General features: G+C 44.5%; 2 protein-coding genes and 2 long non-coding RNA genes across 6 annotated transcripts; 2 read left to right on the top strand and 2 right to left on the bottom strand.

Annotated features, from left to right (window-relative positions):
* Positions 1-1,204: 1,204 nt before the first annotated feature.
* si:dkey-33c9.6 (breakpoint cluster region protein) lies at positions 1,205-13,814 on the bottom strand. 3 transcript variants are annotated; one of them, XM_010905960.4, is made up of 22 exons: positions 13,517-13,809; positions 13,306-13,436; positions 13,102-13,206; positions 11,886-12,149; positions 11,656-11,763; positions 11,494-11,548; positions 11,323-11,375; positions 9,956-10,093; positions 9,650-9,771; positions 9,271-9,415; positions 8,878-9,009; positions 8,642-8,717; positions 8,395-8,490; positions 8,188-8,259; positions 7,976-8,073; positions 7,745-7,852; positions 7,274-7,440; positions 6,506-6,645; positions 5,500-5,634; positions 4,028-4,133; positions 2,134-2,275; positions 1,205-1,395 (listed from the first exon to the last, which is right to left on the bottom strand). In XM_010905960.4, the coding sequence occupies exons 1-22, from the start codon at positions 13,575-13,577 to the stop codon at positions 1,294-1,296; spliced, it is 2,556 nt and encodes an 851-aa protein (XP_010904262.1). In that variant the 5' UTR covers positions 13,578-13,809; the 3' UTR covers positions 1,205-1,293. The 3 variants fall into 3 exon arrangements, with proteins under 3 accessions (XP_010904262.1, XP_019898892.1, XP_019898893.1); XM_020043333.2 differs by having other exon boundaries at positions 8,188-8,490; positions 13,517-13,810; XM_020043334.2 differs by lacking the exons at positions 1,205-1,395; positions 2,134-2,275; positions 4,028-4,133 and having other exon boundaries at positions 5,542-5,656; positions 8,188-8,490; positions 13,517-13,814.
* A 716-nt stretch (positions 13,815-14,530) lies between these two features.
* LOC109615055 lies at positions 14,531-20,959 on the top strand. Its single transcript, XM_020043337.3, has 9 exons — positions 14,531-14,688; positions 15,063-15,208; positions 15,657-16,045; positions 17,992-18,057; positions 18,408-18,491; positions 18,622-19,061; positions 19,400-19,603; positions 19,957-20,064; positions 20,853-20,959. Exons 1-9 carry the CDS (start codon positions 14,567-14,569, stop codon positions 20,905-20,907), a joined length of 1,614 nt encoding a protein of 537 aa, XP_019898896.2. The 5' UTR covers positions 14,531-14,566; the 3' UTR covers positions 20,908-20,959.
* A 7,690-nt stretch (positions 20,960-28,649) lies between these two features.
* LOC109615060 lies at positions 28,650-32,600 on the bottom strand. The gene is made up of 3 exons (XR_004575372.1): positions 32,492-32,600; positions 29,973-30,176; positions 28,650-29,782 (listed from the first exon to the last, which is right to left on the bottom strand). It is a non-coding gene; the product is annotated as an uncharacterized LOC109615060 (long non-coding RNA).
* A 19,455-nt stretch (positions 32,601-52,055) lies between these two features.
* On the top strand, positions 52,056-53,879 carry LOC117593915. The gene is made up of 3 exons (XR_004575370.1): positions 52,056-52,180; positions 52,961-53,157; positions 53,339-53,879. It is a non-coding gene; the product is annotated as an uncharacterized LOC117593915 (long non-coding RNA).
* Positions 53,880-60,948: the final 7,069 nt, after the last annotated feature.

The raw sequence follows: 60,948 nt of genomic DNA, 5'->3' as shown, positions 1-60,948 counted from the left end.
CTACCAGCCTGGGAGGGGAGCTTTCACCCGACATGAGGTCTACACCACAGCCAGAGCCAAAGTTCAACTAGACCTCCTGCTAACTCACTCCTCTCTTTCCAGACTCGCTCGCTCTCTCCTCTCCACCTGTCCTTGCTCACCCTTCTTCTTCCCCTATACGCTAACACACACGTGCGCGTGCGCGCACGCACGCACGCACGCACGCACACAAACACACTTCCACAAACAGGCACGAACCACACACAAGTACAGCTTCTGTTAACCTGAGAGGGAGAGGTCAATCCTCCTGATCCACTGCCTGCATGCTATCACTTGGGACGAACTGCGGCCCCGGCAACCCGACTCTCCCCAGATTAGGGCTAATCAAGCGTGCCTCAACTTTGGCCGACTCACCGCCACCCCATGCCCCCCCCCCCCCCCCCGCCACTCCCCTTTTTCAAACCCACCTTGTCTTCCACGCAAACCATACCCAGCCTCCTGTACAATAAAAAACGCTACGGCCCTGTCCGCGGTGCATGTGCCCCCTGCCCATAACCCGACGGTCACGGGTGGGGTTTCTGCCTGTTATTCAGACCGACAGCCTCTCCAGATTCCCTGTTCCATTGTACTCTGACGTGTTTGTAGTCGGCGAAGGGAACGTTGTTTTGGCATTTCCCAGAGTTATTGGAGCGGGGTGATTTACGACGCCGGGGGGCCATGAGGGAGCTCGAGGGGTTCCGCGTTTCTTTCTTTTCCAGGCGCGGTCTGGATGTTGTTATGGCAGTTATATACACACACACACACACACACACGCTGACGCACATCTGACACCATCCAGCGGGGCTTCCCGGGAACGTTCCGAGCCTGTCGTGAATACGTGTTGGAGGGAAGGAGATGGAGAAAAGTGTGGGGGTAGGTGGGATCAGGGATCTGAAGGCAGAAGGGGGAGAGAGGTAACGTAAGCCCGTCTTGCCCAGGTGGCAGGGTACAACAGCCTGGAAAAGACCCCCAGCTGTGGGGTGTGTGAACCCCGTCTAGTTGGAACTGAACCGTAACCAATGGGATTTTAAGCTGGGCCTGTGACCCCTGACCTATTTACAACATCTGCGCTGTGTGACCCCCCCGAACCCCAAATTGACTCTGTTCACACCCTTCAAGGCTGATCGCATTCTCACGACCTGCTACCTCCTAAAGTTAAGGAGAGGAGTTTCAGCCGGAAGCTTTACAAATAAATATTTTCTTTTATTAATCTTTACAGTGTTTACGGTTACAGATTCTCTCTACTGAATCTCTGTGGGATGAACTGGAACGGGTTCACAAGGCGGTGTCCTCTTCAGTGGTTTCGGCGTCGTGTGTTAACCAGGTCTGAGCTTCCGGCAGGTTCTCACACTGCAGATAGGAATACACAACCTGGACCTGGACACCCAAAAACAGAACCCCCCCCACTATATTACACACTAAGGCACACAGACACATTTATAACACACGCACTACGCACAGATACACAAAGTGGGCAGTTCACTAATGTTGCCTACACACACACCATACTACAGACAGGTGGAGAAGGGATGTTTTAACTACGTTCAGACATTGCACCATGGCCATCCAGCTAACGTACACAATACTCGCCAGTCTTATTGAAAATGTTCACATTTCTGTCATCAAGCAGATGTTATCCGGAGCATCCTAAACTAATAAAGTGGTTAGTTAAAGTCCTCAGACATTAAGGGGTGAGTTCGGGGTGGGTTTGTCAGGATTCAATAACACATTAAAGAATCCAAGGCCAGGTAAACATTAAAACGACGATTACACAACTGAATGGGTTTCCAAGAAGTTTTGGAAGTTCTGCATGTTCCATTTTATAGCACTTCCGCAATCACATCAACGTGGTCTGGATTATAACATTTTTGAAGCGATGAATCACTGTCAACAGGGGGGGGGGGGGGTTTACATAATAAGCTAATGACTGTAGTTCTGGATTGATATCCATGACGTAGTGGACAGAAACCATATATTCACATCACTCTTCAAGTCAGACTGTTGTAAAACGGAAGGATTAAAAAAAAGACGCAAAACAAAACCTTGACACTTAACGTAAAGCTACTATAACGATCTCTCCACAGAGGCCCAGTGTGTTGATATTCCATTACCAACCTGCACCACCACTTCCTGAGAGATATCCACTGGCGGGCTGTACTCTCCCTGAACAGCTGCCGAGGGGCGGAGCAGACTGGGACCAAAAACGGTGGCCAGGTTCATCAGAGACATCTTGTTCTCTTCCTGTCTCTCCGACACTCTGCAGAACAGGCGAGAGGATGAGGTCATGATTAAAGGTGACGTGTGAGATTATGATGTCAATTGGCAGAAATGAACATAAATATACAAGCAATATAGTAACAATAAGCAATATATTAAAAGGGTAATATTGTGTTGTGATAGAAAAGTAAATAATAATAAACATAGTCACTAGCAGAGGAAAACCTCTTACCTATAAAACAGAAACTTAAACTACATTCAATATTGAAACTTTAGTAGCTAATTTGAATAAATAATTGTTCAGAGCAGGGGTGTCTTTTATGAATAGCCCTGGATGTCAAATTATTTATTTATTTTATTTATTTATTTTCACAAAAAAAGTTAAATTAGACAATAGCCCCTGGTCTATTCATCTGTAATTCCGATCACGCATTAAAGGCCTCAAAAAACAATAGGATATCGTTGACTAAAAAACGCAAATGTTTTGGGTCCTCTGTGTGTCATTCAAGCATCGGGGGGTGGGGCTAATCCTGGAATGTATTGTGATCCTAGCAACGCCTCTGGTTAAGGGTACAGTTCAGGGGTCAAATAACCAAAAAGGCGGTTCTTACCAAATGTTTTTTATTTACTAAGTACACTATTAAAATACATTTCAACATGACATATTCTGACTGATCTTTTTAGATCACCACTTAATAACCATTTGTCTGTCTATGGACTTTTACATGGTTTGTGTTGATTGTGGTTTTGGTTTTACTTTGCAGTAAGTTTACTGTAAAAAATGTAAACAGTAAACATATAATTTAAATCAATGGTTGTGTGGGGACAAATATCTTCAAATAAAAGAAAGTTATCAGTGAAAGAGTAGTTGCATTATAAGTCTGATGGAGTTCACCACATACCACAAACCTGCAGAACTAGTAACAGTTTTTACCACACAGTGATGAGATAACATTAATAGAAGCATTGTATCTTTATAAATTGTAATTTTCTTTTTAAAAATCCCCTTAATTTCCCACCCTTTATATACACTCCCCAACATTCAGTTGTACATATGAATCTATCTCATTTCAGCAACTCCCAATCGGCTTGGTAGAGTTGGCAGTCGCTGAATTTCTTAATCCAAGGCATCCGGGCCAAGCCAATTAGATTTTTTCCCCACACAGATCTGTGCCTGTGAGGCCCGCAATTTCAACTAACAAATTAAATTGGCCAGGAAACACCGGCTGACGATGCCACCCCCCACCCGGGCAATGTCTGACCAGTATATACATGAACCCAAGGAACTTCCTGCTGCAAGAAAACCAGTGGATCAAACCTAGACTACCGTGGAGATATTATTATTGTGCCAGGGGAGTAGGGTCAGTTCTCTTTCTCCACTTTAAATGCTTGTAAACCTAAGGAACGCACTCTCAAAGTTTTCCTTGTCTCCTGCTCCGTTTAAACTTAGGAGGACATGAGGTGTTGGCCCACACCTCCAACTTGTACTCTTAAAATGTTCACCTGGCACAGCCAGATGAGGACTGTTCACCCCTGAGCCTGGTACCTCTCTAGGTTTCTTCCTAAATTTCGGCCCCTTTTAGGGAGTTTTTCCTAGTCACTATGCTTCAACATTGTTGTTGTTTGCTCCTTTGGGTTTCAGGCTGGGTGTTTCGTAAAAGCACTTTGTGACAAAAAAAAGGCTGACATCTTGGCAGTGGAAAAGAGGGACCGCTGTGCCACCTGAGAGCCCCAATAGTACCAGTGCTATTGCTAACATGTAAGTAGAGTACATATAAGAAGGATTAAGAACCGTTTGAGGTGGTGAAGGAGAAACAGGAAGGTGTTTTGGTTGACCCTTGGACAGCACTGGAGGAGAGACAACATGGACACATTCCTGGAGTTCAAGTCTGGAATGTCTAGCAGAGAGAAAAAAACACAGAAATAGTTGGAGGGTGTAATGTGTTTCTGTAATCCTGGTCTTTCAATATACAGTGGGGAGAACAAGTATTTGATACACTGCCGATTTTGCAGGTTTTCCCACTTACAAAGCATGTAGAAGTCTGTAATTTTTTATCATAGGTACTGTTCAACTGTGAGTGACGGAATCTAAAACAAAAATCCAGAAAATCACATTGTATGATTTTTAAGTAATTAATTTGCATTTTATTGCATGACATAAGTATTTGATACATCAGAAAAGCAGAACTTAATATTTGGTACAGAAACCTTTGTTTGCAATTACAGAGATCATATGTTTCCTGTAGTTCTTGACCAGGTTTGCACACACTGCAGCAGGGATTTTGGCCCACTCCTCCATACAGACCTTCTCCAGATCTTTCAGGTTTCGGGGCTGTCGCTGGGCAATATGGACTTTCAGCTCCCTCCAAAGATTTTCTATAGGGTTCAGGTCTGGAGACTGGCTAGGCCACTCCAAGACCTTTTGATGCTTCTTACGGAGCCACTCCTTAGTTGCCCTGGCTGTGTGTTTCGGGTCGTTGTCATGCTGGAAGACCCAGCCATGACCCATCTTCAATGCTCTTACTGAGGGAAGGAGGTTGTTGGCAAAGATCTTGCGATACATGGCCCCATCCATCCTCCCCTCAATACGGTGCAGTCTTCCTGTCCTCTTTGCAGACAATCATCCCCAAAGAATGATGATTCCACCTCCATGCTTCATGGTTGGGATGGTGTTCTTGGGGTTGTACTAATCCTTCTTCTTCCTCCAAACATGGCGAATGGAGTTTAGACCAAAAAGCTACATTTTTGTCTCATCAGACCACATGATCTTCTCCCATTCCTCTTCTGGATCATCCAGATGGTCATTGGCATAGGTGATCAAATACTTATGTCATGCAATAAAATGCTAATTCATTATTTAGAAATCATAGATTCCGTCTCTCACAGTTGAAGTGTACCTATGATAAAAATTACAGACCTCTACATGCTTTGTAAGTAGGAAAACCTGCAAAATCGGCAGTGTATCAAATACTTGTTCTCCCCATTGTATGTGTGGACCAGAAGTCCCCAAAATGGTGGTAAAACGTATCGATCCCCTCAAGGTTTTTTGGCCTGTCCCAAATAAGAATAAGGTAATTTCCTAAGGGGTAAGGTAAAACTTACATTCAGGGTTAGTGTTAGAATTGGGGTTATATTTATGTTAACCCATTACAGGTTGGGTGTAGGGTTAGGTGTTAGGTCTAGATTAAGTAATGGTTTGGGGTCAGGATCAGTTTTTCGGTTTTCAGAACGATAGAAAGAAAAACGTGTGTTTGTGAGACCTACCCAAAGCTTTAGCAAAGTTCTGAAATAGCTCTGTAGGTATAAGGGGTTCAGGTAGCTCTCTGAAGTAAAGCTTGAGTATTCCTGAGACAGCATTCACTTCCACACACCTCAGCTTAGACACTGCCTCACGCAAACCTGGGAAACGGAGAGAGAGGGCCTATTCACATTAACCAAAATGTAAAACAAAAAACTTCGGAAAATAAATTTTCACTTTTGACATTTTCTATTCACAGACATTGGCTTTGTGCTTTGCCCGTGGCAACATCTTTTCTTTATATTGATTTTAAAATCCCTAAGTAATTTCCTGGTTGCTAAAATGGCACAGTTCACACTTTAATTTAGAGAACAAGCACAGGCTATTGTAGGGGATGATTGTGCCATCTAAATGTCTTATATATATAGACACACAGAAACACACAGAGACACACAAACACAAACACATACACACACATACATATATATATATATATATATATATATATATATATATAAAACATCAGTAAACTGTTTTTACAGCTTGTGTAACCTGTCCACCAAAAGTAAAAGTTAGGGGAGAGTTGTTAAATGCAAACTGTAGTTGCAGTAATTCAACCTCCACAAGGTGCAAAAAGGGATTTTTAAATTTGACAGTCATAAAGAGAAGAGATGTCCTGACAGCTAAACTAACTAATACATTCATTTGAATGTAGTCCACCAAAATGCTAGCTAGCTACTGTTGCTTAATTAGCAACTAGCTAGCTAAAATCAGTCCTGAAGCAGCTGCCTCCTGCCATGACAAACTCCCATCAGCAAATGACTGTGGTCAAGAGGAGCTATTGGAGAGAAACCAAATCTGACAAAAAGACTGATATGTTTGTTAATGAACGTAGCTAAAAGTCTTGTTGATCTTAACTGTGATGGCATTATCATTAACAATGCTGGTTAAGGACACAGAGATGAAAGTGGCTGACGGTATACAATAGATGCCCACTGTGCGTGAGGATCATGACACAACATCTGCACGCACTGGTGTTAAAGGCTGTCTTGAGGTTGGTGATGTCGCTGGTGGCTGCAGATATCCTATAGATACCCACTTCTTTCAGGCCCCTCCTCTCCACCTCCTCTACACAGCAACGAACCAAGTGAGGCACCAGGACTCCCTCCTGTCTAGGAGATAAAACACACTGATTAGTGCCTTTCAAAAAAATATATCCTTAAAGAGAAATGAATAATAATGTATTTGTCTCCACAAACAATATGTGTTATGTGGTTCCCCTCAGATATTCAGTTCCTCTGTTAAATATAGTCAAGAAGCTTATGGTCAGTGGCTTTCCTTTCCTATCACTATAAACCACAGAACAGAAAATGAAAGTAGACTCCACGATTTGAGAATTGTGCTCTGAATAAGCCGTGATGAAGTTACTTTTGACCATCAAGCTTGTATCTATTGTGCCAAAATTGCACACGTGTACACACACTGATTAGTGCCTTTCAAAAAAAAAGGCTCCTTAAAAATAAATTCATAATAATGTCTTTGCCCTCCACAAAAAATGTGTTATGTGGTTCCCCTCAGATATTCGGTTCCTCTGTTAAATATAGTCAAGAAGCTAATGGTCAGTGGCTTTCCTTTCCTATCACTACCAACAACAGAACAGAAATGAAAGTAGTTTGAGAATTGTGCTCTGAATAAACCATGAGGATGTTACTTTTGACCATCAAGACTATTGAGCTGTATCTATTGCGCCAACATCAGTGCCTCTCTTAAAGCTCATTTGTAATGATTGACAGGACTCACTGTGCCACAACTTCAATGGGCATGCAGAAAATGGGCTGCTGTTGGATGGAGGCCAGACTGGGCGGGTCTAGAGGGTGAGGGGAGTACTTTAACGACAGAGTCACTTCCACCTGGCCTAAAACTAAGGTCTGTCTTTTCCATCGCTTCTGTAGGACAGCTGGGTCCAGCTAGAACACACACATAAACAGGCGAATAAACACATACTGTACACACGTGCACGCAAGCACTCACGCATGCAAACACAAAGCTTTGACTATAAAATGCTTTTGAATGTGATTTTGCCTCCACGGCTTAAGGCAATCCAACTAATGATTGTCTCCACAGCAATTATTTGGCCCAAAGGTCAAAAGGTGGATTTTTCCTTAGTAAAATGATAAAGCAGCGCTTAATAGCTGCAGAGAGTGGCTATACGTTTCTAAACCTGAGTAGTTTAACAGTTACAAGTTGTACACTACTGATCTCCAGAGTCACCTTCATGGTGGTTTTGCCGAGGAGCCTGTCATCACAGCCCACTCCCTCGGGCTGTAGCTCACACACCAGCCTGAGGTTCGTAGCCCCGTCCACCTGGAAAGAGAACTCCTACACCGAAAAAAGACAACACTCTTAATACAGCCTAACAGCTACTCGGGTGAAACAAGAAACAATAGTTGCCTGTCTTTTTTATTTTAATTTTAAAATGGCCGCCGGTAGAGGGAACCCCACCTGGTCCCAGTGAGGACAGACACCGATGACAGAGGAGTGGGTTTGGGCACGGCTCTCATAGAACTCGAAGCCATCCACCTCGACACAAACATACACGCCTGGGACAGACACACAGCACACGTCCCTGCATGCTTTAACTCCGCATTTGGGTTCAACACAGAATTTGCAGTATAGATATAGATCTAGATAGCGTAGATACTGGGTCAACTCACTTGCCGGATGCTGTAACCCACAGGCCGAGTGGACCACTACGCTCAGTCTCCCGCACAGACAACTGACACCTTCTAAAGGGAGATAGGAAAGATGTGTTACATAAAGCGCGAGGAGCTGTGATAAAGTGAACTGATGTAGGGGTAGGAAATGTGTGCGTGTGCGGTGCGAAGATAGATCTTCTTTTGTGTGACAGAGAGACTTTTCACCGGGTTGTAAGCTCTGTAGAGGTGGCTGTTGGGTCATTCTCAGTTTGACGCAAGAATTGGTCAGAGTGAGCAGATCTGGCGGAACCGTTTCTATGTCTGCAATATAAAACACACTTGAATGACAAACTGCGCGAGCCACTAGAACCCATGACCCCCCCTCCCTGATTCGCTTGCTTGCTCGCCCGCTGACTCATCCATTGACTCGTTCACTCACACAAACAGTCCTACATAATCCTCTCTGACTCACTGTCTCGGGTGAGTTTTTGGATGGCCTCCCGCCACTCCTCTAGTTCATAAAGAGACGACATTACCAGGGTGTGACTCTGAAAAAGAACCACATCAGTCCGGGATAGGGTCAGGTGTTAGAGAACATAGGACTCTGAACTTGTCGTGTTGCCACAAAGACAGAGATTCTTAAAATGTGCATGTGTGCATGCGTGTGCGCCCGTGCGCGCGTGTGCGGGCGCATGCGTGTGTGTGTACCTTGCCGCTGGGGCTGTGCAGCTCCAGGGGGAGAAGGGGAGATAATGTGAGGTACGACAGTTCAAGCTGCTCCATCTTCTTCCTGCTTCGCTCAATACAACGAGCCAGAATGCTCCTCTGTGAGCATAGCTTCTGTAGGACACACACACACAAACACTGTATTATAACTATCACTGTGGTGACCCCAAACATTATTCCCCTTTAAAATCCTAAACCCCTAACTTTTGTAACCCTGACCCCGATCCTTTAAGCACAACTTGTCTTTTTATTGTCTCATAGGGACAATAGAAATGTCCCCCACGAGGTTCCGCCGCCCTTTGCTTGAATTTTTGGTTCCCACCTCAGTGGTTAAACGTGTAACGGACACACACAACGCAGGCTGTAAACACCGACCGTGCTCTGTCGTTGTTCGTACATCCTGGCCCTGAGGGAGAGTATTCGGTGAGATGTCTCTGTGTTGTGATCCATCTCCGGTCCCCGGTTGAGTTTCAGCCCAGCCAGAGGGAGGTCCCAACAGAATCTGTACTGGGCCTGCTTCCTGAGAGGGGGACACACACATTGTATAGACACATATGTACAGTACACACACACACACACACACACACACACACACACACGCACACACACACACACACACACACACGCACACACACACACACACGCACGCACGCACGCACGCACGCACACGCATACAAATTAACCAAGGCATGCACACACAATTGGTGGATTTTTTGTGCGAAGACAGACTCCCATACATGGTCCTGTAACTCACCCTTGACCCCCCCCCTTCAGTTTGGTACAGAGCAGCAGGTCAGTGTAAAGGAAGAGGTGACGAAGGTTACGCGCACCATCACACATGTCCACCACGAAGCCGTCACGCATCAGCTGGCGTGGCTGCAACACACACACACACACACCCACACAAACGTATACTGCATCTTAATTTAGTTGTAGGTTATTTTCTTTAGAAAGGCTAGGTTTTGGTGTATTCGGGGATTTGGAAAAAGGGTCCTGAAGTGTATTCTGGGATTTGGAAAAAGGGTCCTGAAGTTGGACACGAGCCCTCTGCACCTCTCACCATGCCTCTGCTTAGGGTGACCTCTCGTTTGCACTGTGACCCCTCGTTGAGCCCGGACAGGAAACTCCGAGACAGCCTCAGGGCCTCCTGCAGCACGGCATGGTCCAGATGCTCCTCGGGAGTGTGCTTCAACAGATCCTTCATGAGACCAGGGAGGGAGGCACAGTGGAAAGAGAGAGGTTTATGTGAGGTAATGTGCACTTGGCAGCAATAGATAGGTAGGTAGGTAGATGGGTAGGTGGGTTGGTGGGTAGGTGGGTGGGTGGGTGGGTAGGTTGGTTGGTTGGTTGGTGGGTGGGTAGGTTGGTTGGTTGGTAGGTGGGTAGGTTGGTTGGTAGGTGGGTAGTTTGGTAAGTCGTGAGTAGGTTGGTTGGTAGGTGGGTAGGTTGGCAGGTAAGTTGGGTGGTAGGTGGGTGGGTTGGTTGGTTGGTTGGTTGGTGGGTGGGTAGGTTGGTTGGTAGGTGGGTAGTTTGGTAAGTCGTGAGTAGGTTGGTTGGTAGGTGGGTAGGTTGGCAGGTAAGTTGGGTGGTAGGTGGGTCGGTTGGTTGGAAGGTGGGTAGGTTGGTAGGTAGGTAGGTAAATAGGTAGGTGGGATGGTTGGTTGGTAGGTGGGTAGGTTGGTTGGTAGGTAGGTAGGTAAATAGGTAGGTGGGATGGTTGGTTGGTAGGTAGGTGGGTAGGTTGGTTGGTAGGTGGGTAGGTTGGTTGGTAGGTGGGTAGTTTGGTAAGTCGGTGAGTAGGTTGGTTGGTAGGTGGGTAGGTAAATAGGTAGGTGGGTAGGTTGGTTGGTAGGTGGGTCGGTTGGTAGGTAGGTGGGTAGGTACGTAGGTAAATAGGTAGATGGGTAGGTTGGTTGGTAGGTAGGTAGATTTGCAGGTAGGTTGGTTGGTAGGTGGGTAGTTTGGCAGGTAGGTAGGTCGGTTGGTAGGTGGATAGGTTGGTGGGTTGGTTGGTAGGTGGGTAGGTTGGAAGGTAGGTTGGGTGGGTAGTTTGGCAAGTCTGTGAGTAGGTTGGTGGGTTGGTAGGTGGGTAGATTGGCAGGTGGGTAGGTTGGTTGGTAGGTGGGTAGGTAGGTGGGTAGTTTGGTAAGTCGTGAGTAGGTTGATTGGTAGGTGGGTAGGTTGGTTGGTAGGTGGGTAGGTCTGTGGGTAGGTTGGTTGGTAGGTGGGTAGGTCTGTGGGTAGGTTGGTAGGTGGGTAGGTATGTGGGTAGGTGGGAAGGTTGGTAAGTTGGTGAGTAGGTTGGTTGGTAGGTGGATAGGTTGGTGGGTAGGTTGGTAGGTAGGTTTGTTGGTAGGTGGGTAGGTCTCTGGGTAGGTCTTAAGGTAGGTTGGTAAGTCTGTGGGTATTTATTAGAGACCCTCTTACATGCAGCACCAGAGTAGTCTTCGTGACCCTGTCCAGAGGTTTGTACAGGAGAGCTGAAGGATAGTAATAAGACATCCAGCAGGTAAAGTAGAGGCTTTGGCAAAGCCATCCAATTAATTCATTGAATGAATAGACTGCCAATCAATTAATTACAGATGAAAGACATCTTACCCTCAAAGGTGTATTTAGTCTTGGATGTGTCTGATCCATTACAAGACATCATACTCTGATAATCGAAGAAGGGAGAGTGTGAGAAACATTTGCACAGGGAATGGCAGAGAGAAATCTGTTGCAACACACACGTTTCCGTAATCAGCTGTTTCTCTCTCACACCTCTGCCAGTGTTCTGAAGCGTTGGTCAGCCTGAGTACACCTCCTCACGATCTCCACAGCATTCGCATAATTATCAATAAAGCCACGGTACACCCCCAGCTGGCTTACCTGTGGGTGAGAATAGGTGCAAAAAGAATCACTCGACTGCCCTGACAAAGTAGCCAGTAAATGAACGGACGCCATGTTTGGCAGCATGTGAGGAAAGTAAAGAGCAAGAAGTGGTAACTCCCAATCTTAAGGAATAGGTCTCCAACATTTAGCTGTAAGCCCTTAAGTTCTGCCTCTCTCCCCTCCTCCTGCTCCAGATTCTGTTCTGGCCCTGGTCCCGAGTCAGACTCCAGGTCGGTCTGTGGCCCCATGCGCTCCCTAAGGCGGGTGTAGAAGTCTCTATGGAGATCCCTGAGCTCAGGCACCTGGTAGAACACAGTCTGGACGTGCTGGCTGGACAGAACCGGCTTGGACGTCCCCGCTGACGCCTTCAGGGCTTTCATGGGCTGGGGGACGAGGGCAGGAACACAGACGGCCCAAGAGTGGGTGAGAAAGAAATGTGAGAAACAGAAAGAAGAACAGAAAGTTGAATGTATTTTAATCCGGCATGTTGCACATTTTTCACACATTGGTTACTGTACCATACACAGGCCAGCAGAGTAATAACTTTTATAACACCCACAATTCACACTCTCTGGAAACCCCTCAAAACCGTTCACCACACGGAACTAGTTAGTATGTTCAACTGTCATAGCTGCCGAAGTGTATTATCTGGGTATTTATCTAATTGTACTTGTTGTGGACACAAAAGCAGAAGCGTATAGTGTATTCTGACCACATTCTGTCATGGGGAGAAGATTGAGGCGAAGATACACAAAATAAGAAATGTCCCTCATTATTGCAACTCCAATACGTTGCTTGTTACTCTACTTTGGTTAAATTCAAATACAAACACACACCCATTTCCTTTGGCCCCTGTTAACTACATGCAAGCATAGGAATAGGAATAAAAATAGCTATCCTCCTATGAAAGTATGTGGAGCTATTATCATATAATAGACCAAGACTAAATCTTGCATTTGTTTTAGATCATCATGGGGAAATGAACAGGTGAAGATTACGGAAGAGGGCATTGTTTTTCATATTGTCATCAAACCCAGGACAAAAGAGAGAAGCTGTCCTCTTAGCAGAGAATTACAGAAGTGTTGTGGCAACAGGAGGAAGCAGCTAGCCACCAGACACCAGAGCTGATATGAAAAGTCTGTGGCAATAGTAATTGCAGAAAAATACTGTAAGGCATATAAATGCATGTGTATGGACACTGGCCAACCAATAAACATGTAGAAGGTTTCTTAGCTCTGGGTGTTTAAGAGAGACAAAGAAATGTCATTTAGTGAACATTTAGTGTGTGTGTGTGTGTGTTTGCGCATATCTGTGAATATTGCCAAGTCTAATTACCATTAACAGTGTCTCCAGCTCATTGAGATATATCTTCTCACTGTCCAGGATGGTTCTCAGGACCATTAACCTCCTGTCCAACATTGCCTCCTGTGTACATAGAACCTGAGAGACAGCGAAAAGAAGACCTGTTTCAGTGCGTGCACGCGTGGGAGGGTGCGTGTCTGTACAACTGTTGAGTGGCGCACCTGTGCACAAACTCACCGGGGTTTCCGGCAGATCTATGCTGTGGGTCTGGAGCCGCGAGAGGAAGAATGTCTCTGTCCCTTCTTGGAACACCTCTGGAAACACGTCCTCTTCCAGCAGACCAGGCCCTGGCTCACCTACGCCCCCCACTAAAATACAGTAGAAACACATCGTTCGTACACACACGCAGACGCACGAGAGCACACTAATGTAAGCCAGGCAAATTTACCTGGGATTTGTTGTGTCTCCAGGTAATCCACTGCATCGGTGTAAACCTCCATTTCTCTCATGTAGTTTATATTACAGTCTCAGATCAAATATCTGGGTGACTTGATGTGAAAGTGCGTCCCTCTAAACAGTAGAAATTAAGAGAACACGCCCGACGAAAGAGTTACACTTCCTGTTTCGACGATGAGGCAAAAATCAGAAAGTTACAGTGGACTGCGTAAATACCACCCCTTCCTTTCAGTATTTTTGTTGCAACCACAGGATGAGGTATTTCGGTTCGCTGTGTTAGCTGAACACGTTACCGGCGGCAGTACCTAGGACAGCGCACACAGGAAGCTAACAGCACGTAGACTGCACATCGCAGTAGAGAGAGTATGTGCCAAAAACGCTTCCTGGAGAGTCTGATATTTTGGTTTATGGGTTTTATATTTTTGTGAGATAATTAAAATGTGTCGAATACAAAACGTTCTCTGAAATCTATTGTTACCATTGAAACATACAAGGTGATATAACATTCACATAAAACATATGTGATGTTATAGACATGATTTCATTTGTATTTTTACTTAAAAAATGCTTGATTGTGTAATTCATTAAATGTGGATTGTGAATGTCATTAATATTTGAACAAGTTTAGAGGCAATTCAATAATAAAAAATACATTCTTTTTGAAAGTTATAATTTCAACATTAACCACTGCAAATGTAATATCATGTTAATACAATTGACATGCTGGGATTTCGAATGTGCATGTTTACAATATAATGTCGTAGTATAAAAACACAGGTTAGTAATGTTCATTCCCTTAGTGCGGTGCTTTACTTATGCAACAGGGCCATCTAGTGTTCAAATGTTTTTCATCTGGTAATTCTCATTAGACTACAAGTCAGGTAACATTTGCCTCGAAGTTTGCTTATGACACCACATAGCACCGGTTTTTCAAATTCTAGAATGCCTGGTTTTCAAACCGAAAAACAACACTCCACGTTCTATTGTATAGATTTGTAAATCCGGTTTCTTTTTCTTTATCTTTCGAGATAAGGGGAAGAGAATGACGGATAAATCAAAATGCACAACCATATATATGTCTCGGGAGTTGAGACGCGCCAGCGAGAAGTCTCTATCTACAGGGTGTCAAGAGACACGGTTTCCAGAGTATACATCAGCTCTCCGGTAAGGTCCAATAACATTAAGACAAGCAGCTATATAGCTGACATGATAAAACGCTTATTCGTGGTAGGCCTGTAGGATGATGCCTGATGTATCCTTGACTATTTAACCTTTATTTAAAATCAAGCTGGTCTCTTTCACAGTTGAGTACTGAGGTCTATATATAAAAAACAATGAAACACAGGAATTGAACCATGCATTAAGAACACCAATCACAGTTCACAGTAACATTGTTTAGACATTTCAAATGCTTTACAGGCACCGATGTTTCTGTCGTAAAAAAAGGTGCATGTTTAAGTAAAAGAGATATTGGTGTGGACATTCTTGAACGATTCTTTTTGGAAATGTTTTTTTTTCCTGGTGTATTTATATTTCAGAGTTAATAATACACATTCGCACCACTGGAGTTTGGGAATTCGCCGCTCATTCGCTTCCACGGACCTACTCGCCAATGCTCACCCGCAGTCCGCACACAGCACGCTTTCCTTAAACAGCCTGGAGGGGGTTCTTTCGCTACACTCAGGTATGGACCAACCACTCAGCCCTTGACATTGTGTGATTGGTTTGTGACCAGTACATCCCCAACACGTACAGACGCGCTTTGTCTAAAGACGCTGTGGAAAGTGAACGAAACAATGCTCTCCATTCATTCAAACTACACTGAGCATAATATTGTGAAAGGACGTGTGGTGGGGATACGTGACAATTAGAATTGCCAGATATTATTGACAGTCAACCGCACAACCTCCACACAAAAAAAAAATCTGCCCAATGCTGTTTTCTGTACAACCTTTCTGGAGATTACATGAAATGCTTGACAAGAACAAACCCCTAGCGTTCTACAGTATGAGTATTCGGATATCATTTTAGATCAAGGTGTGAAAATCCCCTCAACAACCAGCAGTCCCCTGAACAACCCCTGCTGGTCCATAAAACCTGCCTTTGAATTTCCCTGTCTACTGCTCTGTCAGACTCCAAGGTGGAGATCCAGCCCACCGACGACGCCGCCCTGAGCCCCTGGAGCTCCCGCGGCAGCCGGCTTTCCTTGGATGACATAACGCTGTCCGCCGGCGGGGAGGGGACGGGCAGCGACCGGAAAAGATGCGCAGATTCCCGGGACAATTGTGTGGATGCGAAGGGCAGCTGCATTGAGACCCCATGCCTTGAGGATGACGAGGACTCAGGGTCCCTCCAGTACGAGGAGGAGGATGAGGAAGAGGAGGGAGGGGGGGAGGAGGATGATGAAGAGGAAGAAGAGGAGGAAGAGGCAAGTGGAGTGGTGTTAATGCCCGAAGCACGTAAAAAGAACAAACACGATGTGGAGAGGACTTCCACTAAGAGCCCATCCAAGTACCTACAGGTTAGACATATAAAGACAGACAGTTAAGGTCAAGTACCTACAGGTTAGACATATAAAGACAGACAGTTAAGGTCAAGTACCTACAGGTTAGACATATAAAGACAGACAGTTAAGGTCAAGTACCTACAGGTTAGACATATAAAGACAGACAGTTAAGGTCAAGTACCTACAGATAAGACATATAAAACAGACAGTTAAGGTCAAGTACCTACAGGTTAGACATATAAAGACAGACAGTTAAGGTCAAGTACCCACAGGTTAGACATATAAAGACAGACAGTTAAGGTCAAGTACCTACAGGTTAGACATATAAAGACAGACAGTTAAGGTCAAGTACCTACAGGTTAGACATATAAAGACAGACAGTTAAGGTCAAGTACCTACAGGTTAGACATATAAAGACAGACAGTTAAGGTCAAGTACCTACAGATAAGACATATAAAGACAGACAGTTAAGGTCAAGTACCTACAGGTTAGACATATAAAGACAGACAGTTAAGGTCAAGTACCTACAGGTTAGACATATAAAGACAGACAGTTAAGGTCAAGTACCTACAGGTTAGACATATAAAGACAGACAGTTAAGGTCAAGTACCCACAGGTTAGACATATAAAGACAGACAGTTAAGGTCAAGTACCTACAGGTTAGACATATAAAGACAGACAGTTAAGGTCAAGTACCTACAGGTTAGACATATAAAGACAGAAAGTTAAGGTCAAGTACCCACAGATTAGACATATAAAGACAGACAGTTAAGGTCAAGTACCTACAGGTTAGACATATAAAGACAGACAGTTAAGGTCAAGTACCTACAGATAAGACATATAAAGACAGACAGTTAAGGTCAAGTACCTACAGGTTAGACATATAAAGACAGACAGTTAAGGTCAAGTACCTACAGGTTAGACATATAAAGACAGACAGTTAAGGTCAAGTACCTACAGGTTAGACATATAAAGACAGACAGTTAAGGTCAAGTACCTACAGGTTAGACATATAAAGACAGACAGTTAAGGTCAAGTACCTACAGGTTAGACATATAAAGACAGAAAGTTAAGGTCAAGTACCTACAGGTAAGACATATAAAGACAGACAGTTAAGGTCAAGTACCTACAGGTTAGACATATAAAGACAGACAGTTAAGGTCAAGTACCTACAGATAAGACATATAAAGACAGACAGTTAAGGTCAAGTACCTACAGGTTAGACATATAAAGACAGACAGTTAAGGTCAAGTACCTACAGGTTAGACATATAAAGACAGACAGTTAAGGTCAAGTACCTACAGATAAGACATATAAAGACAGACAGTTAAGGTCAAGTACCTACAGGTTAGACATATAAAGACAGACAGTTAAGGTCAAGTACCTACAGGTTAGACATATAAAGACAGACAGTTAAGATCAAGTACCTACAGGTAAGACATATAAAGACAGACAGTTAAGGTCAAGTACCTACAGGTTAGACATATTCGGACAGACGGTGAAGGTCAAGTACCTACAGGTTAGACATATTCGGACAGACGGTGAAGGTCAAGTACCTACAGGTTAGACATATTAGGACAGACGGTGAAGGTCAAGTACCTACATGTTAGACATATTCGGACAGACGGTGAAGGTCAGCCAAAGGGTATGAAGGGTTTCACTCCTGGTTTCATGCATGTGTGTTTTTACCTCCTGGTTTCATTCAGCTGTTTTTACCTTCTCGTTTCTTGCTGCTGTGTTTTTACCCATGTAACAGCTACAGGAAACTGAAAGCTGTGGTTAAGTTTGCCCCTATATGAGGCCCAGGATGGTCACTGTCGCTGGCACATTGCAGAATGGATTGATGTGTCTCGTCTGTACGTCCAAGTTTCACTTGGTGTTGTCTAATCTGCATTGTGGTAAACTCCAGACTTGTTTGTTTCTGACAGCGTTGGCATTTTCTTTGGCTTTTGTCCCTGCAGGAGTTCCATAGCTTACCTAAGAGTCTAGTTCCCTCCGAGATCACCCACTGTCTTTATGAACTAGAGGTGAGTGACAGAGACACAGTAACCAGGTTTTTATTTTAAATGTTTCCCCACCTCGAAGATTTCAGTTTGTTTTTCAATTGAATTGTTCACATTATAGGTCACATTAAAAGTGGAAAAAAGTTCTGACATGATTTATCTTTGTCTCATTCTTTTACATCACAAAAACCTTGCATTTCAACCGGGGTGTGTAGACTTTTTATACCCCCTGTACATAGAACGAAGAAAGTTAGCGAAAATCAACCGCCTAAGTTGTATCAAGTGTCAGGCACAAGGAACAGCAACAAAGAGAAACTGGAAAAGACCTTGATGCCTAATGTGGGGTTTGACCTTCTTCCTTCCTGTTGTCGTAGGAGGAGTGCAGAGGCGTGGAGAGAGAGAGTGAGAGTGTCAAGTGGAAGATGGAGCTGATACATGGCAGTGTACTGACAGTCCAGGTGAAAGACGGAGGGATGAAGGGACACCATGAGGAGTGTGAAGGAGGATAAGCGTTCTCATGCCTGCAGAGTAATTCTAAGAGGAAAGCATTTTTTCGACCAGGTCTTCACCACTCAGTGTTATTTTCAGGAAACACTGCGGACTCTTCTGATACGCCTGGTGGAAGCCCAGAGCAGTCGGGCCTTTGACCCCACCCCGAAACCAACTAACCACCGCTTCCCTTCCACCAGCCACCACCGCCACCCTCAGTCCCACGGCCACACATCCCACGCTCCCACCTACTGGCTCGCCCAAACTCATTCCCCGGCCCCCTCCACGACCCCGGCTGCCCGCGCTGAGCTGTCCCAGGAGAGCCGGGCGCATTCCCGGTGCGACCATCACCGCTGCCTGGCCGTGGCCCGCCGGCCGTCTGAGACCTGCCTGACCGAGGCCGCCGCCGCCGGGACCACCGCCCCATGCCACTGCTGCCCAAAGGCCACCAGCCCTGGAACCGTCACCATGGACACGCCCAGCTGCGCCCAGCGAGGCAAGGAGAGGGCAGCGGCACTTCATGCCATTTCAGAGCTGAGGTACTGGCAGGACAGATGAAGGCTGGACGGTCAGGGCGATAACACGCCCGTGTTAGTGCATACACTGGTTTTCGTTACATTGGGACTCGGCAACGCCTCGCAACATGTTGAACCATTGAAAGATTCCTTTTAGGCTTGGTATCAGTAGGAGCTCTTTGCGGCGACTGCTTTATGAAAGGGTTTTAGAACCGTGTGCTCACTTCAGAACGTTCAAGTGAGCTGGTTGGAACGTAGCACGTAGCATCAAAGGGGTCCAACATCTCCAGACCTCTGAGCAATTGTGTTGCGGAGGTTTTGTCACGCAGGACTATCTAACCCGTTACTTTGGAACCCCGCAGGACGGACGTGGAGCGACTGCGCGTTGCACACGAGGAGGGTCGCCAGGAGCTCCAGGAGACCCTGGAGGTGATGAGGGCCCTGCAGAAGGACATGGGGACCCTGGTGTCCCAGTGTCAGAAGGACAAGCAGGAGGGACAGAAGTGGAATAACCCTATGGCAAAGCTGGAGGCTATCAGAAAGCAGTCCAAGAGCATCAGTGAGATGTGAGTGGGGGGGGGGGGGGGGGGTGAGGTGAAGGGAGATGGGCGGGGAAATAAAACAGGAAAAGAGAAGCCCCAAGGGAAGGAAGAACAGGAGTGGATCATTGGGCAGTCATTTTGAGTTGAGCCTGTATGGTTTGCAAGCAGTATGGCTTTCCTGACCACTAGAAGGACCCCACAACATTTCCTTAGTCTTATTGATGTTGTAATCAAATATGGTAATTACTTGACATGACAGTGAAAACTAAAGGTGTGTTTGGCAAAGAAAAAGATGAATGAGGAAATATGTACATTATGGTCCCCAAAACGCCCTCACGAGTATTGTAAAAACAAGCGTGTGTACATCTGTGTGTCAGGACTCGGCAGGCTGTCGCTGTGTTTGGAAAAGTGGGGCTTCATGTGGACGGGAAAGGAGCTGTCACACCTCAGGTCCACTCTGACTCCACCAAGCTGAAACCCAACAGGTAGGATCCTGTAAGGATAGTCAAACAAGGAACATTCAATCTTGTGGAGACATTCGCTCATTCTCCATGTAGTAAAATATTAGTTTGGCATAGGGGCTAAGTTTCCTGTATCCATCCTACAGTGAGATGTTTGTTTTGAGATATAAGTCTCATCTTGAGTAAATGTAATGTCCATATGTTCAATTGGAATCAACTCTGGAGACTAAGTTCAGAACTTTCCACTTTTTGGTCCGCCATGGCAATATGTTTCGGGTCGCTGACCTTGTTCTGTGTTGAAGCACATTCCGATGATTTTGGAGGTATTTGTTAATATTTCTGCTGCCACTGTCAGCAATTCCATGAGGGCAACTGAGCATTTACAGTGACAGCCATATGCAAGTCGTGACATCTCCTTTGTGGCTTGTAACTTGCCCACCGTATTTTTTAGGCTAACTTGTGGTTTGCACCTTGCAGTGTAACTATTGTAATTCTACTTGTAAAGTTTTCTGAGGATAGTAGTGGCTGATACATCAATGCTTACCTACTGGAGAATGTTCTTGATCTGTTGGATAGTTTTATTATTTTAACTCTTTTTAATGATTCAAATTATGGTTTTTGGTAAACCTAAGGTTTTGGCTTTGTTTCTGATTGACTACATTTCTGTTTCTCGCAATTTTTCTGCTGCTTTATCCCAATGATTTGCCACTAAATATGTCTCTACCTGTGTCTTTCTCTGTCTCTTTCTGCCTCTCCCTGTCTCTCTTTCTGTTTCGCTGTCTCTCTCTCTGTTTCTCTCTGTGTGTATCCAGCTCTCTACTGGGCCAGCACTGCACATCCAATGATGGAGAGATCAGTGAAGAATGAGAAACAGTCTTATCTAAAACAAAAAAACTGAAATAAAACATGTATCTGCACATATACTGTTCTTTCCTTTTCCTAATCTTTTGACAATCCTAGGTTCTCACAAATGCCAAATACAGAAACACATTCACTTCCTGGTTCAAATTTGTAAAAATTAAATAAAAGGGAAACTGTTCTGTTTACCATGGATTAGTCAAAGCCAGTTCCAATTCTTGTTTTCCACTTTTATCAGGGACTGGCTGGGACACCAGGTGGAAACAATTTATTATCAAGTAGAAAATAAATATATGAATAGTCTGGACCTCATAAGATAAGATCTGAATACCACTGTCCTACTTTATCCCACAGTAATATTTCACAGTTAGGTTTTATTGGTTTCTAATCATATATACAGTCATTCATGTACTGAACGCTGTATGGATTGACATCTACAGTAGCCATTAAAACACACTACTGCTGCACACAGACAGACACACACACATGCACATGCACGCCCAGATACACACACACAGGCACTCGCACGCCCAGATACACACACACAGGCACACACACATGCACATGCACGCCCAGATACACACACACAGGCACACACATGCACATGCACGCCCAGATACACACACACACACACACACACGATCATATAAATACAAAATGATCACTAGCACTACTAACAGCCAGCTCAAGGCTATACAGGTAACTGCTGTAATTAAAAACACATGAGGCACAGATACAAGACAGTGTATACCTGGCATCAACAGAAATACGTTGTCTTGAATTAAGTGCTGCTAAAATGCATACATTTGTATAAAATAAACTACCTCTAAAATATTGTCAATTAGCAAACACTTATCCAGAGCACCTGTCTTAAATTAGCTAGGTTAGAGAACCATATATCACAGTTATTGCATGCAAACCCCTTTAATAAAACAGCTTTGAGCAAAGTCAGTGCTTGCAAGAAAGTACATGCTGGATGTGAACATTCAATGGTTACAAAAGGTTTTCTCATGCAGACACATCTAAAGAACAATATGTGTTCAACATAATAGATTGGAGTGGCATTCTGTATTTAGGTATGGTATTCTTGTTACTGTTTTGCCATTTGAATTACAGAATGTTGGTATTTTCCAAAGAGCAAATTGAGTTTTAACCTGAATACCAAACCAAGGTCAATACATGGGATTAGCAATGAAAAGTTGAAGCATTTGCTCAGCAGTCCCTTCTACCACGGTCATCCAGTGACTAGCCTGACGTTAGGGTGCCACCACGACCTGCTGGGTGACCACGGTAACCGTCTGGGGTCTTGACATGGCCTGCCTCTTTACTTCACGGGCCATCTGACACCAGGTCAGTGTGTAGCAGCAAAGCACACACCCAACGTCAGCGCAGAGTGAACCCTGAGGAAAGCCAGAGAGAGACGAGGATCACGACGGGGGAACCGGACTCAACAGGAAAGGAGAAAAGAATGGGAGGAGAGAAAAGGGATGGATTTCTAATAAGTGCAGCTGAGCTGTCTTGGAGAAATACTGGTCAGACTTGGGCAGAAACTTTTCAACTCATTCTCTGTTTCTGCAGTAGCTAGCTAGCTAACTGAAGGCACATTGCAGTTAGTGTTGTAGGCTGGTTAGCTTCTTTAAGAGATTCATATAGCTAGCCGCTGTAACAGGTTTTGTTTGGGACAACGGCCATCTAGGGACATAGGCGCCGATTTATGTTTTCCTCCGTGGGTGCTCATAGGCGCATATATATATATATATACACACCTATATATACCTACATATACACACCTATATATACCTATATATACACCTATATATACATATATAAACGCACTACGCACACCTATTAATTTACTTATTAATAAAGCCGTAAAGTAGATCTTTCAAAATGTACCACTTATCACAAATACAGGATTGGAGATGAAAAGTTTAACTGACACGTAGGCCTAGCCGCGATCAGTTCGTGGGAAATTAATGTTTTGCGCTATTATCTAAATATCGATTAAAAAAACGACACATATAGTTTCTGGGAGTTTCTCCCTAATTTCTGCTACGAGTTTTTGATAGTGGCATTTTTTCATCTGAGAAACGCTGTGATTGGTGGATAGGGAGCACCCGGAGCAGGCGACTGGTTATGTCGCTGTCACTAACATTGACATAACCAATCACAGTGTGACAGACGCTTTACATATCACCAACGGCAAGTTTAATTTTAAATGAATGTAGCCTACAGACGGACTGGCGGTCTGGCACACGTGGGTGCTCGTGCTCGGTATTTTCGTGGGTGCTCGCTATTTTCCGTGGGTGCTCGCTATTTTCCGTGGGTGCTCGAGCCCCGGAGCACCCACGGTATCGGCGCCTATGTCTAGGGATATTATTTTATGAAGTTTGATTTCAACAGGAGAACAATTGCCTACCTAATACTATTCACATGCATTCTTAAATATTGGAACCTTTAGCCAGAATATATGCTTTTCAAAATCTTTTTAGACAGGGAGAGTCACATTGAGCCTGAAGAATTCTGGCTGAAGAAGTTTAGTGCCGACATCACCTTCAAACCTGTTATAAAAAAGCTGACAACCCGAGTTAGCCCAAACAATCTATAATAAATGAAAACCATAATAAATGAATGAAGTATGTAAAACTAACCAAGTATAATAATCACGTAACATCCCACCCCCACCCAGCCCCTACCCGGATGCCATATCGCTCTCTCATGGAGCTGCGCAAGCAGCAGGAGATGGCACAACAGGTACATGGGTCCAGCATGGGAAGACACATGCACCATCCGAATTGAGCGGCCGTCTGACATTGAAGAACGGGGAAGCACCATGTGGCGCTGCAACCTGGGTGAGACGGGGATACACAATTCAATAACATCATTGAAAAACATCATCAGTTTGTGTGGGTGCGTGTGTAAACATTAAGTTAAAAGATGGAGTCATGGTTGTTTGTCATAAGTGTTAACATCTTCCTGAAAATGTTATTCATGACGATTTTATTGATTATTGTAGTTTCTTTGAATATGTAATAGAAACAGAAGAGTGTGGCATTTTTATAACACATTTAATGGAATTATATACATATTTCTTTACAATAACTAGAGACAAAAAACTTTTAACCTTTTCATCAAATTTCATGCAATTGTTAATGGGGCACATTAGTTTTAAATGTAACGTTAACTTTGTGCCGTTTTACCAATATAACCATGGGGTAGAGAGAAATATTGTGGTTCTAAAGCTACTTTCCTGCAATCCTACGCATTTTGTCATAACTTGCCATGTCAATATGATATCTGAGTGAGAATGAAAGTTGAGAACAAAATTAATTTGGTCTTCCTAGAGGTCAGGACCCCCGGGCACTTTAGTAAAATGTATACAGAACATCTGAAAGACAAAAATTTGTCTTGGATTGATTCTGGGTTTCAAGAGCATTTTAGACAAGAGCCCGGGGACTTACAGGTGCAAATATCAGAGCAGCAGTTGCACAGTCCCGTGCTCCATCCTTGAGACCTCTGACCCCTGGTTACAATGGTGGACTGCTGTACAACAACCATGGCTGCAGAACACCATATCCAAAGATAGGATGGGAGGGAGGGAAGAACAGAGAGAGGGGAGGGAGGGAAGAGCAGAGAGAGGGGAGGGAGGGAAGAACAGAGAGAGGGGAGGGAGGGAAGAACAGAGAGAGGGGAGGGAGAGAAAGAGAAGGAATTCACATTTTCATTTAAAAAACTTGAAACAAAGTAATCAGACATTAAAGGAATCATTCAGAATTTGAAATGTTTTCATGTATCTGTCGATTGATGTTGACGATTAACAAGTTTTAAAAACATACGGTCATAACGACAAAGAGAAAAAAAGTTCATACACTAATCTACAGCAAACCTGCTGTTCCTTTGATCCTTTCACAGTTGGTGTGAAAACCCTGAATGTTGGTTTTAGTGGTAAACACTGCAGATTGGCCAAAAACCTGTTCTAGACACACTTAGATTAAAGCGCCTTTTACTGCTCTCATTTCATAATGTGAGAACTCTGTGACTCTGCACAACACCAAATCTATTATGATAGCACAGTTGTAGTGAACTTAACAAGCAACAATGGTGAGAAGGCAACTAAAGAAATTGATTCTCCATATACTATCACTGCACTGTTGCTATTTATTTAGTCTCTTGTTTTTGTGTTCTCAAGTGTGAACGTGAAAGTAAGAATTTAGTTTAATTACTTAAAGATTTTGAAGCAATTCCATGAATGAATCAGCATTTTGAATTTTTTGTATACACTAAAACAACAGTGTGTCCAGCACTGGTGAAACTTGTTGTTTCTCATATCCACAGTAGCAAATGTAAATAATTATGCATTACACTCAACTACAACCCTGTTTCTAAAAAAAGATGGACGCTGCATAAAACGCAAATAAATACAGAAAGCAATGAAATGCAAATCATTTATCCCTATATTTAATTGAAAAAGGTACAAAGACATCATATCAAATGTTGAACCAGAGAAATGTTACTGCTTTATAAAAAATGATGCCAGCAACACATTTTAAAAAAAGTTGAGACAGAGGCATGTATATTACCGTGCTGCATCTCTTTCAACGGTACTCTGTAAGCGTTTGGGAACTAAGGAGACTGTTTGTTGATTGTTGTAGTTAGGAAAGTGAAATGTTTCCCCCCCTTAATTGATATTGGATTTTAGCTGCTCAACAGGTCGAGGTCTCCTGCTGTTTGAGCAGAATGAGCTTTGGCATTGACTTGCTGAAATAAGCAAGGCCTTCCCTGAAAAAGACAACATATGTTGCTCCAAAACCTATATATGATGTTCAGTATTAATGGTGCCTTCACAGATGTGCAAGTCACCTATGCCATGTGCACTAATGCACCCCCATACCATTACAGATGCTGGCTTTTGAACTGTACGCTGTTAAGAAGCCGGATGATCCCTCTCCTAAATCTGGAGGCAGATGGTCCCTCTCCTCTTTAGTTTGGAAGATGCAGTGTCCATGATTCAAAAAAAGTATTTAAAATGTTGATTTGTCAGACCACAGGACAGTTTTCCACTTCACCTCAGTCCTTCTTAAATGAGCTCGGGCCCAGAGATGGCGGTGGCGGTTCTGGATCTTATTTATATAAGGTTTCTTCTTTCCATGTTAGAGTTTTAAATTGCATTTGTGGATGCGGGAATATAGTGAAAATAAAGAAATACCCTTGAATGAATAGGTGTGTCCAAACTTTACACTGGTACTGTATATACATGTCTATAGATGTCAATGTATATATACATATACAGTACATCTATTGGAAAACTAAGGGAAAAATTATCAAAAACCTGATACTCTTGTGGAGTCTTTCATGCCTTTAAATATTTGCAACAAGGAAACTTTCTTTTATCTGATCTTATCATAATTTGTAATCCACACTATTATTTCTGGTTTCTTGCTAGTGTGACACGTTTATTTGATTTAAACTAACAGTCATGTTAGTATAACAATCAGCATATCCAATCTGTCATGGAAATGAATGTTTGCAATAAAACATTTACTAGACATTTACTGGACTAAACATTTACTAAACCTCCAGTGCTAGGAATTTACTACATAGCACGTTATACCAAAAATAATAGAAAGATTAGCGGGAGATTATTATAGAACTCTCTGTGATATACAAATGTAATTAAATGTTTACTCTTACCTTCCTCTTTGTCTTATTTAACTACAGCCTGAAAAGTAAGAGGGTGCACAATGTTTGAGGCAAAGGGAGGAGTTTTGTGGTTTCTAGAAGTAGCAATGTTAACATATACATACTGACAAGTTATGGAAGGACTGAAAATACTGCATTTGATTTTAAAAAGATGCATGGAATAGTTACAATTTGTTTTTTTAAGTACATTTCTGCTGAGAAATCTGACCAAACTGTATTTATTGATGGTTTGACATTGATTTGATAAGTAACTCCTCAACCATATGATGGCAGGTGGTGTAAAGCCATAACATACATAACATACAGTTTTATTTCAATAACAATGTATGATTCAAAACATCAAGTGCTTTACTGAAATCCAATACATTTCTATCAATCCTTTGTCTATTTCTATCAGCAATTCAACAGCAATCTGAGTGCAGCACATGCCAAGTGCCCTTCTCTGTGTTGCTGATGAAGAACACCTATCCCACATTTCTGAAACTAACTTGTACAAATTCAAAACATTGGTTTTCCTGTGGTGTTGTACTTTTTGTATATAAACCTGATTGTTAACTTTTCAGTCAGGGAGCAGGCAGTCTGTGGAAGGTCCAAGAGATGCACTTTGCATGGGTGCGATTAATACAGGCACGGATCTGGAAACGTTCAAAGGCACGTTTCTTCCTTTTCCTTTCTGCACTGGAAACAACTTTTACTATTGTAATTTGTCATGGCCAGTTGATATTTTCCAAAGTGGTTGAGGAGAAGTTTACTATTTTTCTTAGAGTCTTTTTGAGAGCGCGTTGAAAATTCTTAACCACCTGTACAATATGTTTGAATATGCTGCAAACAGGTATACTGCTCATTATATTCATTAAAAGTGAAACATACACTGCAGGTGGTTAAGAATGTTTACAAGGTAGGTGCCTCATGCAGTTTGAGTGGGTTTGACACTCCTTCTATAGCCCAGTGTTAAATGGAAAGTCTGCTAAAACTGCACCAGATGGCCATACAACCCAACTGTTTCAGGCTTGTGTGCATCACTCAATCAATCATGAGACTGAAGAGGGATCATACTGAATTGGCAAAGTTTTGAAATATTTTTACAGCACATGTTAAGCCAGTGTGCATTTCTTCAGTAAACATGAAGGGAAACACCAATTATGTTTTCAATAATCTCTCTTCTGATCGATTAACTCCGAATAAATCTGATATGAAAAGATCTGTTTGGTCTAAGGACGGATAGAAAAGAATATCTGAATTGCACTGACTTTGCTGATGCACCCTCATGAAAACAATATTATGTGCAAATGTTCTTTTTTGGAACCTTTTATATTCTGACAGATTGTAGGCTCAGCAGTAACCTCTCACTTAATCTTAATCTCTCTTTATTTTAAATCTATGAATGCAATTTGAGACTTTTGGGTTCAGGATGAATGTGATAGTACTAATATTTGACACATCTATTGAAGAATAGTATGTGTTTTTGAATTTGCATCGCATTTGCAATCAAACGCTGCACCGCTGCAGTAACAAGACTGTGGTCAGTTTGATGTAACCAAGCTATGACAAAACAGTCTGCCAACAAGTACATCCGTTTAGAAGAAAAATTTGCAATAAGCTTGAATTTGTTTTACTAAATGGAAAGAATGTCAGAGTAAGCATTTGAAATAAGCTTAAGCAGGTTAAAAACCGGGATTCTCCCCAACATCTGTCTGATCCTACTGCTGTTGAATGCCATCTACGTCCAAGGCAGTTATGTACCCAAGAGAGAACACGTGACAGACGTGAAAGAGTCTGGAGACACCGTGGTGAATATTATACTGCCTGCAACATCATCCAGCATGACCAGTTTGGCGGTGGGTCAGTGATGGTCTAGGGAGGCATATCCTTGGACAGTTGCACAGACCTCCACATGCTAGCCAATGGTACCCTGACTGCTGCTAGGTACCGGGAAGAAGTCTTCAGACCCATTGACAGACCTTATGCTGGTGCAGTGGGCCCTGGGTTCCTCCTGGTGCAGGACAATGCCATGCCTCATGTGGCCAGAGTGTGTAGGCAGTTCCTGGGTGATGAAAGTATTGTTGCCATTGACTGGCCCTCACGTTCCCCAGAGCTGAATCCAATTGAGAACCTCTGGGACCTGTATCGATGCATCTGACGAGGCCATGTAGTACCACAGACTCTCCAGGAGCTCACTGATGCCCAGATCCAGGTCTGGGAGGAGATCCCCTAGGACACCATCCGTCGTCTCATCAGGAGCACATACAGGCATGTGTGGGACCATACATACTACGGAGTCACATTATGAGTTTCCATGTTGGAACAGCCTGTGATTTCAAATGTTTACTTCGATTTTTGGTGGGAGTTTGAATCCAGCCCTCAATTGGTTGGTGATTTTGGTTTCCATTGGCCGTTGTTACATCATTTTGTTATAACGTTGTTACATCATTAAAGATTTTGAACTTCAATATATTTTGTTCACCAAGACCCGTTGTGAGATTTAAGTTTTCCCTTAATTGTTTTGAGCAGTGTATATGGAAATCCAGCCAGGGTTTCATCCTTCTTACTCAGAAATCATGTAAAAGAAGAATTCTACTATTTTATAACTTGATGTTTGCTGGGTTCCTCAACATTAAGCTAATCTATTGCCCAAGAGAAAAAAATTCTTGAAATAACATTTACAAGCTATATATCCGTTAATGGACACAACTTTTAGTAACATAAAAATCAACCCAGGTTTGGAGCGTTTAGGATGTGATATGATGCCCAGCTCTGACAATGCAATGTCCAGTTCCTCGGCTTAAAATAGGAAAAGAAAGAGAAAGAAAACAAAAAGGCCTTGCGGCATCCGGATAACAAACTCTCCCTCAACGTCAGCAGAACGAGCAGGAAATGAGCAGGAAATACACCCTGATCCACATCAATAGAGAGAGTAAGCAGTTGGTTCTTTTTGGGGTCCGCACACCCAAGGATTTGTCGTCGACCAGTAAAGCCGCCAAAACAGTGACTGTTCTCCTTAAGGCAGTTAAAGAAATTTGGTTTCCTTAGCTCATCTCCACATCCTATTGCTGCTCCATTAGGAGTGTTCTCACCATCTGGATCGCAGTCTGGTAATGGAACTGCTCAGCAAACGACTACAGCGGGCCTCCTGCCGATCAAGATAGCACATTGCATCACTGGGGCTGTGTCCGGGACGTCGATCCTAAAAATAGACAAAACAATGTTCATATGCCCATCGTCTGAAAGACATGGACTGTCCTAACACATTTCTGTCTGCAAGCCGCCAGACTGTTGGATACTTGACGTGTCTGGCCACCTACAATGAGTGCTCAACCGTGCCAAATATACACTCATCCATACAAACAGAAATAGAAATATCCAGAGGAGCCCACCTTTCCCCTTCCCTGGGCTATACCAACAGCTCAATATCCAGAGGAGCCCACCTTTCCCCTTCCCTGGGCTATACCAACAGCTCAATATCCAGAGGAGCCCACCTTTCCCCTTCCCTGGGCTATACCAACAGCTCAATATCCAGAGGAGCCCACCTTTCCCCTTCCCTGGGCTATACCAACAGCTCAATATCCAGAGGAGCCCACCTTTCCCCTTCCCTGGACTATACCAACAGCTCAATATCCAGAGGAGCCCACCTTTCCCCTTCCCTGGACAGTAGGAATCCAAAAACACAGGTAGACAGTCCGCAGAGTGCAACAGTACAAAAGTCGCAGGTAGGAGACAAGGTCATAAGAGAGATAAGCTAGAGTTTGTAACCAGGAGACTCAAATACAGATATGAGCGCTCGGAAAGCAGATAAACTGGCAATACCTCGCAAACAACCAGGGCAAATGGACTGACATACACTCACCTAAAGGATTATTAGGAACACCATACTAATACTGTGTTTGACCCCCTTTCGCCTTCAGAACTGCCTTAATTCTACGTGGAATTGATTCAACAAGGGGCTGAAAGCATTCTTTAGAAATGTTGGCCCATATTGATAGGATAGCATCTTGCAGTTGATGGAGATTTGTGGGATGCACATCCAGGGCACGAAGCTCCCGTTCCACCACATCCCAAATATGTTCTATTGGGTTGAGATCTGGTGACTGTGGGGGCCATTTCAGTACAGTGAACTCATTGTCATGTTCAATAAACCAATTTGAAATGATTCAAGCTTTGTGACATGGTGCATTATCCTGCTGGAAGTAGCCATCAGAGGATGGGTACATGGTGGTCATAAAGGGATGGACATGGTCAGAAACAATGCTCAGGTAGGCCATGGCATTTAAACGATGCCCAATTGGCACTAAGGGGCCTAAAGAAATATTCAGACACCTTCACTTCCTCTACATGTTGTTGTTATTGACTTAATTTATAGTTGATAACATCATTTGTTTTGCTAAAAATATACACTGTATACCTCATAATAATGGCAGAGATGGGAGAACCTGCCAGAATGAGAACAATCTCTGCTGCCCATCATGAAACAGGCCAATATGGTGGAGTGGCTAGAACGAAGCCACTCTTGTGGAAAAACCATATTACATGCCGCCTGAAGGACAATGAGAGCATGAGGAAAAAGATTATCTGGTCTGATGAAACCAAAGTCAAACTATTATGCCTAAATGCCAAGCACTACACATGGCTAAAACCACGAGCTAATGGCTAACACCATCCCTACAGTGAACCATGATGGTGGGACTATCATGCTATGGGGATGAGTCTTAGAGACTGGTCAGGATTAATGGAAGGGTGTAAGTGGGTCCTTGAAGAAAACCTGATCCAGAGCACCCATGACCTCAAAAAGGGATGTGTAAGAAATCTGTGAATGGCCTTGAAAGCCCAGACTTGAAACTGATTTAAAATGTATGTGGAGACCCGAATATAGCAGATCTCTAGAGCTCCCAGTCTAAATTGAAAGATCTTGAGAGTATCTACAAGGAATAATGTGAGACATTTTACAAATCCAGGTGTGTAAAGCTGGTACAAGCGTACCCAAGAACACTCAAAGCTGTGACTGCTGTCAAAGGTACTTATACAAAATGAATGGATAAAAGGTTTGAATACTTATTACGTATTGTTTGTAGGTTGATGGCAATTTTTTTCTTTTAAGACTGTGTTAGAACAAAACGAGGAGGAAGTGAAAAGTTCTGAATACTTTTTGAAGCACTGTACTTTGATTACAAGGACTGACACTTCTTTTGGCTGTTATTATTTACTTAACTTCATAAATTTTTATTTAAAAAAAATCCTTAGCATCGTTGAGAAATTTTGCTTTTTTTCTTGCCTTGATCCTGGCCATTAATGGTGTACTCCAGTCCCATGATCAAACCATTGAAATTGCTCCTCCAAAAGCAGTGTTTTGAAAAAGTGATGGTTGTCTAGAAGGGATCTCTCCTTTCAGTTCCACTTGTGGTCCGTTTGGGGACAGGGATTATCTGCTCTCTCAGTTTGGAAAGGCTTCAGTCGCTTGTTGCTGTTATTTTGCCTTCTAAATAATTGTTTCGCAAAGAACGTTCAGAATGATGTCATGTGACTGGAAGTTTGGATACATAGTCCTCACACAGTGTGCCTTTCCGTGGAACGTCTGGAGGGGGCGCTAGCACTTCACTTAAGTCTGGAACAGAAATGTGACCATATATTCTCTATCTTTGTTTGACTCTCTCTCTCTCTAGGTGTGTGTGTGTGTGTGTTTCTGTTCTGCTTTAATTCTGAAGGTCTGATCAAAAGTGAGGCTTCACTCAAGGGGAATCCCCAAAAAGCCCAGATCAACCAACTTTTGACCAGGTCATTTTTGAAATCTCCAGCAATTCATCCTGGAATAGTGTGTGTGTGTGCGCAGCAGATGACATTCTGTAAATATTTAGAGAAAAGTTAATATTGAATATCCAGATCAATATCCAGAGGAGCCCACCTTTCCCCTTCCCTGGGCTATACCAACAGCTCAATATCCAGAGGAGCCCACCTTTCCCCTTCCCTGGGCTATACCAACAGCTCAATATCCAGAGGAGCCCACCTTTCCCCTTCCCTGGACAGTAGGAATCCAAAAACACAGGTAGACAGTCCGCAGAGAGCAACAGTACAAAAGTCGCAGGTAGGAGACAAGGTCATAAGAGAGATAAGCTAGAGTTTGTAACCAGAAGACTCAAATACAGATATGAGCGCTCGGAAAGCAGATAAACTGGCAATACCTCGCAAACAACCAGGGCAAATGGACTGACATACACTCACCTAAAGGATTATTAGGAACACCATACTAATACTGTGTTTGACCCCCTTTCGCCTTCAGAACTGCCTTAATTCTACATGGCATTGATTGAACAAGGTGCTGAAAGCATTCTTTAGAAATGTTGGCCCATATTGATAGGATAGCATCTTGCAGTTGATGGAGATTTGTGGGATGCACATCCAGGGCACGAAGCTCCCGTTCCACCACATCCCAAATATGCTCTATTGTGTTGAGATCTGGTGACTGTGGGGGCCATTTCAGTACAGTGAACTCATTGTCATGTTCAATACCAAATAACCAATTTGAAATGATTCAAGCTTTGTGACATGGTGCATTATCCTGCTGGAAGCAGCCATCAGAGGATGGGTACATGGTGGTCATAAAGGGATGGACATGGTCAGAAACAATGCTCAGGTAGGCCGTGGTATTTAAACGATGCCCAATTGGCACTAAGGGGCCTAAAGTGTGCCAAGAAAACCTCCCCCACACCATTACACCACCACCACCAGCCTGCACAGTGGTAACAAGGCATGATGGATCCATGTTCTCATTCTGTTTACGCCAAATTCTGACTCTACCATCTGAATGTCTCAACAGAAATCGAGACTCATCAGACCAGGCAACATTCTTCCAGTCTTCAGCTGTCCAATTTTGGTGAGCTTGTGCAAATTGTAGCCTCTTTTTCCTATTTGTAGTAGAGATGAGTGGTACCCGGTGGGGTCTTCTGCTGTTGTAGCCCATCCGCCTCAAGGTTGTGCGTGTTGTGGCTTCACAAATGCTTTGCTGCATACCTCGGTTGTAACGAGTGGTTATTTCAGTCAAAGTTGCTCTTCTATCAGCTTGAATCAGTCGGCCCATTCCCCTCTGACCTCTAGTATCAACAAGTTATTTTCGCCCACAGGACTGCCGCATACTGGATGTTTTTCCCTTTTCACACCATTCTTTGTAAACCCTAGAAATGGTTGTGCGTGAAAATCCCAGTAACTGAGCAGATTGTGAAACACTCAGACCGGCCCGTCTGGCACCAACAACCATGCCACGCTCAAAATTGCTTAAATCACCTTTCTTTCCCATTCTGACATTCAGTTTGGAGTTCAAGAGATTGTCTTGACCAGGACCACACCCCTAAATGCATTGAAGCAACAGCCATGTGATTGGTTGATTAGATTATTGCATTAATGAGAAATTGAACAGGTGTTCCTAATAATCCTTTAGGTGAGTGTATGTAGGATGGGGATGAGGGACAGGAGTGCATGCACGGGTGTTTAGAATTCAGGTGATTGTGCTCTAGGGAGTGTGCTACGCTCAAGTGATGTAGGAAGTGGGTTGTCTTCGGGTGAGTTAGGGCAGGGCCGCGGGTGAGACCTGATGACAGACCTCACGCTCCTCTTCAAGAAATGTGGTAGAATATGTCAGGTAGTGATGACCATTCGAGGCTTCATTGCCGTTCTTCTAGCAGCAGGATATTATGCTAGCAGTGCTAACTCAGATTTTCTTTTTCAAAATAAAAACCATCATTGAGCTATATAAGGCAATATAGTTAACAATCTAGTCTGTACATTTTATGTTTAATGTCCGTTCCAGTGTTATTTTGTCTGTTCTTTTTCACAGACTAGACTGTTAACTATATTGCCTTATACATTTCAATTATAGCTTTATTGTGATAAAGAGAGTCCAGCCAGCATAATATCCTGCTGCTGAAATAACCCCTCGAATGGCCATCACTAACGTTAGGGGTCTGAGTACTTTTGCAGACTCAGACATATATACACAGCTCTCATATATTTATAGATTGAGGTCACTTAGACATTTTGTTGTTTTCCATGAAAACGTACATTAGATCAGTTTGAATAGGGAATACAGTCATTGGCAAGGTTAGAAATAATGAAATAATAATTGTCTCCTTCAAACCATGCCATTGGAACACAGGAGTGAAGGTTGCTGATAATGGGCCTCTGTACTCCTATGTAGATATTTATATAAAATCAGCAATTTCCAGCTACAATAGTCATTCACAACATTAACAATGTTGATAATGTATTTTTGATCAATTGGATGTTATTTTAATGGACAAATAAAGACATTTCTTTGTTAGTGACCCAAAACTTTGGAATGGCCAATACATTATGACCACTGGCAGGTGAAGTAAATAACTCTGATAATCTCATTATCACGGCACCTGTCAGTGGGTGGGATATATTAGGCAGCAAGTGAACTTCCTATCCTCAAAGTTGATGTGTTAGAAGCAGGAAAAATGGGCAAACGTAAGGATCTGTGCGACTTTGACCAATGGCCAAATTTTGACGGTTAGACAACTGGGGCAGGGCATCTCCAAAACAACAGCCCTTGTGGGGTGTTCCCGGTCTGCAGTGGTCAGTACCTATGTTGTGGAAATTTCTTATACAATGTATTCTGACTGTATAAAGGAGTGAGTCCCACTGTTAAGATAGGTACAGGAATGTGTGGGACCTGGTATTTGCATAGGGGGCATCTATTGTCTGTCCAGATGCAGATCAATGGGTTTTAGGACAGGATAGGAGAAGATACAGCAAGGGGGCAGTAAGGTCAGTTGGCCCCTTTGGGTAAACATTATTGCAGGAAGGATAAGGTGGGGGAAGATAGCATTTGACGTGTGTGATAGAACAAAGGGAAAGGTGTTTGATTGACATGAAACAGATGGCAGCATCTTACCACACCCCTTTTTCCTATGTAATAAATACTGTCGAAATGATGTTTTTATTTAGAAACTATCCACCGTTACTTTGTAACCTGTATACTTTCTCCTTGCAAGCAAGATTAAAACCGTTTATTGCGCAATTGATTTCTCCTGTCTTACCTACCATTTTCATAGAACTTTGGAATTTTAGAAATTGCCATTACACCTATCAAAAGTGGTCCAATGAAGGGAAAGCGGTGAACAGGCGACAGGGTCATGGGCGGTCAAGGCTCACTGATGCATGTGGGGAGTGAAGGCTGGCCCATTTGATCCGATCCAACAGACCAGCTACTGTTGCTCAAATGGCTGACAAAGTGAATACTGGTACTGATAATTTATTTAGAAACTATCCACCGTTACTTTGTAACCTGTATACTTTCTCCTTGCAAGCAAGATTAAAACCGTTTATTGCGCAATTGATTTCTCCTGTCTTACCTACCATTTTCATAGAACTTTGGAATTTTAGAAATTGCCATTACACCTATCAAAAGTGGTCCAATGAAGGGAAAGCGGTGAACAGGCGACAGGGTCATGGGCGGTCAAGGCTCACTGATGCATGTGGGGAGTGAAGGCTGGCCCATTTGATCCGATCCAACAGACCAGCTACTGTTGCTCAAATGGCTGACAAAGTGAATACTGGTACTGATAGAAAGGTGTCAGAACACACAGTGCACTTCAATTTGTTATGCTTGGAGCTGCGTAGCCGCAGACAAGTCAGGGTGCCCATGCTGAGCCCTGTCCACTGCCGAAAGCACAATGTATACAATGGGCACATGAGCATCAGAACTGGACCACAGAGCAATGGAAGAAGGTGGCCTGGTTTGATGAATCACGTTTCCTTTTACATTACGTGGATGGCTGGGTGCGTGTGCGTCGCTTGCCTGGAGAACACATGGCACAAGGATGCATTATGGGAAGGAGGCAAGCTGACTGAGGCAGTGGGATGCTTTGGGCAATGTTCTGCTGACATTCCTGTGGTTGTTACTTTAACACGTTCCACCTATAACCTGAGCATTGTTGCAGAAGATATTCCCCCGATGGCATTGGTCTCTTTCAGCAGGATACTGCGCCCTGCCACAAAGCAAAAATGGTTCAGGAATGGTTTGAGGAACACATCAACAAATTCAAGATGTTCACTTGGCCTCCAAATTCCCCCAGAACTCAATCCAACTGAGCATCTGTGGGATGTGCTGGACAAACACAACCGATCCATGGAGGCCCCAACTCGCAACTTACAGGACTTAAAGGATCTGCTGCTAACGTCTTGGTGCCAGATGCCACATCACACCTTCAGAGGTCTAGTGGAGTCTCTGCCGACGGGTCAGGGCTGTTTTGGCGGCAAATGAGGACCTACACAATATTAGGCAGGTGATCATAATGTTATGGCTGATCAGTTTATGTAATGAGAGACATTCACAGCAGAGATAGCATCAAACCCCATCCCAGCCAGTCTCTCACAGTTGGGACGTTTGTTGCAATTGAATGCAATTGTCCTGTTCAACATTGCAGTTTCTTGAGCCATACACTTTTATTTCTTTATAATCATGGGGATTGATAGATATAAAAATAGCTCCCAGTTGCCAAATAACTGTATTATGTTGTAATAGCCCACTTTGTTCCAAAGAAACATTGTGAAACCCACCATAGTTCAAAATGCATGCTGGGAGTATTTGATAATGACAGACTCCCTGATCTAAGTAAAGTGTTAATATTCATCTCAAACTAACAGATCAATTCCACACTAGGACCACATTAACTACAACAATGAAAACAGAAAAAACCCATTCACACCTATATTCAGTTAGCCCCATCCAAGTCAAGACTTTTGGTCTTGTTATCCTTAAGAACTTTTTAACATCCAGCAAACATTCACCTGTAACAAACGATACATAATATTGACAGAAAGATATTCATGGGACACACATAAAAAGACCAAATAACAGCATAATAAATGTAATGAATGTTATTTTACTACTTTGTTGATTTGTCCCTGAATGGTCATTGAAATAAAACAGTTAAAAGGCTCTTTCTGACCCCCATAATTCTTTTAAAAGTCCTTTATTCATAGAAAAAAAGCTATATCATCCCCTCTACCAGATCTTGTGACAAAATGGTGTTTGAAATGTGTGACAAAACACAATTTACTTAGCTGTGTCTTTAAACACAATGCTACTAAGCTAAACATGTGCAGAGATGTGGTGTCAGTATACTTCTGCATTTTTAAACCAATTTGTCAAAACCATGGGTCTTCAAACTAGTTCCTACATCAGCTAACACCCAAACCAATTTTACGTCATCCTAAAAGTGTGTCTTGGCATTAGAACATTTTGTCACACATTAACTTCACGCCAGGTTGGAAGATTTAGTTAGACACCATAAACCATTGTGTTAAACTGACTAACGTTTCTTATTAAGTTTACATTTACATAGCATCTATGAACTGTATGGTTTTGACACTGGCCATTTTAAGAGCTTATTAGCCAGTAATAGGCCTACTAGTATCTACTTACTACATGGAATAGTCATAAGAATTGAGCAATTGCTAGCGAGATTAAGTAAGAGACATTCACTCTTCTTGGTAAGCCCATAACATTCTGAGACTCTTTCTCCGAAATATTCTCAGTTCTATTAAAAATACGACATCGACCGCCACTCTGCCTGCATCTGGTTCCTTTCCTCTCCACCACTATGCCGAACGTGACACCAAAGTAATACAAAACATAAAAAACACTTCTGGGAATAAAGAATGTTTATTTTAAATCGGGGGACCCGATTGAATGAAAAAAAAAGTAGGCTAAATCAACAGCCAAAGTTTTATCAAGGGTCAAGGACAATGAAAAGGAACAAAGCTAAAAGAAACTCAGAAAACAAGGATGTGGGAGTTGACTTTGTTCCCTCCTGTGGTTGTAGAAGGGCAGGGGAGCTGAGAGAGTGAGAGTGTCACATTGAAGATGGAGCTGATACATGGCAGTTTACTGACAGTCCAGGCGAAAGACAGAGGGAAAAGGGAAGAGTTGAAGAAAGAGAGACCATGAGGAATTTGAGGGAGGATACATCACAGGGTATGGACTGTCCAGTGGCTACATTTTTTTATCCAGCTGAATTAACACTCAAACACAATCAAATAGAAAGAAATGACAGAAATCTGACCAGAAGTCAGTTATTCATCTATTGTACTGATTATTAAATATACGGTCACCTCAAGAAATATCCTCTGGATTTGGTAACAGAGCTGAGCCTCTTTCTGTTAAGTCTGATAAGGTTGGCTCATACTTTTGATGGTATCTTGAACTATTCCTCCATACAACACATTTTGAGTTCCTTTATAGTCTTAAATTGGCACGTGTGGAATGCCCTCTTCAATTCAGACCACAGGTTTTCAATTGGTTTCATGTCCAGAAACTGAGATGGCCATTGTGAAACATACATTTAATGATCTGGCAACACTTACTGTGTTGATTTTGATGTGGGTTTGGGGTCAGTGTCTAGTTGAAAGGTCCATCCATGGCCACGTCTCAGTCTCTTGGAAGAGGCAACCAGATTTGGGGATTAAATATCCCAATACTTATTGGAATTCATTATTCCATCGTTCTTGGCAAGGGCATCTGGATCAAAACAGTCCCAAAACATCAATGATCCCCCATCCTTTTTTTCTGCCAATCAGACCACGCGTAGATACTGTTGCTCCCTGCTTACAGGTAGAGGCTAAAACAAGAGAAGCCAGTGACGAGGTCCATTCAACGATGGTGAAAGGAAATGGGCATGAGAAACTTAACACAACGCATATGTGCTGACTAACGGTGAACCACAGACAATAGATAAGATGTGGTGGCCATTACTGATAGGCCCCACACACCCTGTCCACACCTCCTGCTAGGAACTGTCCATGTGACTGTCATAGATTCTATGGATAGACCCCTGGACCATAGGGGAGGTTGGAACATACCATACAAGCGTACCATGTACGATAAACCTTTCTTATTGGAGGATAATAGTGTAATGGTTGCCTACAATCATTGACCGCTTACTATGTGTGTTGGCATAAAAGACTGTGTTAACAGTGAAAGAAGGAAGGTTAAAACCGTAGCTCCATGCTAAATAAAGATGGCTCTCCCCTGACATCCGGTTGCATCTGGATCAGAAATGGCCTGAATCCAACAATGGACTGACGAATCGGATGCCGATTTACCTGACAGTTTCCTCACCACAGACTGGGAAATGTTCAGAGAGGTGTCTGGAGGCGATATCAACCAATACACAGTCAGTGACCGGTTTTATTAGCAAATGTATTGACGACATTGTACCACGTACAACTACAAAATAATTTCCTAATCAAAAACCGTGGGTCAACAGTGGTAGCCATGCTAAAGGCACGGACTGCAGCATTCAACTCCAGCAGCATGGGCAATTATAAGAAATCCTGGTATGATCCAAATATAAACTGCAAAAAGTCAATACAGAGTCAAAGTAGAATCTCTCTACCAGGGCTCCAATACCAGGAACATGTGGAGTGGTCTGAGAACCATCACTAACTATAAAGGCAATACAGGTAGTGTGGGGGAAGTGTTGGCTTCTCTCCTAGAGGAACTGAACTCTTCCTATGCTCGCTTTGAGAACATCATCCCTGGCATGGATACTCAAATGGACCAGGATGGCGCCCTTCCCAAATGACCAGGTCAGACGTCTGTAAAGCCCTAAAAATAATTAACACTGGCAAGGCTCCTGGACCAGATAACTTCTCAGGCTGTGTTCTCAAGGTCTGTGCTGACCAACTGGCTGATGTCTTTACTGATATCTTCAACCTATCGCTATGTCAGTCAGTGGTCCACACCTGCTTCAATAAGTCCATCTTCGTTCCTGTGCCAAAAACGCAAAAAGTCCTCGGCATTAATGACTATCGCCCTGTAACACTCACACCTATCATAATAAAGTGCTTTGAGCGGCTAGTTAAAACACATCACAGACTCCATGCCTGCAACACTTGACCTGCTACAGTTTGCCTACAGACAAAATAGATCCACAGAGGACGCCATCGCTCTGACCCACCACTCTGCACTCTCATCTGGACAAAAGGAACACATATGCCAGAATGCTGTTCATTGACTATAGCTCAAGGTGGGATAATGGTCTTGGGATGTTTTTCATGGTTTGGGCTAATCCCAGTATTGTAGTGGTGTCTGGAGAAGTGGCGTGACTATAATCTAACAGGTAACCCTCTAATTCTGGAGCAACAAAGTTACAGCACCTTATATAAATCCCTGACATGACAAAGTGAATAACAGGTCATTCTTTCCTTGAGCAAGGAAGTTAACTAAGTTACCTAAATCCACCAGGTGTACTCATTATGGCAGCACCATGCACCTTCAAAGGGTTTGATCAAATACAAATAACATTTCTCATCCCTTATGTTAATGGAATTTGTAAAACTAGCCGCTGGATTGAATAATAATGATGTATATAGAGACTGTACCTACATTAGATGGTTTACTTTGCTTTAAAGTAGTCAATCTATAACCTGAAGTAAAATCTTAAGGGACACGAAAAAAAAAAAAAGTTTGATATTCTAACATGACATTAAAATGACAATAATCCAATAGTAACCACATTATTCAAAATCAACATGTTAAGTGACTAGGCACATATTTTATTCATTTGTTAACAACTTCATCAGGTTAGGGGTTAACTGGGGTTGGAGAGAACACCTACAGAACAGTAGCTCTCCAGGAGCAGGACTGGGCAGGCACCCCTGCTCTAGACCTTTAAAGGAGGTCCAACATCAACACATAATGGACCACAGTGGTCTGTCTTCTCTCTTATTCTTTGCTGCCTTCTTTGCAGTAGATGGGCAGTGCCCTTCTTTAAGCCAGGACATCACAAAAGGCTTAGGGTCGAACATCTCCAATGGGGGTGCATTAATGTCGACGAACAAGACAGCTGAGAGACTTCTGACCCTCAGGCGATTTCTTGTCTTACTGGCTGTATCATTCATGGCAGAAAACCCTCGTTCACACTCTGCTGAAGTTGCTAGATATGTTTGGCTTGCAACTATCAATCTTCTTAAGGTCTTCCCACTTTGATCCTTTTGCAGTTTCCAGGAACGGAAATCTTCAACAGCCTCTCTGGCGGATTCACCCAGATCCTTTGCAAGTTCATATATCTCGTCCTCCCCATACAAGATCAGTTCATCTCTTGTTTTGGGCCAGATGTGAGGGTCTAATGGTTTCAATAACTTTGTGAGTTCAGAATCTGGAAGACGACTTGACAGGATGTCGATCACTGCCTGAAAGAACTGAAGCTGATTAACCTTCTCTGTGCTTTCCTTCAGGGCTACTCCCTTAAAGGTTCCCTCCATCAAAGATTATTTTGCTTCTCTCATTGACATTCCTCCTTGTGTCTTCATTGCATCCAAAACCTCCATTGTCAGTCTAATGTCCTGGCTGGCATCTGTTAGGGATGTACTCCTCTTCTGAAATGTATGTATAAAAGAGAGTTAGATTTCTGTGGCATGAAGTATCAATCTAACCATTAAATGCACGCTACGATCTATAGCTTTTAGAGGTGTAACGATACCCTCATGTCACGATTCGATACATATCACAATACTGAACTCACGATAAGATATTATTGCGATACTCCAAAGACATATGATAAAAGGTTAACAGAGTGTTACGTTCTGTCCTACCCAGGAGGGGAGTGGGAGCCACGCCACTGCACAAGGACGCCCTGCAGCCAGCAAAAGGGTATGGGGTCGTAGTGCGAGTAAGGACACAACACACAGAAGTACCGTATAACGCAGGCTTTTATTTAGCCACGGAAATAATATCAGGGAGATGAGAACTGGCGGTGCCAAATCAAAGAAAGAAACAAACAGCCTCCCACCCCCTTACCTGTCCTAGCTCCCACCCAAAACACAGAAGCTGATCTGGCACACTGTCAGGGCGCCCTACCCAAACTTAAAGTAGGTGGCCCAGCCAGGTGTAACTAGTGTGCCTAGACAGGGGAGTTACCCTACGTGCAGGGATGTAGACTCCGGAGCAGGGCTAAACTACTCCTCACTCCCTGTAGAAACAAGAGGAAATAACAGTGTTAGACAATGTACCAGTTGTACAATCAAAGTTCAACCACACACACACAGCTCTCACTCCAAACCACGCAAAACCACAAAACACTTCACAACTAACCAGAAACCACATACACAACCTTACGCATGGAGAGTGAGAGAGAGAATGACCAAAAACCAGAAGTACATATACTGCTCAGAAATGCATGATGGGACAGATGGTGAGTGGAAACAGCTGAACCGGGTAACGGGGTAGGCGGAGTCATTGATGAGCTTGATTGAAGAATATTGTCACCTGTACTGAGAAGACACATACACAGAACACTACAGGGACTTTGAACAGGGGACGTAACACGCCCACCACAAAAAGACACAACGAATAGTTAGTGTCACCAATCTGTACGCAACGTTCCCTGTAAACAATCACTCCGGCAGCGGAAGTCTCACCAGACTCGCGAGAGCGCGTCAGCAACAACGTTGTTGGAACCCTTAATATGGTGGATAGTGAGGTTGTATCCCTGCACAATCAACATCCACCGCATCAACCGCCTGTTGCTGTTGTACATCCTGCTGAGGAAAAGATCACGCTCATGGCAAGCCCTCTTATGCATGGGATACAACAACACACACAAGTAACCATTATAGAACCGAATGTAGATAGCGATAAAAGAACAGACATTATCAAACCTCTCCACTGGCCGAACATCGAGTCAGCCATTCCTCCAGCGGATTATCTATCCCAGAATGCTCGTATGTGACCCCTTGACATCGTCCAATTCAATCCCCCAAATTTCCTCAAACAGGTGTCCTCAGGTGGGGTCGCGAACCTCTTCGCTGGGGGAATGAAGACCCAATGCCAACCTGGGAAACCTGTAACAACATACAACACACATCATTATGCCACCAATGTCCATGTACCACTTCATTCTATTCTCATCTCCTCAGACCTTTCTCTGTAACCCTGTCATCTTGGTACGAGTGGTAGCCACTCTGTGTCCTATACCCCCTTTTGTTACAGTATTCTTCAATTCTTTCCCCTAAGAGTCTAGTCCCCTGACGCCGTCCTCTGTCTCCTTCACTCGCTCGTGGTCCCGCCGTGTCCTGGGATCCGCTCCTGGCACCGGTCCGGCTGGTGCTGGTCCTCCTTCAGTCCACACTGGGGAAAGCTCCTCCTTCCCGGTTTGGATGAGGTCCGTTAGCGACCTTCCTGGCTCCTGCGCTGGTGTACACTGGCTCCAATGGTACCAGGTCTCCCCTTTGTCGCTCATGCGGACCGCATGACTCTTTCTCTCCACCACCTGATGAGGACCCGTCCACCTTGGGTCCGACCACTTTCGCTTGATGACCTTCAGCAGCACCCAATCCGCCTGGGGCAGGTTCTGGTCCAGCAGGTGCAGGTCCCTCCTTTCTCCGACTCTGTTGGTGAATTCTGAAACGAGAGCTCGCAATTCATCAAAATACACTTTATGGTCTTTGGGCCACTTTACCCCTTCCGGGACCGCAGGCCCCGCGGCCGGATCCTGGAAACTGTCTCCCCGTCAGCAGCTCGTATGGGGTGAACCCAGTGGTCTGATTTAACGAGCATCGAATCGTCATGAGGGCCAGTGGCAGTGCATCCACCCAGTTCAATTTGGTCTGTGCACATATCTTAGCCAACTTGTTTTTTAAGTTTTGGTTCATCCTTTCTACCTTTCCCTGGGACTGTGGATGGTATACAGTGCCAAAAGCATGTTTTAGGCCCAATAATCTCTCTACCTCCTGTAAATCACTGTTCTTAAAGTGAGTCCCATTGTCTGACCTGATTTTCTCTGGGAAGCCGTGTCTGGGAATGTACTGGTTCACTAAACACTTGATCACTGTCTGACTGTCCTCCCTTCTAGCTGGCCAGGCTTCTGGCCACCCTGTGAACATGTCCACACACACTAACATGTAGCGGCACCCCCGTACAGTTTCCCCCATGTCCGTGTAGTCTATCACTATCTCTTGTCCAGGTCTCGTCGTCATGGGGAACGCCCCCCTCTCAGGTTTGATCGTCGGTTTTGGATTGTGGTGAGTGCAGATGGTGCATGTCCTAGTGTAGTTACGTACCATGTCTACCATAATTGGTTCCTCAACATCTGTGCTGGCCCTACATGGCCCAACCCGTGGGCTTCTGCAAATTTATCTCCCCGCATGGCTGGTGGAAGTATTACTCTACCGTCTGGCCCTCTCCAGAGCCCGCTCATCTCTGTTGCTCCTCTCTGTTGCCAAATTGTTTTCTCTTGTGTGGAAGCCCCCTTTTGATGTCTCACTAGCTCGTCTCTCTCAGAGCCTTCTCCCCCTTTTTTCTGAAACAGGACCCCGTTCATGACTTGACCTGTTTCAGAAACATCTAGAAAAAAAGGTTTTGTGTAGTCGGGTATGGCCAGATCAGCTGCGGTGGCTAGTTGTTGTTTCAGCAAAATGAAGGCCTGGTCGGCCGGGCAAGTCCAATTGAGAGTGGCTTTAAGTTCACGCATTCCCTGCTCCTTAACTAGCGCTCTAAGTGGCTCTGTGAGCCCTGAATAGTTTGGGATGTAATTGCGGCTGTACCCCGTGAGCCCCAGGAATGATAGCATTTCCTGAACAGTAGTGGGTTTAGGATGGTGGAGGATGGTTGTGCGGTGAGCTGAGGAAAGCCCCGCTCCTTTCTGCAAGATTACTCTGCCCAGAAAGGAGACCTGCGTCCTTACCAGCTGTAGCTTTTCTTTTGATACCTTGAACCCTTTCTCTGCCAGTCTGGTTAGGACCGTCATTGTAGCTTGGATGCAGGCGGCCACCGTCGCCCCTATGTGTGAAAGAAAAAATATCACGAAGTTCCTCTGCTAGTGGGAGACAGAAAAAAGCGTTAGCCAGGTCAATGCAGGTGAACCATTTTTACGTCTTACAGCTGTGTGAGTACCATACGTTTGGCGCCTGAGGGAGTGTCCAATCAGTACATTTGACCGCCCTTTTAACCATGGGCCCCAGGTCTTTTGCTTGGTGTTTAGGATGCAGGGCCAGCGACACATGCGGGACGGACTCCTCCGCCATCATGTACCACTGATCCTGCTCCTCTGTCAACTGTACATCTGCTGCCACCCCTTCAGGGCCTACATGTATGAATTTAGACCCGACCTGTAACGTGTCCCCACACACTACATCCCCAAACCCCTCTCTATACACTTCATCGCCCTGCCGATCATAAAATAGGGTTACATGTGGGGGGTCTGGCGGAGGAAAGTACGGCTCGAGGAGGGAGATCCACGGCCTCCACTTGAAGTCGATGTCCCGTCTGGTAACGTGACAGTTAGTCCATCTGGAGAACACAAGATATTAGCCCCCAGTTTTATCAACAAGTCTCTCCCCAATAAGTTCACTGGTGTGTTTGCCAACACCACATACGGATGGCTGAGGGCCTGTTTACCCAGTATCGTTTTAAGAGGAAATTTTACTGGCAAAGTCTGTCCCACTCCTTCAAACCCCACAACTTCCACTGTCTTGGAGGATAGTAGTCCTGTGACGGGAGGGGCGGTGATGGTGGAAAACGTGGCACCTGTGTCAACCAGAAAGGGGAAGTCCTTCCCGTCGACATTCAGGGACAGCATAGGGTCTGCCCTTCCCCCGCTGTCCCCTCCCCTCCCTGTAGACCGTCACGCCTGGTCCCACCCTCCCTCATAAGAGAGTGGGTATTGTCCAGGTGCACTAGGTGGTGGGACGGCGTGTGGGTTGGGAACTGGAGCTGCCCCCTGGTTTGGGTATCCTCTGCCCCTTGCAGTGTTCTGTGGGCACTCTCTGGACCAGTGGTTCGGGTCACCACACGTAAAGCAGGCTCCGTATGGGACTTGGGCTCCTGGAGCCCCTCTGCCTCTACCCCGCCCCCTCCTCCTACCATAACCTCCCCTCAGAGTCCCTGGTCGATAGGGCGCGGTGAATGCCCTCCGGCCACTGTGAGGTTGGGATGCCCATGTGGGAACAGGGTATAAATCGGGTGTGTCAGGTTCTCCTGAGCCTAGGGCTGCCATCTGTCTGTGTTTCTTTTTCCCTTCATTGAATCTCACTTTGGCTTCACCCAGCTGTAAGCGCAACAGGTTCTCCCTCAGTTCCCGTATCTGTTTGTCTTTCTCTGTCTCATCTTTTGCCCTCTGTAAATGATGTACTATGTGTCTTTCCCATACGTGTGATTCACTACCCGGCAAGTCAGGATTTGCCATCATTGCCTCTTTTATTTTCTCTGGAAGTCCCTCTAAGACCGCCCTTCTAAACCACTCCTGCTGCAGACCCCCCTTCCCCGGGTGGTGCCCTGTGTGTTTGGCCCATGTGTCCTTACATGCTTCTAGATACTGTCTAGGGTGTTGCTCTTTTTCCCAAGGTAACTTAGGCATCGGGGCCCCAGCGGGCAAGGGAAATCGTCCCCTCAGGGCCGTGGCTATGCGCCCGACCACCTGACTGAAAGGAGTGTCGTCAGGGCTCCGCCTAGTGGCGGCCCCTTTTTCTATCTCAGTCATAGCCTGGGCGGACACGACTCGGGCGGCTGCTGCCCTCCAGTCCCCCAGTGCCAACATTTGACCAGCTGTGAGTTTATCAAATTGTGACAACCATAGTCCACCTCCCTCTCCCATCGGGGGTAATTTATCTACCAGTGCCTGTACGTCTCCCAGCCCCAGTGGTTTATATCGCGGTTCTCCGCCTCCCACTCTAAAGAGAGGCAGCTGAAACCCAGCACAACCAGCTTCCCCTGCTTGTGACCGCGTAAACATTTTATTTTGTGTCTTTTGAATTGATTCTACTGCGTCATGAACGGTTTCACCTCCCCCCCAGCATCTGTCTCGCTCTCTGACTCCGCCTTCCTACTCAACTTCTCTCTTATCTTGCTTTCCTGTGAATTGAGTTATGGGCCTGCTGTTCTGTGTGTCTAAAGACAATATCCCCTTCTCTAAACATAACACTGGATATAATGGTGCCCGGTCTGTACCGAGTACAAGGTCATCTTCATATGCTGGGGGTTCTATCTCTCCTCCCTTTTCTCCTCCTTAATTTTCCCATGTCCAGTCAAGTGGCTCCTGGCTGTTACAGTCATGGATGTAGGAGCCTCTTTGTTCTGCATGCGTCTCTCCATTCCTCCACCCTCTCCTTGACTGTGGTGCAGCTGGAACCATCAGTGTCCAATATTCTTATTCTGAACCCAAGGCAGTCTCTCAAAGGTCTGGGCTTGGTTTGGCCTTAGAATGATCTGGGCCATCTGTGTGAGGTACCCCTTTATTGGACAAGGTGTATCAGGGTTGCAGGATTCAGGACTCCTACTCTGTAAGAAACAAAGATGGAATCTTGCACAACACAAAGTTAAAACTTTGACTGGAGAGTTTTAGCATTAACTTACTGAATTTAAAGTTGTGTTGATCAACAATTTTAAACCCCAATCTAATGGCTCTCTCTTATAAATGTCCTAAATTGGGAATTACTATTTTACCAATGTTTCATAAATGTTGCACTCATTTTCTTTACATTTAACACTGGCCAGTTGATTCTAATTTGACATGTCTTTGTCGTGTTTCATAATTTAGATGAGCTCAATTTTCATACAATTTCGTGTACACAGAATTCTCCAATTGGAATGGGAAAGCAATTGCCATTTTAATATTACAATATAGAACCTGATTTTGCTCTATTTTGATTTATTTTAACATTGGGAATCTACTTCCCTGAATTTCATTTGGTGTGTCTGTCATCTTTTGCACCTCTCTCCTAGAGTGTCTCTGTGTTCTGGATTGGGATGCTTAGAGTTACTCCCTACTTTCTGGGACGGCAGCAAAAAGCCGTCTTATCTATTTGACTCCTCTCACTATCCTTTAACTGGACTCATTGAAACTTAACCAACAGACCACCTTTACAATATTTTCAAACAATTGAATGAAACCACTTTAAAGAAAACTATGTTTACACAAATAATTACCCAAAACTTGACCAAAACCTTTGTCCACTGTTGAATACTTTCTCGTGGCACCTCTCCCACTAAATCTTTGTCTATCTGGCTATTTTCTTCATTAACCCTTCTTCCAATCTATCCAGACGTCCCTTTTCTAGAACTCGAGCAAATATCACTATCATCTACTGTCAATTTATCCACTATGCGCATCACTCCCAATGAGTCTCCTTTCACACACTTCCTTATAAACAGACTGGAATTCTCTTCCCTCACACACTCTCTTTCGCATACACATTCACACACACAGTCTACTGGTCCCCACCTGCTTCCAGGTCCACAGGACGTTACCATACAGGTCTTCTTACAACCCCACCCGTTCAGACCTCCAACCTCGTTGGAGCGGTATCCATGGTGTCCACACACAACATCTCAAACATTGACCTTCATCCCATTCACAAACAACTCAATTTTCTTAAAACACAATTTTCTCTTCTCCTGACTTCACCATGACAACAAACAGTTCAACACTTCTCTCAACAGTTCTCTCTCAAACTCCCCGTCCATTTCAACCTGACTTATGTTACTGTGAGTCCCAGACTCAGAATAATTAACAAATGATTAACGGGTACCTGACCCAACACTTTTGGGACTCAAACCCAGTTTTCTTATAAAGAATTTGGGGAGTTCCAAAACTCCCCGGGCCTCTAACCCAGCTGAACGGGTCCCTGACCCAACACTTTTGGGACTCAAACCCAGTTTTCTTACAAAGAATTTGGGGAGTTCCAAAACTCCCCGGGCCTCTAACCCAGCTGAACGGGTCCCTGACCCAACACTTTTGGGACTCAAACCCAGTTTTCTTATAAAGAATTTGGGGAGTTCCAAAACTCCCCGGGCCTCTAACCCAGCTGAACGGGTCCCTGACCCAACACTTTTGGGACTCAAACCCAGTTTTCTTACAAAGAATTTGGGGAGTTCCAAAACTCCCCGGGCCTCTAACCCAGCTGAACCTTTCACACAATAAGTACTTCGAGGTGCCCCTAAGTCCTCGGGCCTCTAACCCGACTGGTTGCCGAGACTCTAACTCGCAACTCTCCACCGTCCCCGTCGGGAAGTGGCGTAGGGTAGTCAACCCTAGAACGATTAACGGGCCTCTAACCCGACTTACAGTGAGACTCTAACTCACACACCGGTAACGGGCCTCTAACCCGACTTACAGTGAGACTCTAACTCACAGACCGTTCCTCTGACCCCCTGAATTTAAACCAGTCTCCCAATACGTTTTCCACAGGTCCACAATTTAGTTCATAGCCAATATGCAGATTTAGATATAACAGGCTCTGCTTACCTTTTTTATGATGCACCGGTGCTGGAACCTGTGAGTCCCGTGTAGTTCAACTGGACGGAGTCAAATTCCTTCTCCCTTTTTCCAATCCCGGACTGAGCCCCCAAATTGTTGAAGTCTAACACTTCCCCGAGTTGGTTTGTTGGAAAGGAGAATAAAACACCAGGAGTCAGGGCAAATACTGTATCATACGTCCAGTTATTACAGAAGCTTCTGGAGACACGTGTCGCCGCACAATGTCTAAGGATCAACAGTCAAAACATAATTTTTATACTTCTACTACGCCCAAAAAGATAGAGGCGTTAACTTACAAAGCAAGTGTGTCCTTGGCCCAATCCCAGTTCTATTCCTTATAGGATAACTGCAAGTACCCCTTGGCCCCCCTTGTGGTGTCTGTGTTGTCTGTCGACTATGTGTGTGTGTCTCTAACCTGTGTCCTGTTTCTCACAAAACAGGGTTTCCTATTCTCCTACTTGCTCCTTCAATTTCAGCTCATATTACAAACAATTAATATTCTGCTTCATTGGTTACAACAGCTTATAACAGTTCACTAACTAATACAATCAATACATCTACAATTGTTTAACCTTTCACTGATCCTTATACCAGACTGTTCTTTTAAACCGTCCTCCATGTCATCCTCAGGGCAGACCTCTGCCACCAGCATCCCAGCTACCAGACCTGGAACACCACATGGGCTGGACTTTGTTGGGCTAACAGGTTTGTTGACATTTATGGTGCGGTACTCTTTGAGCATATTAACATGGCATAAGCGGTGAGGGCGCCTTATGATGTAATTCGTTTCACTTATGCATTTTTCCACAGTGTATGGACCACAATAATGAGCTGACAAAGACGAACCTGGCACCGGTAACAACACTAGTACCTGATCTCCAGGGACAAACACACGTTTCACAGCCTTTTTGTCATACCTTATTTTCATCCGTTTCTGGGTGCTGGAAAGAGACTCCTTAGCTAGTTCACATGCTTTATGCAACCTTTCACAGGTCTTGGTCACATAGTCCAAAACATTACTCACTGTACTCTGCGTTGAACTCAGCATTTGTTCCTTTAACACAAGTAATGGTCCTCGCACTGTATGGCCGAATATGAGGTCGTTAGGGCTGAACCCCAGGGATTCCTGAGTTGCTTCCCTAATGGCAAACAGTACAAACGGAACCCCCTCGTCCCAGTCTGACTGTGTAGACAAACAATATTTCTTTAAAATGCCTTTCAGCGTTTGGTGCCATCTCTCTAAGGCTCCCTGACTTTCAGGGTGGTAGGCACTGGACTTGTGTTTTTGCCAAGGACCTCAACACTGACGCAAACAAAGAGGATGTGAAATTGGACCCCTGGTCTGACTGTAACACCCTAGGCAATCCGAACGTGGTAAAGAACTTAATGAGTACCTTAATCACTGCTTTTGCTGTAATCTTCCGGAGAGGGATAGCCTCTGGGTACCTGGTTGCACAACACATGATAGTCAGCAGAAACTGGTTTCCTGCTCTAGTTTTTGGGAGCCGGCCAACACAGTCTATGATTATCCTGTCAAACGGTTCCCCCACCACCGGTATGGGATGTAGCGGCGCACGGGGAACCCTCTGGTTAGGCTTTCCTGCTAGCTGACATGTCTTGCATGCATTGCAATGCTTAATCACATCTGATTTCAGACCAGGCCAGAAGAAGTGCCTGAGGACACGGTCGTATGTTTTTCTGATGCCCAGGTGCCCTGCCCACGTATAATTGTGAGCCAGTGACAACACCTGCTGACGGAACGGTGTGGGTAAAACAACCTGGTAAACACATTCACTGTCACTATCAGTAGTGCTAGTAGTCCATTTTCTTAGCAACAGTCCGTTCTCAAAACCATACGCGGCATTGGACCCACTACTAGTACTTTTGCCTACCGCGTCAAAACACTTTTGAAGGCTCTTGTCGTTTTGTTGACACGTAATTACTTTGGACGCTGTGATAGTGTCCACTAAGCCACTTAACTCTAACTCACTTCCCTTAGGTTTACTCTCAAGTGTGGGTGGAGGAGACTGCTCTCCTTTCGGCAACTGAACCGGGACTCTAACAGGTTCGTACAATGACGATACATCTAACATATCATCCATTTTCTTTGCCTGCGCGCGGGTCACAACACATGCAGGGAACACAGATTTATTTGTCTCTGGCTCAGTATAGGCGGGATCGGGTTTCTCTAAAACCTCCAGAACTGGGATGACCTTGCCCCCAGCTATGTCGTTGCCCAACAAAAATGACACCCCGTCAACTGGCAACTTTTGGACCACCCCTACACGGAACCGGCCAGACACAACAGACGACGACAGGTAAACCCAGTGCAATGGGACTGATATTGTACCCATTTCAACCCCTGACAATAACACATGTGACCCACAATAAGACTTCTCAGACCAAGGTAAGACTGTAGACACAATGACAGACTGAGCTGCCCCTGTATCACGTAACACAGTTATTGGTTGTTGGCTTGTTCTTTCCACATTCAGGGAAACCCAACCCTCAGTAATAAAAGGGCTGTACACAGCACCGGGCTCTTTTGAACACACAAAACCAACGCTCTTAGGTGGAGACGGAGGAGTTTTGGACTTAGCCTTTAGCACTGGACACTCGGCTATCAGGTGACCTGGGCGATGACAATAGAAACAAACCCTCTCAGTCCTACTAAGAGACGGGGCAGAGGAACCTGTGGAACCACGAGGGGTCCTGGACACCTGTGACATACCAGACCTGGTCTCTGGATTAGGTGGGCCAAACACTGTTTTGTGTGTCAGAGCATATTCATCAGCCATTACAGCTGCTTGTTTTAATGTGGCTACTTTCTGTTCATTTAGGTGTACTACGATCCTATCTGGCAGGTGGTTTTTGAAGTCTTCTAGCAGTATCATTTCTCTAATGGCAGCGTAGGTGGAGACTTTACTAGCTGCACACCAGCGATCAAACAGGGTCTCTTTCTCCCTAGCAAACTCCATAAATGTTTTGCCAGTGCCTTTTTTATAGTGACGGAAGCGCTGCCTATACGCCTCCGGCACCAGCTCATACGCCCTCAACACAGCAGCTTTCACCACCTCATAATCCCCGCTCTCTTCCAGGGACAGAGACGCCACCACCTCCTGTGCCTTCCCTGTCAGCCTACACTGGAGCAGCAAAGGCCAGACCTCCTTAGGCCAGCGAAGAGCCCCTGCTACTCTCTCAAAAGCGGAGAAGTAGGAATCCACTTCTGCTTCTCTGAATGGAGGAACGACAGCTATGTTTCTCCCAACATCAAAAGGCCCCTCTCTTCCCACTGGTGAGGAGGGAGCTACTCCAGCAGCCAGCTCAAGCTGCCGTATCTGTATTTTAGTCTCCGTTTCTGTTTGCAGTTCCATCCTTCTGATTTCTCTGCTGGTCTCCACCTCCAGCTTCTGGATATCTAACTTTCTCAGTGCTAAGTCATAATCCTGATTTTGTTTCTCTGTTTTGTCTCTTAGGTCAGCTTCAAGGCGGGCCAGCCGAAGCCTATGTCTAGCGGTCTCCCCCGAGCCCTCAGGCTCAAAAGGAGATGGCTCGAACTTGGGTAGGGTCAAAGGCACCCGTGTCGCCACCCCCACACCGCCCTCCGGCCGTGCAGGCGAGAGACCTGTCAGCACCTCATGCCCTTCCCCAGCTTCCTCAGCTGCCTCTTGCTCCTCAACCTCTTCCTCCTCGACCTCCTCATCCTGTGAGGGAACTATACCTTGAGACAATAAATGCAGTGAAATGACTGCAACTATTTCTGCCTTGAGTGAGTGCTTGGAGACTGGGATGTTATAGTGAGCTGCTACCGCTAACAAGTCTGTTTTAGTGAGCTGTGACAAACCCTCAAGAGTAGGGTCCGCAATAAAAAGGTCCACCGCCACAGACGCCATCTTACACGGCACCGAGAACACACCACTACGGCACTAACAGGGAAACCCTGGTAACAAACCAAAGACACTAAACAACCAGGAACGCGTATACAAAACACCAAAGCCAGAACTAGTCCCTACTCACACTCATACACCACAGTCGCTGACCACAGGTACGCCCGAGCAGCGGGCGCAGATCTCGGTAGAACCTCCACTTGTTACGTTCTGTCCTCCCCAGGAGGGGAGTGGGAGCCACACCACTGCACAAGGACGCCCTGCAGCCAAAAGGGTATGGGGTCGTAGTGCGAGTAAGGACACAACACACAGAAGTACCGTATAACGCAGGCTTTTATTTAGCCACGGAAATAATATCAGGGAGATGAGAACTGGCGGTGCCAAATCAAAGAAAGAAACAAACAGCCTCCCACCCCCTTACCTGTCCTAGCTCCCACCCAAAACACAGAAGCTGATCTGGCACACTGTCAGGGCGCCCTACCCAAACTTAAAGTAGGTGGCCCAGCCAGGTGTAACTAGTGTGCCTAGACAGGGGAGTTACCCTACGTGCAGGGATGTAGACTCCGGAGCAGGGCTAAACTACTCCTCACTCCCTGTAGAAACAAGAGGAAATAACAGTGTTAGACAATGTACCAGTTGTACAAACAAAGTTCAACCACACACACACACAGCTCTCACTCCAAACCACGCAAAACCACTTCACAACTAACCAGAAACCACATACACAACCTTACGCATGGAGAGTGAGAGAGAGAATGACCAAAAACCAGAAGTACATATACTGCTCAGAAATGCATGATGGGACAGATGGTGAGTGGAAACAGCTGAACCGGGTAACGGGGTAGGCGGAGTCATTGATGAGCTTGATTGAAGAATATTGTCACCTGTACTGAGAAGACACATACACAGAACACTACAGGGACTTTGAACAGGGGACGTAACACAGAGAATGTACTGTTGATTAAAATGTTAACTTTGAAATTACATTGTGGGTTTAAATTTGGAGCTTGTAACTCAAGGACAATGGTGACACCAGAATAAAAATATTCATGATTCTGAAGCTGAAAATACTGAATTATTTTAGACAATTATGCTTAACATTCTGGTAACATAAGACGTTTGGCATTATCAGGACCCACAAATATTGCCTCATTGCATTATTATACATTATAAACAACATTGAATAGTAGTTTAATGTAGTACTGACACACAGTAATTATTATTTTGGGTGAACTATTCACTATACATATTGTCACTATCCACGATACGTATTTTAGCATTTTTGTATTGCGATATATTGTGGCACAATATATTGTTACACACCCCTAACAGCTTTGTTAAACCACCATAGAACGAACCCATGTTATACTGTACAAAAGATGAATAGGTACTCACTTGCAGTTTCAGTGAAAGACTTTTAAGTTCCTGAAGCACATCTCTCATGGTGGCTAGGTCTGTAACAAAGCCTGTGCTGGTCAGTCTGTTCAGCATCCCAGTGTACTTCTTTCTGTCAGCATCAGTGTACGTGCGGTCTTTGGATGCTGCTCTCATCTGCTGTGCAAGAGCTGGGAAATGTAACTGCTGGCAACCCAGATAACTAATGCCAAATGCACTGCTTTCATCTACTGTAATACTAAGGAGACCCGTTGTTCTTTATTTTAGATATCACAGTTTTTTTCCCATCTTAACAGCCACATGTTCTATCATGTTAATACAGGCGTGATCGGACCTGTGCAATTGGCCCATTTTTGCACCATTTGTTTCCTGCAAAGAAACCAAGCAGCTCATTTTTGTAAATGCCAGCCTCTCCTTTGCCACAAAATATGCAGTTCTTAAAGCATTGGCAGTTTCTTCAAATAGAGAAGCAGTAACTGTTGCAGCCATGTTCGGAAGGACTTCTTTCTCTCTGTTTCTCTATACATAAAGCTTTTTGATGGGCTAAACTGTCTATGTTTATAGATCTTGCGCATAGCCCGAATATTAGATCCTCCCACACCACCACTAATCCACTCCTCTGCCATCTGAACACCTTTCGGTGTTGTAAATAGTTGCTTTGCCTCCTTGCAGGCTGTGCATCCTAATTTGTTATCTTTCACGAATAACCAAGGATACTGATCCGACCATTGTTTAAACTGGGCTGGGCTGAGCTGGGCCATACGTGGCTGGGTTGGGCTGTGCTTGGCTGCACTGCGCTGAGCTGAGCTGGGCTTGGCTGCACTGCGCTGAGCTGAGCTGGGCTTGGCTGCACTGAGCTGGGCTGGGCTGCGCTGCACTGAGCTGGGCTTGGCTGTGCTTGGCTGCACTGCGTTGTGCTTGGCTGCACTGGGCTGGGCTGGTCTGTCCTTGGCTGCACTGCACTGTGCTGAGCTTGGCTGCGCTTTGCTGGGCTTGGCTGCGCTGTGCTGGGCTGTGCTTGGCGGCGCTGCGCTGGGCTGTGCTTGGCTGGGGTGCACTGAGCTGGGCTGGGCTTGGCTGCACTGAGCTGGGCTGGGCTTGGCTGCACTGAGCTGGGCTGGGCTGGGCTTGGCTGCGCTAAGCTGGGCTGGGCTGGGCTTGGCTGCGCTAAGCTGGGCTTGGCTGTGATTGGCTGCGCTGGGCTGTGATGCGCTGTGCTTGGCTGCACGGTGCTGTGCTGAGCTCTGCTGTACTTGGCTGGGCGGGGGATTGCTTGACTGGCCTAAGCTGAGCTGGATTTGGCTGGGCTGGGCTGCTGTGAGCTGGCCTTTTTAACTGTATTCTATAGTGCAACATATTGTTTTAATTACTATTATGGTAAAACATTTGGCTATATTAAATTAATTTTAATGAAGACACATGTGAACAATTGACCAATATATCTACAATTTTACCCAACAACAGCCATGGTATAAAAAGGCAAAAAATTTACCCTTGAAAAATTGTCGGTGATCTTTCTTTTTCCTCTTTTTCTCTCCATGATGCAGGATTCTAAATTAAGAAAAATAATATTAGCTTCCTAGATAGCTTACCAAGCGCTCATGTACACTCGTTCATGCTCAAATTACATTCACTTTAATCAACTCACAGACTTGAATTAAGTCCTCGTTATCTTTCGTAATCACTGACTGGACCATTAGGTTGTTATGCTTGCTAGCTTTGAATAACTAGTCTAACTGCTATATGTCTGCTGTTAGCTGGCAGATTATTTGGCTTCATACCTATGCTTCATACACATACAGCAAGAATTAACGTTGGCAAACGCACTCTTCTAATCATTACGTTTTGTTACACTGGATATCACAGTTAGTTAATGCAACTTTTGATATAGGAACTCCAAATAGTTTTTGCCGCGTTCAACAATAACATATATGTGTCTGCGCTGTAGACTGCATACTGTATGCGCCGGAGGACCACAACAACAATCTGTGATGCTAAAAGCTGCCCTGATTGCTGCCCAATCGCGCTGGGAAAAACCCCCCAAAATCTAAAAATAATTTCTTATAGGGGGTCCCTAATGACTTATGGGGGGTCCGGGACCCCCCCAGACCCCCCTCATTTCGAACCCTGTGCAGATGGATTCTGAACTTCTTGACGGGCAGACCCCAGGTGGTGTGGATGGGCAAGGCCACCTCCTCCTCACTGACTCTCAGTACTGGTTCCCCCAGGGCTGTGTGTTGAGCCCGCTCCTGTTCTCTCTCTTCACCCACGACTCCAACACCATCATTAAGTTTGCTGACAACACCACCATCATAGGCCTGATATCTGACAACGGTGAGTCAGCCTATAGAGACGAAGTAAGGTCACTGACTTTGTGGTGTCAGGAAAACAACCTCCAGCTCAATATCAGCAAAACGAAGGAGATGATTTTTGATCACCGGAAGCAGTGGCAGGGAGACCACGCCCCCATACACATCAATGGGTCTGCAGTAGAGTTCACAACATCAGGTTCCCCGGGGTCAACATCCATGATGACTTGACCTGGTCTCATCACTCTAACGTTGTGGTAAAGGAGGCCAGGAAACGGCTCTTCTTCCTACGCCGATTAAGGAGATTCCAGGATCCTCACCAACTTCTACAGATGCACTATCGAGAGTATCCTGACCGGCTTTAATCACCCACTTCAGAGGGTGATTAAAACAGCAGAGAGCATCACAAGGTCTGACCGGCCAACCCTGCAAGATCTCTACACAGAGAGGTGTAGGAGGAGGAGCAAACAGATCCACTACAGATCCCAGCCACCCATGTCACGGACTGTTTACCAAGCTACCGTCAGGAAGAAGATACAGGAATATTCAGTCCAAAACAAAGAGGCTACAGGACAGCTTCTTTCCACAGGCTGTAAGGCTGCTCAATTCAGGAACTCCTCTTTCCATAAATTACAAAGTCACCGGACATGCATGTCATTCCGGAAGTCCCGCCCTAACACACATCATACAGGAAGTCCATACATCACACCTGAAGTCCCACCCACCAAACCGGATGTCCCGCCCACCTGTCAAATCAATCTGGAAGCCCCGCCCACCAGGGGGTCATAAATCACATTATACCCTACATTTACTACTAATCACATTCAAACACGTTAAAAAGAAGTACACACCTGTCATCATTTAAAGTGACTCTGATTAATCACAAATAAAGTTCAGCTTTTCTAGAAGGATTTTCCTGATATTTTCTTAGTTGCATCTCAGAGCAAAAGCCATGGTCCGCAGAGAGCTTCCAAAGTATCAGAGGGATCTCATTGTTGAAAGATATCAGTCAGGAGAAGGGTAGAACATAATTTCCAAAGCATTAGATATACCATGGAACACAGTGAAGACAGTAATCATCAAGTGGAGAAAATATAGCACAACAGAGACATTACCGAGAACTGGACGAACTTGACGTCCCTCCAAAATAGATGAACTGGGGCCTTAGTCAGGGTGGAGGGAATTATGAACAGTTCCAAATTCCAGGCAATTTTGGCAACTTCAGGCGTCCGTTAGAACGATAAAGAGGAAGTTCACCTTTCAGCACAACAAAGAACCAAAGCACACATCCAAATCCATAAAAGCATGGCTTCACCAGAAGGTGATTAACGTTTTGGAATGGCCCAGCCAGAGCCCAGACCTGAATCCAATTGAACATCTGTGGGATGATCTGAAGAGGGCTGTGCACAGGAGATGTCCTCGCATTCTGACTGATTTGGAGCACTTTTGCAAAGAAGAGTGGGCAAATATTGCTATGTAAAGATGTGCCATGCTAATAGTCTCCTACCCAAAAAGAGTGCTGTAATAAAATCAAAAGGTGCTAATACAAAGTATTAGTTATAGTGTGTGCACGCTTATGCAACCAGGTTATTGTGAGTTTAAAAAAAAAAAAATCCTAGTTTGTTTTTCAATTGAATTGTTCACGTTATAGGTCACATTAAAGGTGGAAAAAGTTCTGGCATGATTTCTTTGTCTCATTCTTTTACATCATAAGAACCTGGCATTTTAACAGGGGCGTGTAGACTATTTATATCCACTGTACACCGACCAGCCATAACATTATGACCACAGACAGGTGAAGTGAATAACACTGATCTCGTTATCACGGCACCTGTCAGTGGTTGGGACATATTAGGCAGCAAGTGAACATTCTGTCCTCAAGGTTTATGTATTAGAAGTGAAAATGGGAAGCGTAAGGATCTGAGCAGGTTTGACAAGGGCCAAATTGTGATGGCTAGATGACTAGGTCAGAGCATCTCCAAAACGACAGCCCTTATGGGGTGTTCCCGATCTGCAGTGGCCAGTACCTATCAAAAGTGGTCCAAGAAAGGAAAAACGGTAAACCAGCGACACGGTCATGGACAGCCAAGGGTCATTGATGCACTTCAGGAGCGATCCAACAGACGAGCTACTGTTGCTCAAACTGCTGAAAAAGTTAATGCTGGTACTGATAGAAAGGTGTCAGAACACAGTGGATTGCAGTTTGTTGTGTATGTGCCTACAATGGGCACATGAGCATCAGAACTGGACTACAGAGCAATGGAAGAAGGTGGCCTGGTCTGATGAATCACGTTTCCTTTTACATCATATGGATGGCCGGGTACGTGTCCGTCGCTTACCTGGAGAACACATGGCACCAGGATGCATTATGGGAAGAAGGCAAGCCGGCGGAGGCAGTGTGATACTTTGGGCAATATTCTGCTGGGAAATCTTGGATCCTGACATTCATTTGCATGTTACTTTGACACGTACCACCTACCTAAGCTTTGTTGCAGATCATGTGCACCCTTCCATGACAACGGTATTCCCTGATTTCATTGGCCTCTTTCCGCAGAATAACGCGACCTGCCACAATGCAAAAATGGTTCAGGAATGGTTTGAGGAACACAACAACAAGTTCAAGGTGAATTGGCCTCAAAATTCCTCTGATTTCAATCCAATCGAGCATCTGTGAGATGTGCTGGACAAACAGGTCTGATCCATAGATTGCAACTTACAGGACTTAAAGGATCTGCTGCTAATGTATTGGTGCCAGATGCCACAGCACACCTTCAGAGGTCTAGTGGAGTCCAAGCCTCGACGGGTCAGGGCTGTATTGGTGGCAAAAGGGGGACCTACATAATATTAGGCAGGTGGTCATAATGTTATGGCTGATCAGTGTAATGCACAATTATGATCATCATTGAGATGATGCTCCTGTCAGCTTTATGCGGGTAGCATGCTTCTTACTGTTTGCATGGCTGCGAAGTGCTCCCTCTTCCATAGTTGATAGATCGATAGTAGTTTTACAAACTTTACATTTAACTTTACTGTCATCTACTTTTAAAACCCAGTCTTTGAGGTCATCATTATGTAGCCAATTCTCTTGAAATGTAACTTTTCCTGGCATGTTTGCCTTCGTTAAAAATGAAAAATGATGTAGCCTAACCATAACAATATGCAATGCAGGAAATGTGTGAAATAACCCGATAAAGAAGAATACTGCATGGAAAATATATTTTCATAAATGGCAACTAAAATAAAAAAATGATACAAAATTCCTTGATATTCCATGACTTGGACCAAAAAATTATAAAATCCCTTGACAGTCCATGTCTGAAATATACTTTTTAAAATCACATGATATTCCAGAAATTCCATGACCAGCGGGAACCATGCCAACTATGTGACAATAAATAGCTTCATATGATCACTATCCTTAAATAACAGATATCGTGAGTGTTACACACACCTCCCAGAGGAGGGAGCGCAAAACCCCGCTACAAATAAAGCACC

The sequence above is a fragment of the Esox lucius genome, chromosome 24 (genome assembly GCF_011004845.1).
Source record: "Esox lucius isolate fEsoLuc1 chromosome 24, fEsoLuc1.pri, whole genome shotgun sequence".
In the NCBI taxonomy this organism is placed as follows: Eukaryota; Metazoa; Chordata; class Actinopteri; order Esociformes; family Esocidae; genus Esox; species Esox lucius.
Note: the sequence above shows the minus strand (reverse complement) of the source record. Positions and strands in the feature narration are given on the sequence as shown.

What these genes read in the sequence shown, in the direction of transcription:
- si:dkey-33c9.6 (XM_020043333.2), bottom strand. Translation starts at nt 13,577, where the DNA reads ATGAGAGAAATGGAGGTTTACACCGATGCAGTGGATTACCTGGAGACA. An exon ending in TAGATCTGCCGGAAACCCCG is followed by an intron (nt 13,207 to 13,305) that starts GTGAGTTTGTGC and finishes GCTGTCTCTCAG; the next exon opens with GTTCTATGTACACAGGAGGC. An exon ending in AGACTACTCTGGTGCTGCAT is followed by an intron (nt 10,094 to 11,322) that starts GTAAGAGGGTCT and finishes GGTCTCATGAAG; the next exon opens with GATCTGTTGAAGCACACTCC.
- LOC109615055 (XM_020043337.3), top strand. Translation starts at nt 14,567, where the DNA reads ATGACGGATAAATCAAAATGCACAACCATATATATGTCTCGGGAGTTG. An exon ending in GAGTATACATCAGCTCTCCG is followed by an intron (nt 14,689 to 15,062) that starts GTAAGGTCCAAT and finishes TTTATATTTCAG; the next exon opens with AGTTAATAATACACATTCGC. An exon ending in GCCCATCCAAGTACCTACAG is followed by an intron (nt 16,046 to 17,991) that starts GTTAGACATATA and finishes TTGTCCCTGCAG; the next exon opens with GAGTTCCATAGCTTACCTAA.